This window comes from Tasmannia lanceolata, unplaced genomic scaffold (genome assembly GCF_043159265.1).
Source record: "Tasmannia lanceolata isolate RefF3 unplaced genomic scaffold, GAP_Taslan_0.1 ptg000006l, whole genome shotgun sequence".
Classification (NCBI taxonomy): Eukaryota; Viridiplantae; Streptophyta; class Magnoliopsida; order Canellales; family Winteraceae; genus Tasmannia; species Tasmannia lanceolata.
In genome coordinates this window covers 27,634,174-27,706,262 of record NW_027518683.1, presented here as the reverse complement: position 1 = coordinate 27,706,262, position 72,089 = coordinate 27,634,174, and the positions used below count along the sequence as shown (strand labels likewise).

The following is a 72,089-nucleotide window of genomic DNA, read 5'->3' as shown; positions in this document are numbered from 1 at the left end:
ATTCCATCCACCTGTGAAATGTAGACATGCATCTAAGACCAACAAGTCACATGAAAAATGAGTTACTCTTGTGGTACCTGTGCATCAAAACGATGGCTGGGATTGAGGACAATCCTACCACATAATTACTCAAAATAAAATAAAATAAATCAAGTTTTATCAAAAGAATTGGGAAATTCTAAACATAAAAAAACAAAATGTTCAAATAACCAAAACATTCATTAACTAAAGTTTCTCAAAAAAAAAAAAAAAAAAAAAAAAAAAAAAATTGCCAGATCAATATATTGATATGATGGATCCATTTTCCACAAAGGTTCACATGTAAAAGGGACTTCACATTGCTACAAAAACAATAGTAACATTGCCGTATTCTTTCTATTGTTCAATCTTTATTTGTTCCTATATTTGTCTTTGACACTGCTTCATTAAGTAGAAGGTATAATGGGTAAAATATCTTTAAATTATTTTTAGATAGTCGATTGGTATTTTTATAACTGTTCATAAATTAGTGCCTTTTAAGATTTATGATAATTTTCCCTAAGAATATATGGCTTTTGGATTGTGAGCCATCAATATAAGAAATATGAGAGGTGTTATCCACTTTCACATTGTTTACTTCCATGACGATTGACTACACATCTCTCTCTCTCTCTCTCTCCACCATTGAACCACTCTTTCAATGCAGACCAGGATCATATGTGTTAAAAAATGTGCACTAGAAGAAATTCTTGACAATAATAAGTTAAATGTTTGAAATTTCAATAGGAAAACATTTATAAGTGGAATTCCATTCGGAAAATAAAACTGGAGTGAAAATGACCGACGATTTGTTCATTTTCACAGTATTTTTTAGCATTCATGGGGATTCGAGCGCTCCACTACAAGAAACTTATTTTTTTTCTTGCATGTACACGTTTCATGATATAGGATCTCTTGCTTTTTTTTTCAAAATGGATTTCCGTTTGGCTAGTAGTCATATCTTTCTATTATAATGCTATGATTAAAATGTTTTTCTTGAATTGATTTTAACATGTATGATATTGTACTCTTCATGTCGGCCATCTACTCATTGATTGGAAATAAATATTACCTTTTCTTACATTGAGATAAGTCATTATTCCCGTTTAGGCTATAGTTTGTGATGCCTTATGGCATGTATTTCTTTTAACACTAAAGTCCTTCTTTAATAGTAAGGGTTCTAATGTGAAGATTTCATTCTATTGTCTCTCACTTCTTTGAGAAAAAATTTTCCATTTTGTTTCTCATAATCAGATCTCTTTTTTTTTTTTTTAGTTTTTAATTAGCATATTGCTTCCTTTGTCATAAAAAAGCATAACATATGTGTAAAATTGCAGAATATGGAACCGGTAGCCATGTCTCCATGGCCGGAGATGTGTATAGTTATGGGATTCTTCTATTAGAGATATTCACTGGAAAGAGCCCCACGAGTGACATGTTTAAGGATGGCCTAACCCTTCTAAAATTTGTCGAGATGGCTTTTCCTGAACAAGTGATGGATATTATAGATCCATTACTTCTTTTAGAAGATGAAGAAGTTAGAGCTACCAATAATATTGGGAATGACAGAGATAAGAAACGTCGATTGCAAGAGTGCTTGGCGTCACTAGTGAGGATTGGAATTGTATGTTCTGCAGAATCGCCAAGAGAACGAATGGAGGTGGGAGATGTTGCGAAGGAAATGAATGTGATCAGAGAGCGATATCTTGGTGTTGGAATCCACGGACAGAGACAAAATAGGGCCTTACTACTGGGTGAAGGTTCATCTTACCCCAGCAACGACTAAGAAACTTGATGAAAATGTTTTTTTCTAATAACATGCCAATCTCATTCTTGGCAAATTATGTTTGTGACACCAGCATAAATTTGGTCCTTTGGGCTTGAGACAGCCTACCGAACAATTCCAGAGGAGCTGATAGATGCGACCATCTATGTAGTCCTTATATACATAATAATTGTTTCGTTTTATATTACTTTTCTTGTATTATGATCGGTTAGAGGCAAGGATTTCTTTCCTCCTCTTGTATCTTTTATTCTTATTAATAAAATATAAGGTGTTGCCCAGGTTCCTAGATATATTTCAAGCTAAAAAAAGGCTCATTCTTGGTGTCGATTCCTCTAGCTGCGAGGCTCCTTTGTTCATGAACCCATTGTTATATCTCTAGTTTCCTCTGTGTGTTAGGCCTCCTGCATGTCATCCATCCTTGACCTTCAAGATAGCCAACACTCATCCACCTCAGCAAATGACGTAGAAGGTGCTTTCCATCTTGACTTAGCTAATACAGGGTAGTAAGTAAAATTAAGGATACAAGTGTGCTAATTGCAAAGATTACTCCTCTGCGACCAACGACTTTTATCTTTCACTAAGCTCATGGAAAGGACATGATTGTAATTATAGTTCGGAGATCCCCACATACACAGCATATTGTTCCCAAGGATTGAAGTTACAATTGCAATTTTTTTTGTTGGAGTAATTGCATTTCAAAAGAACCTCTCTTTTTGTAATTCAGCCTCTAGGAATTGAAAGGCAAATTCAAATATAACAAAAAACAAAAATTCTCACAGTATTCTAAGGTTAAACTAGAAAAATTATTGCACATAAGATCTATTTCTTTCATATCTTCTAAATTTCTTCTCACGCAAGAAGAAAGAAATGTAATACTCAAAGGATGAGGAATGAAGTTCCCCTCCATATCAATGTATTCCTCTTCACAGTATGTTTATCTAGGAAGGCTAAGAGATCGGTCCAAAGCACTCCAGTCTCAAACATAATTGGAAAATCCAATGGAACGGTGACATATTGTACCAATTTCAAGGTTGAAAATAGTCAATATATCTTCAACCAATTAAAAATTAATCAGATCTTCTCAATTTTTTGGTAGTCAACAGATCTTCTCTACCACATTATAGGGACCATTGATTTGTAGAGATAGCTTCAAAGCTCTTAACGGCAACGTAGGTCTGTAAGTATGGTGGAAATTAGAAATACACCATGTGTTCAATCTCAAAATGGTGCTTTGATCAATGCTTTTCAACTACATTCTTAATTTGAGTTTCATCTACATCAGATTACAGGCAATAAAAAATCAGCCTCTTTATGTAGTGTCGGTAAATCCTTTGGCGGTGGATATATTGTATGGCAATTATGACCGCCGCTATCAAACTTTTTAAATTGTAGGAGTCATATGAGTAAGCTTATCTTTTCTTTTTCTCATTTGTATGAAGTTGGTACTAACTTGCAGGCCAAAACATGAATTTTTTTTCTCCCAGGAATATTAGTTTCTCAAGTGTTGAGAAATGAGGGGAAGGTGAGAAATGTAAAAAAAACATGGAAAAAATAAATTGCATTTTTCAGTTTTTATTTTCTTGTTTTTCATCCTTTTCTCACCCTCTCCTCACTCGGTCCCTCTCAAGACTTTGTCTCACATCCTCTCTCACCCCTGGGTAAGCTAATATTCTATGGTTTATGGTTGGTGAACATGGCCTAAGGCTATGATTGGGATGATTACTCCAGGAAGGAGTCGCCATGGTATATAAGGATCTCGTTACGAAGATTAAGATCAAGCTGAGGTTTACCTACCAATATAGTGAAGACAATCAAGTAGTGGATTCTCTTGCTAATTTCGGCTGTGATATGAAATATAATCAAGTCTTTTATGAATGGAAAGGTCTTCCTGGTCCTACAAAGGGGGCTTTAAGGTTTGTTGTATTGGGAATTTCTAATATTCTGTCCAACTGATTTCTTTCTTGCATTTTTGGGTTTTGAGGGAAGGTGACATGTTCTCGTCTTATCTTTCCTTAGTATCAATAAAATTTAAGGTGTCAAAATAGGTTCCTTTTTACATTCCAGATTAAAAAACAATCACATATTTGCAGTGAAGTTAAATCCGCACAACCATGATTTGATATTGTGATTATTCACTTTGGTTTACAGTTCTCTGATTGGCTGCTGAGAGCATTTTGGGAATGGTAATAGCCTTTGATGGCCGGTTAAAATGTGTTTTACAAGGTGACTTGTCCCATTGTCGGAACATGGTCGTGCAGATATCAGTCTCCTAAATCTTTCCTGGGTATCATGTGGGTTGGAAGTTGATTTAGTTATACAACAAGGTTATTTCTTTTAGATGCTTCTTGAATCCTGTTCACTTTGTTTAATTTCTCCTGCTTATGTTTATTTGAGAATGAAACATTGCCAAACAAGTGATAGCCATGATACTTCATCAGATTATCTAACAGAGTAATTTATAAAGGCTTGCTAGGTTGTGTTCTTGATATGGCATATTTATTGTGTCTGTTTCAATATAAAAACCGATGAGTGGGTAGGTTCTTAAAGCAATTATTTTACTGATTTTCGTAGCTGTGCTTGGTTCTCTTTATCTTGCTCCCAACATTTATATGAGTATAACCCATGTGATTATTCAGATAAACTGGAAGAAATATCCAGAGTTCCACCTCATTGTTCAGCCTCAACCAGGTAAAATACATATATCAGCACAAGAACTATTGAACCTAAGATGTCGTTTGAGTTTCTTTCCGATATGTTTCTAACAATATTCATGAGTCCTTCCAATGTACTTTTTCAGGGCAACCTATACCAGAAATGAGATATAGAAACCCATATCATAAGGGTATCCATACGCAACACTAAGGAGTTCTTAAAAATGGAGGAATAGGCCCATTCTACGATTGAGTTTTCAGAGCTCAGAAGACTTGGGTTCAATGCACGGTCCCTTTCTACCAACAACAATCTATTCAGGTCAAGGCCTGAGCTCAATTCAAAGTAGGATTTGGTCACTGGTTTATCCACTAAGATGTGGGCTAAGGAGATAGGCCAGTAATTATTCTCAGAAGCCACGAGACGGAACTCCTGGTTACCAAATGTAAAGTGACTCAAACCATGTGGTTACTGTCTCCTAATTCACGATATATGTATATATAGCCAAATGGAAAACTCTAGTGACTCAACCATGTGGTAACTCTTTCTTAATTCACAATATATTTGTATGTATACGTGTGCGTTCATGCATGCGTATTTCTCAGCTTGATGAACCACACCTCTGGTGTGAAATTTTTTTGTCTTTTCTAGTCAATAGTCTTCATCTGATATGGAAATTTTCCTAGTTTTGAATTTGTGGAGATCATTTGTACCCGAACTGTAAATTTTGTTTCTTAACCCGAAGGAAGATCCTTATGAAGAAACATAATTATATAGTCGTTCACAAAATCCAATCTTTCCCGGCAAAAAGTTCCCCTTTCGGCTCCAAATGCCTTTGTTCATATCCTCACAATCTTGCCTTGATTCGCTAATCTCTTTAGCATAGTATCAAAAGCATAAATTATACATTTCCTAGTTTCCATTGGTATTTGCTTGTAAGATTTCTCATTGGCAGAATTCATATTCTGTTTTCCTACATAAAGCGTCTGACAATTCAAAATAAAGACTTGCTTTCGTAACATTTCAGAAGCCGTTTATTCTTAAATCTTTTCAATTTAGAACATTCCTATATTCAAAACTCATCACTCCATATTTTTTTTATCATTTGTGGTGATTAAATCTTTTCAATTTAAAACATTTCCATATGCAAAACTCATCACTCCATATTTTTTTTATTGTTCACGGTGTTTAACACTTATTTGATTGATGGCACCCTGCATCTTCAATAAGACCGTTCTTTGTCATTAAAAAAGACACTTTAAAAATTCCTTATTTCACGGTGTTTAACACCTACCTCTTGCAACTCAAAATTCCTTGATTTTTAACCTCCATTTCCCATATCCTTTTTTCATATCTTGATCTTCAATTTCATTTAGTATTTAAGCTCAAAAGCTCCACCATCTTTCCTCCAAAATTTTATCTTGGACTCAAAAGCTTCACTATCTTACCCTACAAAAATTTATCACCTCCATAAAACAACCTGCATTGGAACTCCATAACACCATCTTCTCCCCAAATTCCATGTCTCAACCTCTGTAGCCATGCTTAATTATTAGATGCCTCCTTATCTCTCAATCTCCGTAGTCATGCTCGATTTTTAGATTCCTTCTTGTTTCTTCTATATTTTTTGGACATTGAACATGGGACCTGGACAGTAGGTGGCTTGACGATTTCAACTGTTGGCTGGGATTTGTGTCTCAAAGGTTGTTGAGAATGGTAATGAACTTAAAACCAGTTCATGGTGATGTAGCTGAAAGTCTGTCTTACAAGATCATGGATGTGATATTATCCATGATCTTGTACCGGTGACTAAAGGCGATGATCCACATTTTAGCGGATTCATCAGTAGTCAATTAGTTTTAGACCAACAAGTAGATGATCAAGGTAAGGAAGAAATACAATATGACAGATTCAAAGCAAGATGATAGGTGACCAACAAGCAGATGATCAAGGTAAGGACAAAATACAAGATGACAGATTGAAAGCCAGAGGATAGGCCCTCATCAGACTTGAGAGTTTTAAGTATATGGACGTTTCACGACATCAACTGCTCACACTAATGTTTCAGCAAATGGTCACTGTCCGAGTGACGGGAACTCAATGCTTAGGTTCGGCTGGACTGGGATCACTTTCAATTATATAAAGAGAGAAGAGTACAATGCCCACGATGCCCTTAGGCATCAACACACATACTTCTAACACTCAACCCGTTGAGATCTTTTACCCATTGGATCGTATACTATTGTAGGTATGTAATAAAAGTCGTTTGATACTTATAATTTGTTTATTTCATTCCTCGTGCAAAGGGGAATTTTGTTTATTTTGCTCTAATTTTGTCATGTTCTCAGCAAATTTATCGGACTTGGCCTTTTCTTGGAAGAACTCTATACCAGGTTTGATGCTTCATAGTATCATCAGTTCACGGTGGAGTAAACGGCAGTAAGCTAGACTTGTGGCCGCCGGTTGAATCAATGAATTTGATCATTTCCTCATCGCATGTGTGGGGTCTGAAAAATGGTGATTTGGAAAGAATTTAACAGCCACTGCCTTTTTAGCATTTCTCTTGAGGAAATTCGCTACAAACCTACGTGTAACTTATTCATCATCTTGAGCAACATCTGTCTAACCTTTTATGTTTTCTTTGAAGTTTCTTGTTCAACCTTCTACTATTTATTACTATTCTCTGTTAAAGGGCAAACAAATGTCCCCAGCTTAAGGCTTTGGACTTTGCAGTTTGATGAAAATTTTGGTTGAAAGATGAGGAGAGAAATATTAGCACCACAAGGGCACCACCTAAAAAAAAAAAGTAATGATGTTCCAAATGTGTCTGGGAGTCAGTGGAGTTTGAATACAATTTTGGCAACCAAATATGGAATCGGCATTCATTGGCATTTGAAATTCCAATGAGTGCATAGCGTTTCTGCACCCAAACAGGGCAAACATGACTTCAAGCATATACCAAGCTTCTATATATTGATAACTAGTGGGACCCGTGCGATGCACGGGGCAATACTATGAAAAATAAGGCATAATTTACCCACGAGTAACATCAAATGTAGACAACTCAGTCAAGATCATAAGCCAATCACCTGAAAGGATTAGCAAACATCAAAGGAGAGGATTAATTAATGGTTAACAAAATCAAAGAAAATTACACCCATTCAGTGGAAACCATTGTTGATCCACACAATGGACAGTCCACATACTGGAGTTCTCATGCAATAATACAAAGACACTCAACATACCAACAGATAGGATGATAGGATGACCGAATTCAAAAAACAAAGCTTCCAAAGCAACAAAAAACCCTTCATCTTTCACAAAAAATTCTGAAAAGAACCCCATGTCCATATTTATAACAATGTTAGAGGAAAAAAGAAGCAAACATTAATAAACAGGGTAGAGGGAATAAAAAACACGATGAAAATTTATAACGGCTAACCATTTGTCCGCCACATGAAGGGTGTTGGGAAATACCATATGTATATTTGTAAAAACAAGAATATTTTCATAAAAAACTAAATAGAAATATGTAAATTTGCAAATATACCTGAAAAGAACCAAATGTACTAATTTTTATTCAACATAAATCACATCATAATATGTAAACCCGTGCTAATAAAAACCTCTAGAACACCCTTTGTATAGGCAAACAGTGCAAAACTAGTCGTTTGGAACAGGCCAATGGCTCTCTAATGGCTAGTTTTACTAGTCGTTAGGGTTTTTTGTTTATTTTGGAACAGATTTCCTGACAGACGTTGATCAACTCCCACGGACGTCCGTGGACAGTTCTGCCCGGTTTAACTGGTTTGTACTGTGAACTCTATAAATATATATCTCATTTCATTTCCGATTTTGATGATCTTGTGCTCTCCGGAAAGCTAAGGGAGTCTACTATCTATTAAAAACAATTTTAAAATTATTTAAAAATCTATTAGAGCCATTGTCTATAAGATAAAGGCCAATTTGGTTCTTTTTCATTTTAAGCCCTTTGGCACTTGGGCTTTTGTCCACTTGATTTACTTTATTATATCAACTTGTTTGGACCCTATGGGGTGACCTTGAATGCCTCATAATGGGATTTTTTAAGGGTATATATTTATACAATCTAACCGTAAATGACTTGACTTTGAATCTTCCATTTGATCTTCAATCTTCAAGTCATCCTCTTCTTCATTGATCTATTCTTCCCTTGGCTTCCTTGATCCTCATGACTGCTTCAAGCCTTGATCCATGTTCCTTGACTTTAGATTAATTTTGATCTTCAACTTGAACACAAAATTCATTAGTATAATGAATCAAGTTGTGTTTGGAATCATCAAAACAAGATTAGAAGATTTGCCAATAAGCTCCCCCTAAATTTATGTTTTAAAGCAATCAAAGCATGTTATTTAAAAACCGTATTTTAAAAACATGACTACCAACTTCTCACCCCCTTCGTCATCAACAAAAAGAAGGGGATAAAGAGAATTTCAAAATTTATGGGGTTTAAGATATGCAAATTGAAACTCCCCCTTAGTCAAGAAATTATTTAAATATAAAACTGCCCCTTTTTAATTTAAAAAGGCAATTTAGAGGGGTTAAAATGCAAGTGTGACAACGCAAGAGGGGGGGGTGAATTGGCTCTTTAAAAAAATCTTGGCTTAATAAGGTGGATTATTAAAATTAATTTACTAATTAAGCAGCTATTAGTCTAACCCTTGTTCGAATAAGCATGATGATAAAAGCTAGGGTTTAGATATTACTTTAATCTTTATATGCCCTAACCCTTGTTCAATAAAACATAAACATAAGTGAGGTTAGAGATTACCAATCATCACAAGTGCAAGAGAAGAAGGAGAGAAAGCACACCACAAGAACACACAATTTTTATAGTGGTTCGGTCTATCACAAGACCTACTCCACTCTTCCAAGTTTTTCTCCTTGGGGACTCCACTAAAAGATGAGATTCTTCGATGGCAAATCTCCAAGCCGTAAACCACTTTCTCCAACTCCAAAGGGGACACACCCTTTCTGCACGAAGCCTTGCGAGGGGACACTCTCTCTTACAATGGATTCTCCTTTCTTAACGGGCCGAATCGAAGACCCTCAAATACAAATGAAGAAAATAAAAAATAAAACTCTCTCTTTGCCTCTTGATAGGCGGATTACAAACAATGTAGCTCACAAACTCTCCAAAGATAGAAAACGTAAAAGCCTAATGGAGATCCTCTTGATAGAATGTAAAAATACAGGTTCAAAGAGGTTAAACTTTTGATATGAAAGTTTTTGCTCAAAATGATGGGATTTAATCTTTCAAAAGGTTCAAAAGCTTGGTTAGAAAGGTTTGGATAGTGCATATATAGCCCATAAGGAAATATGACCGTTTGGGGGTAAAACTGTAAAAAAACTGGGTTAAAAAAGTCAAGCTCTGCAAGCCCCAACGGCTAGTTTTCCAGGCCACAGCGGTCGACCGAGGTACGATGGTCACCCGCCCTTATCAGGCTCTCTTTTTTATTTTTAAAAATCAAACTATCGCAGTCGACCAGCCCATAGCGGTCGTCCGGCGAGGGCAATATGTTTGAATTAAATTTTCGCTCAAAACACTATCCGCGGTCAACCGACCCATGATGGTCGCCCGCCCAAACCATATCAGAATGATTCTATTTCAACAGAACCATTTCCGCGGTCGGCAGGCTCATCCCGGTCTACCGGTCCACTATTGAAAGACAAGTGCTGGAATTCCAGCCTTGCTTCCGCGGTCACCCGGTACACCTCGGTCGACCGACCCTGTTTGAAAATCTTTTTTAACATTAAAAATTCAAGGGCTTTGGGCTATGGTCTTTGGGCTTTAGTCCTAAGTTTTCAAACACATTTTTGGGTATGTTAATGGTTTCCAAAGATATAAAAAGTTAAGTATGAAAACCATTTGAACCTATTGAAAGTGCATTTAACAAAAAATAAAAAGGACTCCAAATACATTCTAAAAGTGTATACCATTGAGTCTTCTTGGAATGTGTTTGCTCCTTAGCACTTTCTTGGACTTCTTCACTTGTGAACGAACTTCTTGAACTTAATTAGGCTCTTGTGACTTCCTCCAATCTTCAATGCATGTTGAAATGTACATGAGGTGTAACCAATGGCTAGTTCATCTCCAAGCTTCTACTTGACACTTGATAGGGGACTTGTGGGGTCTTTATCTCGAGCTTGTTGAGTTGAACATCCTCCAAATGATGATGTCTTCACTGTGAGTGCAAGCTCTTTGATCGTTGTGTGTGTGGATTCGCAAGCCATGTGTTGTGTTGAGTTGTGTAATGGTGATATAACATATCAAATTTCTGTATAGAGCACAACATCTCAAAGCAACACATTAGTCCATTAATGCTAATCAATATGGGTTTGCTAGCATCAAAACAAGAAGGTAAGGTGAATGATTGAACCCATGGGAACCCTTGGGCTTACAGGGGTTTTTAAAATATATTTGCGAAGGTCATAGGATATCACGTTGAGGTTGAATCTTAGGCTAAAATCAAAACTATTGAAATGATTTTAAAAATTCATTCCAATCTTATTTCCAAAAGATATATATCCACTCAAGCACAAGGCCCTAAAACTATTTTGAAGAACAAAAAACAAGATCAAGTTGGGGAATATGGATCCCACAAGGTCCTGGGTCCAAGAGATTTTGTTTTACATAATAATTCCTTTTCTATACAAATTGGGCTTGTTATTATGTAAAAATATAAATTTACAACTAAATTTATAATGTCGTAACCTACGACAATAATTACATTTAACTAAGCATGTAGGAGGGCCATTGTGACAATCACTACAAGAAAAATTAAGTTTGCAAAGATTATTATTTTCTTGTAACTTTTGGTTTTTCAAAACTAATTTTTCATATCCTGTCTTCATCTCGACAATTTTTTCTTTCAAACATTTTATTTTATGAGATGAATCAATTTCCCATTTTTTAATTTTCTTTTACCAAAACTTTACATTTTTTAATCATGTTTATGCTTTCCTTTGTCAAGTTTTCATTAACTTGAATCAAATCATTGTTTTCGGACCAGATAAACTCAATCTCTTTTTTCAAAATTTTTACTTCATTTGTCAGATTAGAAATTGAATTTTTGAGGTTCTTATTTTTCATTAAAAGGTTTTTTGAAACATCATACAATCCATCATAAGAAATCTAACTCTGTGCAATTGAGTTATCATTAAAAGGTTTTTAGGATAAATACAAATCACTTTGGCATTTTTGCAAGTTGAAATTTTCTCAAAAATATTTGGAGGCAAGTGTAGACACCCAATTTTGTCAAGGTGGAACAAATGATAGGTTGTTGCGAGGAAGAGTCTCATGACGAGTCCCAGAGCACCTGTAGTCTTTCTCTCAATCTCTCTCTAGGTTATGAAACTAGGAAGATTTTTTTTAAGAAAAGAACTTTACCCCGGAGGTGAAACAAAAGCCCGTCTTTACACGGTATTCCGCCTTTCACGGCACGTCCAAAAAGTCTGTTTTCACATGGCCTTTCAACCAAGAAGTTAGCTTTGAGTAAAAAATATTCATTTTTACCCAAAAATACTTTGTGTTCTGAAAACCATCGATATTAGGTTCATTGGAATCTCCTCGGAACGAGGAATCCAATGGATCTGACGGTGTACGATTCGGAGTCCAAACGGAGGAGTTACGGTCCGCTGAAACTCCCCAAAAACCCATCAAAAGAGACGAATAATCATGTTTTTCGAAGCCAAAAAGTAAAAAAAAATCACATTTTTCAAAATGTTGCCGGCCTGACACTATCATGTCAGGTCCATTTTCGCACTTGGATTTCCTCCAATTTCGCAGAGTCCGAAAATTTCGCACTCTGCGAATTCATGGCTTGAGCCCCTATAAATAGGGGGTAAGGGTAAAAATCAGATTTTAGTTTTTAACTATTCTCTGGTTTTAGTTTTTAAAACTTCTGGTTACTCCCCCTCTGGTTTTTCAGTTCAAAAACCCTTCTAAATATAAGAAAACCCTAGTTTCTTAGCTTTAGAAGAGAGAAAGTAGAGAAATTCTTAAGTTGCTTACACTGGGCGTCGGCACTCTGCCGAATTTTCGAAGACTCGGAGCGACATCCTTCAAATAGCGTTGTTATTTTGTCGAATTTCGCAGAACTACTAGCTATTTTTCCATAATAGCATCGTTGTTCTGCCGAAATCGAGGCAAACCCAAAGTCCCTTCATCCAGATAGCGTCATGTGCTGCTGAATTTTGGAGAACGCGAGGCCCTGTTGTCTAAATAGCCCCGTTATTCTGCCGAAATCTTGGCAAACCCAAAGCCCCTTCGCCCAAATAGCGTCGTTGTGCTGCTGAATTTCGGAGAACATGAGGCATTATTGTCTAAATAGCGCCATTGTTCTGCCGAAATCTTGGCAAACCTGAAGCCCCTTCATACAAATAGCACCGTTGTGCTGCTGAATTTCGGAGAACGCGAGGCCCTACTGTCTAAATAGCACCTTTGTTCTGCCGAAATCTCGGCAAACCCGAAGCCTCTTCGTCCAAATAGCGCCGTTGTGCTGCTGAATTTCAGAGAATGAGAGGCCCGATTATCTAAATAGCGTCGTTGTTCTGCCAAAATCTCGGCAAACCCGAAACTCCCTCATCCAAGAAGCACCGTTGTTCTGCCGAAATCCCTACGAATATGAAGTTCTCTCGTCTAACCAGTGCCGTTACGTCGCCAATTTTTAGATAAGATCTCTTGCTCCTCTGGTAAATTTACATTTATTTCTCTGCTTTCTGCATTTATATTACAAAACTCGGTGCAGGGTAGTTATGGGGTTTAGAGCTCCTTTTGCCCTAAATCCTGTAACGTAAGCCCCTCTTCTCTCTGTAAATAGGGCTACGTCCCTCTCCTTATCGCACCACTCTGTCTCCGGCCCTACCATAGACAAACGAGACAGAGACGAGAGCCATGATGCTCCACGGTGTTGGACAAGTGGAGGGAATCATAAACCCAGAGTTTCTTTTCCCTTCTATACTGTCTTTTCCGTTTGATTTAGTTAACCTGATTGTGGTCAGCTGCGAGATCTGTCGAGACTCATATACAGTATACGATTTCAATTCAAGATAACTTACCTCTTATTTTCTATCTTTTGTAAATTCATTAGTCAACTTAGCAAGTGTCAATTTGGTTTTTTTTTCATTTTTAAGCTCTCTTTAGCACTTGGGCTTGCAGTATTCAGTGCCTCTACCCAAATTATATAGGGACATCGGTTTCATTTAGAATAGTTCTATCCATTTCTTGAATTGTTCTGTTTTTCCTTTCAACTACTCTATTTTGCTGTGGTATTCTTGGTACCAAGAAGTTCCGATTTATGCCATTTTCAGTGCACTATGTTTTAAAGTGAATGTTCTTAAATTCAGTCCCATGGTCACTTCCTATTTGTGATATAGTAATTACTTTCTCAGTTTGCATTCCATCACACAGTTTAAGGAACATTTAAAATGTTTCATTGTTATGTGCTAAAAACATGACCCATGTCCATCTAGTATAATCATCTACTATCACATACACATACCTCTTTCCACCTAAGCTACTAGTCTTCATTGGTCTAAAAAGGTCCCTATGAAGTAGCTAAGAGGGTAGGAGGCGGAGATCATGTTTATGGGTCTAAATGAACTTTTGATTTGTTTACCTAATTGACATGCTCTACATGTGTGATCTTTATTGAACCTTAATCTTGGGTAAAACTTTTACTACTTCTTTAGATGATAGGTTAGAAATGAGTTCCATACTAGCACGCCCTTGCCTCGTATGCCATAACCAAGAATCTTTATTTATTGCCGTTAGGAAAGTTACATTTTTTTCAATTTAAGTTCATCTAACCCTATTGTCTAAACATTCCCCTTTCTATGTACAAAGAATTTTATTTTACCGTCATTAGCATATTTAATTATGCATTGGTCAGGTTTAAATACTACTTCAAAACCTTTCACATAACTGACTAATGCTAATTAAATTATGGGATAAGCCACCAACATAAAGGATATCATGTATGGAGGAAGTGAAGTTACTTATGGTGCCTTCAGCAATGGCCTTTCCTTTCTGGTTGTCTCCAAAGGTAGCATTCACACCATCTTTGATAGAGAGTGATGCAAATTGGGGGAGACCTCCCGTCATGTGCCTCGAGCATCCACTATCAATGTACCATTTGTCTATCTTTTCATGTCTCTTCAGTCATTCCTACATGAAAGTAATTTGGTTAGGTCTTCTAGGTACCCATATCTTTTCAATCTTGCTTGAATTGGTTTCATTAATTGAATCTTTGGTTTCCACACGAACTTATCATTCTTAGCATAGAAGCAAGCAAATTTATAATGACCTTCTAGTCCACAATTAGTTACATGGTTTTGTTCCACTAGAGGAGGCTTTTAAAAACTTATTTTCAAGGTTGTTCCATCTAGATTGCCATTTATATCCAATTCCAACTTTTCATGTGACCAATTATGCACATCAATTAGCTTGTTCAAATTTAGTGTACCACTTTAAAATTTGTCAAATGAGGATTTTAAACTATTACTTAATTGTTAGTTTCTTATTCTTTTTCGTTAACTTCTCTTTTTCACGCATAAATCTTTCTTTTCATTACTAAGCTTTTCAATAATCTCATTTAAATCACCAAGTTAAAACCTAAATTTTCTTTTTCAACAAGTAAGTATTCATGATCCTTAGTTAATCATACAAATGTTTTAGTAATACTAGCTAATGAATTTCTAAGTGTTATATTCTTAGCTAGTTGTTCTTCAAGTTGTTCATGTAATTTTTGAAAACCATCAAACTATTCATCAAATGTAAAACCAACATTATCTACTAAGCTTGCCTCATTGCAATCTTCTTCTCTTTTAGAGAATTCACTCTCTTCAGCCTCGTCCCATGTGGCCGCCATTCCTTTCTTCTCTTTCCTCTTGAAACTTTCATTTGAGATGGTCATCTTGTTGAGTGGACACTTAGGTCTAGTGTGTCCCACCTTCTTACATTTGAAGAACCTTGGTTGATCTTCAACTTCTTCCTTCTTCTTGTTGGAGTTTATCATCCTCCTATTACCCATGTTTCCGATGTTTCTTCTTAGGAACCTTGTGAAGTTCCTTGACATTAGGGCAGTGTCCTCTTCTAAGATTACTCCTTCTTTACATGCATCACTAACCAATGCAGTTCCTTTTTTTTCCATTTTGTTTTCAATTACAGTTATTTTATTTTTAAAGATTATTTCATGGGTTGTCAAGGATCCTATTAGTTCTTCTCAGTTCATTTTAGATAGATCTTTAGACTCAATTATAGCGGCTACCTTAGACTCCCAATCATTGGGAAGGGATCTTAGGACTTTAGAAACTAGTTCTTTGTTTGAAATTTGTTTTGCTAGGCCTTTTAAAGCTTTTATCAAATTTATAAATCTTGTATGCATTTCAGCAATTGTTTCATTTGGTTGCATCTCAAAGAGTTCATATTGCCTAAACAAGTGATTAATTTTTTATTGTTTTATTTGACTTGTTCCTTCATGAGTTACTCCAAGTAAATCCCAGATTTCTTTTGTTGTTTTTAAGTTGATTACCCTATTAAATTCTTTCGGTAAAAGTGCACAAATTAGGGCATTCATAGATTTTACATTAATAGTTGAGGCAAGTTGTTCATTTTCATCCCATTCTTCTATGTTTATGCTAAGTTTGATATACCATGTTTCAATTTTCTTTAATGTGTTAAAGTCTAGGGGCTTTTAGATATATTTTCATCCTAGCTTTCCAATACCCATAGTTTGTTCCATTGAAATAGTGTAGTCTATAGATTGGCCATCCATCTACATTTTGAGGGAAGGTTGCCATTTTAGTGGATCTTAAACTCTAAATCGGTTAACGTTATCTAGAGCCAAAGCTCTAATACCAATTGAAAAGGAGATAAGGGAAAGAGATGAACACAAGGATTTATAGTGGTTCGGCCTTTAAACCAAAAGAACTACTCCACTCTTCTCAAGTTTAGCTCCTTGATGTGTTCCACTAACTTGATCCTACTTGAGTGCCGGATCCAAGCTATGTACAAACAAGCTTCAAAATCCAAGGGATTTATAGTTGGTGCCCTTCCACCTTTAAAATGATAGTACAATTGGAGAAGAGATTAGTGCTTGCTTTGCCTCCTTGATAGGGCTTATTGCATGTTGAATCTTGAAGAAAAAAACTCTCAAATTATATTAGAAGTAATGCCTAAAGCCAAACTTAAAGATTTATTCCAAATCAAGGAACTAGAATTTTGGATGAGAGTTGAAAGCCAAAATAGGTTTGCAAATGAGAGAAATTATATGGCGGCCGCCCTTTATATGTAAAGGGCGGAGAGAGAAAATATCAACCACCTTAATTTTTGATCCAACAAAAAGTAAAAAAAGGGGTTGGTAGAGAGTTAGAAACCCAAATAAATGAAGTTCCTATGCATTTACAGTGAAAAAAACAAAAACTAGCCGTTAATGGGCCTCCAACGGCTCGGGCGGGCTTGGACGGACGACCCCTCGATAGACTGCCCAGCTAGTTGTTGGGCTATTTTATAGTTTTTATCAGGTGCGGTTGACCGGGGATCTCAGTTGACTGAGCTAGGTCGTCTGCTCGATAGACTTTGTTCCTTTTGTTTTTTGTGACCAGAAGGCTCGCGGTCGACTTTATTTGGTAGTCGATCGAGGAACATAGTTTTCCCAAATTTTAAGTTAAACCCGTTTTTAAAATTTGTAAAACCCATTTTGAAAACATTTTGGGAAACATTTGAGAGTGCCTTGAGTTTGAAAAAATCAAAAGAGAAGGATGTACATTTTAAGTTAAAATCTCACTTCTCTTGATCTTGTCTTCAATATGATTCTCCTTCTGATAATTGGCTTGCTTGACATCGACTTGAATTGAAATTCTCCTTTATTCATCTTCAAGGATTGGTATCTCCAGTTTTGTCTAGCTCCTTTGCACTTGTTTATGGTTGATCTTCAAGATTTAGGAAATGTGAAAAATCCCAAGTATGGCAACCAATGGGGGGGGGGGGGGGGGGGGCCTGAATTGGATGTCTTTGAAAATTTTTTGCCTTTTTTGAAACTTTTCAAGTTCACCCTAGTTTTATCTTTGCTTAATCAAGTTGGGTTAATGGGACAACAATAATGTTGATGATTTATGATCAATTGGTTTACAACTTGATTAAGAGAGTTATTGACCTAATTAGCTACGTATGAATGAACAAGTGAAATTCAATCAATGTAATGATGATATAGCATGTAAGCACAAATAAATGTGAGTGAGATTGGTACCAAGAGAAAAGATACATTACAAGGATTTTTATAGTGGTTCGATCTATAAACCAAGACCTACTCCACTCTTCTCAAGATGTCCTTGAGGACTAAGGCTAATTGAGAATTGGTACAGTGAATATGGCTCCGTGACTTCCACACTTACCGACGAAGAAGGCTGTCTCCGAGTACTCGTCAACAATCTCTTCTTAGCGGCCGAAATTAGAGCCCTTATAAACTTCCAAGGGAATAGGTGCCATAGGTGCCCTTTCCACCTTACAACTATAGTTTAATGAAGAAGAAGACTTTTAGCCTCTTCATAGGCTTGATTACAAGTTTTAGCTCACAATGATTCTCTCAAAGTAAATTACAAGTAAAGCCTAATTTAATCTCTCAAAGATCTAATCAAGATCAAGGCACAAGAAATGGAGAGATATGTAAGGAAAAATGGGTGGCAAGTGTTTGTGTAGGAATTAGATGGGATGGAAAACCTTTTCATCAATAATAAATCCAAGTTCAAACACACACACACACACACACACACACACACACACACACACACACACATATATATATATATATATATAGAGAGAGAGAGAGAACGGTTCCTACACATGTGTGTAGGAAGTTCTCTACACATTAGTAACATGTTTTCAAGCTTTTAACGACAGCTCTTAGATTAATGTCATCTCAGCCCTACGTTCGATAAAACCTCTCCATCGAGCAAAGCCCTGTTTCCTCTCCATCGAGCAAAACAGACGGAAAAAGAAAACCCAAAAATGGCGTGCGTCTCCTCCTCTCTTTCTCTCAAACCTTAGCTAGCCTCAACCCAAAATCTCAGCGACGGTTTGAGCAAAGCCTTGTTTCCTCTCCATCGAGCAAAGCCCTCAAACAGACGGAAAAAAAAAAAAAAAAAAACCCAAAAATGGCGTGCGTCTCCTCCTCTCTTTCTCTCAAACCCTAGCTAGCCTCAACCCAAAATCTCGTCTCCTCGCCGTCATCTCCTCGCCTCTCCATCTCGAGTTTCCTCTCTCTCTCTCTCTCTCTCTCTCTCTTGCTTTTCTTATTTTTACCAACAGATTTCATGGTTTTTTAGGTTTTTTTCTCTTCCCTTTCTATGAGCTGATGTGGGTTTTTTTCAGGGCTCGTTCTCTTCGTAAATCCCAGCTGAAACCGTCGCCCTCATCTCGTCGAGTGAGGCTCTCCTTCACCAGGTAAGTCCTTCTCCACCCCTTTCTTTATTTTTCCATTTTTTTTTTTGCTAAAAGAGGAAGAATCGGGCATCCCAAATCTCACCCTCTACCCTCTACCCAAATCTCACCCTCCCACTTCTCACCCTCTACCCATTCGTGCCCTCCCAAATCTCTCCTCCCATCTGCCCTAACCCTTTCTCTCCACCCCTCACTTTCTTTTTCCATTTTTTTTAAAAAAAAGAGGAAGAATGGGGTGTAGATTTTGTGGTTGTGTGGGATAAAAAAATCCGATTTTGAGGACATGTTTTAAGCCTAAAAAAACCTAGTTTTTAAGCATGCAAAAAACCAGGTTTCCTTGTTTTCCCTTGTCTCATATTTGAATTTTCATGCTTTTCATTTGCAGACTTAAAACTTGGTTTTTTGGGTACCTAAGCAAAGCCCCAAATTGAGAAGTATATAGAGTGTCTCATACATGTCTATGGGGTTTTTTATGCGAAGAATCGCTTTACTTTCTCTAAACCGAAATTGTTCACAAATGATATGAGTTGATGGATTTTATTTTCAGTTGAGAACAATATGAGTTTATGAATTTTGTTCTAACCTGATATTGATATTGTCATCAACTGATATTGTTCTGAAACTGATATTGTTCTCAACTGATTTTTTTCAATCAATATTGTTCTCCACTGATATTGTTTCTAAATGATTTTTGGGTTGTGATGTTGGTTTTTTAATGTGTTTTTCTCTATTTTAGGGGGATTTGGTTAGGGTTTTTCTCTATTTTAGGGGGATTTGGTTAGGGTTTCACAACTGTATTATACTGATGATTGGTTTATTTTGAGGTGTATTATGGACCCTATATCTCTGTCTAAAACTTTTAACCCAATCTAAGATACTCTGTGGTAATAGGAGTTGTAGATGAACCAATGCTTTCTATAAGTAGCTACTATATAGATTTCTTGGTTTTTGGTTTCTTACAATGGTGGTTTTTGGTGTGAGATTCATCCTTACGGTTTCTATTTACTTACTTATCTCATCAATTTGCAATTTTCTAAATTTTGAAGTTACCATGTATTTTCTAAGAGAAAATCCTTTCGACAATGACCATGTAAATAGAAACCGGAGAGATTTGGGTGGAGGGTGAGATTTGGGTAGAGGGTAGAGGGTGAGATTTGGGATGCCCGATTCTTCCTCTTTTAGCAAAAAAAAAATGGAAAATAAAGAAAGGGGTGGAGAAGGACTTACCTGGTGAAGGAGATCCTCACCCGACGAGATGAGGGCGACGGTTTCAGCTGGGATTTACGAAGAGAACGAGCCCTGAAAAAAACCCACATCAGCTCACAGAAAGGGAAGAGAAAAAAACCCAAAAAACCATGAAATCTGTTGGTAAAAATAAGAAAAGCAATAGAGAGAGAGAGAGAGGAAACCCGAGATGGAGAGGCAAGGAGATGAGGGCGAGGAGACGAGATTTTGGGTTGAGGCTAGCTAGGGTTTGAGAGAAAGAGAGGAGGAGACGCACGCCATTTTTGGGTTTTTTTTCCGTCTGTTTTAGGGCTTTGCTCGATGGAGAGGAAACAAAGCTTTGCTCAAACCGTCGCTGAGATTTTGGGTTGAGGCTAGCTAGGGTTTGAGAGAAAGAGAGAAGGAGACGAATGCCATTTTTGGGTTTTCTTTTTCCGTCTGTTTTGCTCGATGGAGAGGAAACAGGGCTTTGCTCGATGGAGAGGTTTTATTGAACGTAGGGCTGAGATGACATTAATCTAAGGGCTGTCGTTAAAAGCTTGAAAACACGTTACTAATGTGTAGAGAACTTCCTACACACGTGTAGGAACCGTTTTCTCATATATATATATATATATATATATATATATATATATATATATATATAGGTTTTACCCAAAGCTAGCCGTTGATGGGCATTTTGGTAAAAACTAGGTCATTTTAAAAACTAGCCATTATGCCTCAACGACTATATTTTTTCCACTAGGGCCAGTTGACCGGTGAGGTCCAGTTGTCTACCCGAAGGCTTATGTTCATATTTTAAAAACAATCTTTTCTCAGGTCCGGTCGACCGGAGGGTTCGGTCGTCCGAGATTCATATGCTGTTGGAAACACGATTTTGTGTTTCTCAGGGGCCGGTCGACCCTGGTAGGCCAGTCGACCGGTCTGCATTAAAATCTGTTTAAAAAGTTGAAAACCATTTTTATATTTCACAATCTTTTGCTTTGGTTATCAAATACTTTTTAGGGTTTTTGGAGTGTGCCTTGATCAAGAGAAAACATAAGAGAGAGAGAGAGAGAGAGAGAGAGAGAGAGAGAGAAAGGAAATACAATCTACCATAATGTGCACTCTCTTGAGTGTCTCTTGAACTAGCCTTCGTTAGATCTTCCTTTAAAGTCCATGGCTTTCTTGGGATGCTTGAATTTGAGCTCCTCCTTGATTGTACCTTCAAGGCATGATGATCCAAGTTTGTTTGTGGTGGTGTGCTAGCATGGATTGACCTGTGAAAAGCCTTTCTATAGCACAACAGTCAAAGGCAATTCATCGGGACTTAAAACTTAATAAATTTGGGTTTGTTGATCACCAAAACAAAGGAACAGCTGAACCCATGGAAACCCTTGGGCTAACATGTGAATGTTAGATGAGATATGACAATTGAAAACCTGTCTAATGCACATACACTTCGAGGCAACTCATAGTCCATAAAACCTAATCAATTTGGGTTTGTTAGTCATCAAAACATAGGTGATTAGTTGAACCCTTAGGAACGGTTGGGCTAACATACCTATCAAGAAAACACAGATTGTGTGAGAAGGGAATGATGGAGTAAAGAAGCGGAGGAGGTTTGGCTAGGATCTTACCTAGTTTTCCTTTGGAAAATGGGTTCATAGCCTCAAAGTCTGGTTCGTACTTGTCTGAAAAAGTTTCTACATCAGGATCGTTAGTAAGATGTTTCGGGAAAACGGTTAGAAATGGTCCACTATACCTCTTCCACCAGAGTAAGTGTCAGTCGACTAGGGACGAACAATGAACTCATGGAGATTAAAAGCCTATCTCAACTCTTCATAAATAGATGAGCTTGTTGTTGTTTCAGCCAAAGAAAAGAAAATCAACCTGTCGAAGAGGTTGGTATTGGCTGAATAAGTAACTGGATAAGGGATAGACTGTGGGAGGCCAAATCGGCGAGCAAGCAACTGAGGATAGTACACTTCTGCCCTGCACTTGTCCATGCTTGTAGCATCTAAGAAAAATACCAAAGTGAAGATCACGAGGGATCAGGTAGGTGGCCCAAATGTTGGTTGAGAGTCTTCGGTCCAAGGTCGTAGAAAGGGTCATTGAATCTCTAAAAAATGATGGGCCCAAAAAGGTGGAGAACATGGGGATGAAAATCACTCAAGTTTTCAGATCAAAAAGAAAAGCAAGCAGTCCCAAATGGTGAGAGACTCCTTCTCATCCGAAGTATACTCGAAGCCGATGGTGAGAGGATCCTGAATACTGGCAAGAGACGGCCGAGTTTTTAGGAATATGAATAGAGCCACAATTGAAGAACCCGGTGCGGGCCATTAGAGGATGCCCCCGCCCCCACCCCCTACCCCCCGCGCAAATGAAGTCGCGGCATCTGCGATAAAGGGTTGCAAGAAATATGGAACCTAGGGCAAATTTTCGGCCTTGGAATAAAGCCATTGCTAGTTTTAGACTACCTTTAATGATTTTGCAAGAATTTGGATAGACTAAAAAATTGGCATACCCAAACTAGAAGAAAGGCTAGGTATTCTTGGTCTGTCACTGCTCCATCCTATTTTTGGTACAAGGTTTCATAAGTATGATAGACCGATTTCTTGTCAACCACTAAGCTGTGAAAATCTTCGGTAATGTTCAGACAGACAGAGTATTCATCCCCAAAGGAGGAAACCCAGTTAAGACCGCAATGTCAAGGAGCGTTGTGCTTATGGGGCCTATTCCGAAATGAGGGGGGTCGGTAACGGAGCACCAAAAATCGAGGGCGGCAGCTAATTCGGAAGGATCGGCGCAGATACGAAATTTTGACAGATGAATAGCATGATAAATGCCGATTTCTTTCCAGGAATCACCTTTTTCGTAGGAAACTCGATCCACCCAATGTTTCCAAGAAGGGTCGTCCAACGGCCAATACCTCATATGTGATTACAGGTGGGTGGATTTGGAGGCCTATATGGGGAGCTCCTCTTTGTGATGTTGGGGGAAAGGTTCTTTAGCTTGTCTATCTTTCGCACTGACGTCTAGTTTGTGTGATTTTGTCGTGTATCCACCCCGAGTGTCTGATGCGAAGGGATCCTCCTATCTCTCCTCTCATGCATGGTGGGCTAGCCGATGGCCTATCCGAGTGTTAAAAGAAACGTCACACGAGACAACTTGTTTAGTCCTTTATTAGCAATAATAATAAGTGCTTTTGTGTCTCATTTGCATTTGATTTTCATTTGTGGGTTATAAATAGCATTTCCCTCCATCATTTTGATCAGATTTCAATTTGAAACTTCGGGGAAATAAAGTCTTTGGGATAAAACTAATTGTGATGGGAATCTTGTTCAAATCAAGGAAGGTTTAGAGCTTGAATTTCAGCTCTTCTTTCTTGTCTTATTCTTCCCTTGTATATTGCAAGGTTTTTAATCGTGACCGAGCATCTTAATTGTTGTCTCCCATCTCTTGTCCTGAAATTTCATCAAATAGTTTCCTGCAATTTGCATGTGTGGTAAGTAGCCCTAACTCCTGAGCTAAATTCATCTAAATTTTGGGTAAAACAATCAGAATTGAAGACGAATATCTGCTAGAAGCTTGTCAAGGAGCTGATCTTAGCTGAAATTTAAATTGATGAAGTTCAGATATAGATCAGACCATGAATCAACTTTCAAAGCCTCTGTTGATTGAACTCTCTTGTGTTTAAAGAGCTGATCTACTTTGTTTCATCAGATCTACAAGATAGATGATTTCTGCAAGTTGAATTTTCAAGGAAAATTGATTACAATTGTTATTTTCTACAAGTAAATCTCATATCTGTAAAGTCCTTCCCATTTTCCTTCGAGATTAGAGAATTTGTTGTTAATCTTCTTTCTTGAGTGCGATGGATGACTTTTCTCATGTGGTTATTGGTGTAACAAGGGTTTGGAATTTGTAAAAGTTTCAAGAGGACATAATAGTTCCTTAAAAGCTGAAGGACTGAATCTTAACAAGGCTCCATTTGGAAAATTTTCTACGTGGAAATTAAGACTAGGTGCTCAATGAATTAAGGACCATGTTCTTAATGCCCTGCATGCTGTTTGTGGAAATTCTCCAAAGAAACAACTCTATAGCTTCGTGAAATTTAAGCATCCACATTGATGATGGGTTAACTAGCTGATTGTTTTCACCTGTAAGTCCGAAATTCTGAGTTCCAAAGTCTTATTTTTAGCCTCTTTTACACTCCCTTATTTAGTAGCCTTTGTGTCATCCACACCCTTGACACTTACCCTGCATCAGTGTCCCCCACGTTCTGCGAAGGTAGGCACCTCCCTTTTTTACCTTTAGCATCGCGCACTGCACCTAGTGTTGACTTTTTATTCAAAAGTCTTTTTGTAATTCAATCTTACAAAGGGGTGCTTTTAGTCTTTTACATTGGTTTGCTTTTTGCTTTAGGGCTTCTCACTCAAAGTTAGAGCTTCCCTCCAAAAGGACTAAAGCCATGAGAAAACTTTAGTCCTAGATGGGAAGTGTGAGAGGGTGAGAGTGGCCATATATATACTTTCACTCTCTTAGTCTTGTGAATGAGAAAGAGGTCATGAGAATCCTACGCGCACGGATCACCCACTTGGGTCCGGTGGGCTTTTGGTATTACCACACACGCGCGCCGCCCTGCCCGGCTCGGCTCGGCCGCGCGCGTGGGCCCAAAGCCTTTTTATTTTCTTTTATCTCTTTTCTTTTCCTTTAATCATTATTTAATACTTTTTACCGTTTGAGATTCCTTAAATCTTGGTTTTGTGACCGTTTGGGAAACGTCTCTCACGCACTAAAAGAGTGCGACGTTTCATCCCAACGTGTCTCTTATTTTTCTATAAAAACGGTTTTACAGAGATAGAAAGACACAGAACGATTTCTTCTTCTGCTATCTTCTCTCTGGTTTTCCTTCTGGTTTTCCCCAATCTTTCTGATCAAGGCTTTTGGCACATATAAGCAAGTTGTTAGGCATCCGGGCTGCGTGAGTGCACACCCCTGGAGCGAGAGTTGTTGTATCCTGGAGGCATACGCCATCACGCCCATCTGCACCGTTGATTCGTCATAGTGGGGGCGAGATTTGCCTTAAGGACAGCGAAGATTCTTCGTGCCTCAACTCGATAAGTGATCTAACGATTTGTTCTTCCTTTACAGTTTATTATTGCAGAAAATTGTTACTGTTGAAATCTGCTTTTGGAGTTACCAGATTAATTTCGTATAAGGTATTATCTCATCATAAATTACAGATTTGCACATCAATTTTTATAACACCTAGAAAGTCCTTTCCATCCATGCAAAGGTAGAGGAGCCCAAGGAAGAAGTGTCGTTCCCCTCTTCTCAATCGCATGAAATCCAATCACAGGGGATGGAAAGGTCTTCGGTCTTCGACCCCCCTCGAATTGAGTTTCCATTTTCTTGCCTCGGGAAAGAAGCTGGCACGCCAGCTTGCAAACATACATACACTCTCCCGACACATGCACCCGCACACACATGCACATGCACCCCGGACCGACCGAACACACCACCAATACTAAGCTAGGAATTGAAGATCCATCTTTCAGCTAAACCGGATTTATTGAATTCATAATTCATTATATACTTGTTATGAATATTAACGAAGTATCTAAGGAGAGGTGGGACGATCAGAAAGGAATTGCCCAAAGTTTTTTTTTTTTTTTTTTGAACATGGTGGAAATTTATCGAAGAAACGTGCTCACAACCGATGGGGGTTGGGAGACAAAGAAGAACATACAGCACAAAGAAATTCTTCCATAGTAAGAAAGAGATCATTCATGTTTTTCATCTTTTAGGTGGATTAGGTAGATAAATAGAATTCTCCCTCAATCTTCTGTTATGTGTTGCACCTAGTAATTGATATTATAACTACAGGACTGGAGCCATAGTTAGGTGGGGAACTTATAATGCGTCTTTGATTGCTTATTGGAATCGCTATTCACATTACTTTGTTTCGATAAATGGTACTGTCTGTAAATCTACTTAGTTATTATCCCCATTGTCAGATTTCCGGCCATCTTCTCATAGTTAAAAAAACCGGACTAAAACTTCTCTAAATGGAAATTGTACTATTTAAGTTATGTCAATAAACAAAATTCCCTAACATATTCACAGTTCCAAACATATAATTATATTTTAATTGATTGCTTCTGTTAAGCTTCCTAAGCTTTCTTGGAAATCTTTCCTTCTTTCAACACTCCCTCCTCCCCTTTCATGTCTCGATTTTGATTGATGCTTTTGTCGAACATGAATTATACATGCAACAGCAATGCTTCTCGGGTTGGGTCGGAGCCTTGCTCGGATTGGCAACACTTACTCTTCGGAGTCTCAGTTCCTCGAAGGAGAAGCATGCTATTGAAGATGACAAGCAAGCACGTGCCAACATCGGAGGGGACTGCCACCCACACAAGAGGGTGGCCGGAAATAGCCAATCCGACGGGGGGCCTTTGTAATGATTGATAATCCGATGTTCTCGATTATCTTTTGGCGCGTCCTACGTGCGAGCCGGATGGCCTGTGGTACCAGTTGAAGTATAAATAATTAAATAACACTAACTCTAGCAGCTTAAGCTTTTGGAGAAATTGGTTGTTTCACATGGTATAAGAGCCCAAGAGAGGGAGTGTTGAATTGAAGATTAAGTAACACCAACTCATTTGGAGAAATTTGTATTTTTCACATTTTATCAGAGCGGTCACCTCATGGCAGGTTCTGGTTTCAAAACCCAACAACTCTTTGATATTTAAAATCCATGTGTATGGCCAACCCAAAAGTAGGGCCACAAATAAGGGGGAGTGTTTGAATTATAAATGATTAAATAGCATCAATTCTAACAGCTTAAGCTTTTGGAGAAATTGGTTGTTTCATAAAAGACGGATGTTTTATAAAGTTTCTAAAATAAGAAACTTTCTATTTTTTCAATCTCCATCATTCATCAACTAAATCTAAGATTCAATACCCTCTAGTTCTAATCGCAAAACTTAGTTAAAAGCTCATTGACATCATCTCTAGGGTTTCAATACCGTAAAAGATGGTCATTCATCCACTAAATATCTGATTAAATACCATCACATCCTCATCTCAAAACTTGGCTAAACGCTCCAGGACACCATCTATAGGGTCTCATATGTCTAAAAGATTGATGTTTTATAAAGTTTCCAAAATAAGAAACTTTCTAGTTTTTAAATCTCTATCATTTATCAACTACCATCTCTTCCTCATCTAAAAACTTGGCAAAAAACTCCTTAACACAACCTCTAGGGTTTCCTATGTCCAAAAAGATGGATTTTTATAAACTTTCTAAAATAAGAAACTTTCTATTTTTTCAATATACATGTTTCATCAACTCAATCTAAGATACAATACCATCTAATCCGCATCTCAAAATTTGGCTAAAAGCTCCTTCACAACAACTTTAGGGTATACTAAGGGTAAAAGATTCATGTTTTCTAAAGTTTCTAAAATAAGAAACTTTCTATTTTTTTAATCTCCATCATTCATCAACTAAATCTAAGATTCAATACCATCTAATCCTCTTCTCAAAACTTGGCTAAAAGCTCCATAACACCATCTCGAGGATTTCCTATCTCTAAAAAATGGATGTTTTATAAAGTTTCTAAAGTAAAAAACTTTCTACTTTTTCAATCTCCATCATTCATCAACTAAATCTAAGATTCAATACCACCTAATCATCTTCTCAAAACTTAGCTAAAAGCACTTCGACACCATATCTCAGGTTTACAAAAAGTAAAAGATTGATATTTTATAAAGTTTCTAAAATAAGAAACTTTTTATTTCTTCAATCTCTATCCTTCAGCAACTAAATCTAAGATTCAATACCCTCTCATTCTACTCTCAAAACTTGGCAAAAAACTCTTTGACACCATTTCTAGGGTTTCTTATGTCCAAAAGATGGATGGTTTATAAAGTTTCTAAAATAAGAAGCTTTCTATTTTTTCAATCTCCATCTTTTGTCAACAAAATCTAAGATTCAATACCCTCTGATTCTCAACGCAAAACGTGGCTAAAAGTTGGTTGACATCATCTCTAGGGTTACATTACAATAAAAGGTGGTCTTTCATCAACTAAATCTAAGTTTCAATACCATCTCATCCTCACCTCAAAACATGGCTAAAAGCTCCTTGACACCATCTCTAGGGTCTCCTATGGCTAAAAATGGATGTTTTGAAAAGTTTCTAAAATAAGAAACTTTCTATTTTTTCAATATTCTTACTTTATCAACTAAATCTAAGATTCAATACCATCTCGTTCTGATCTCAAAACTTGGCAAAACGCTTATTAACACAATCGCGAGGATTTCCTACGTCTAAAAGATGGATGTTTTATAAAGTTTCTAAAATAAGAAACTTTCTATTTCTTCAATCTCCATCCTTCATCAACTAAATTGAAGATTCAATACCATCTAATCCTCATCTCAAAATTTTGCTAAAAGCTCTTTGACACAATCTCTAAGGTTTACTAAGTATAAAAGTTTGATGTTTTATAAAGTTTCTAAAATATGAAACTTTTTATTTTTTCAATCTCCATCATTCAGCAACTAAATCTAAGATTTAGTACCCTCTCATTCTCATCTCAAAACTTTGTTAAAAGCTCTTTCACACCATCTCTAGAGTTTCCAATGTCTAAAAGATGGATGTTTTATAAAGTTTCCAAAATAAGAAACTTTCTATTTTTTCAATCTTCATCCTTCATCAGCTAAATCTAAGATACAGTACCATCTCATCATCAATCCAAAACTTGGCTAAAAGCTCATTAACACCATCTCTAGGGTCAGCTATGTCTAAACGATGGATGTCATAAAGTTTCAAAAATAAGAAACTTTCTATTTTTTCAATCTCCATCCTTTATCAACAAAATCCAAGATCCAATACCATCACATCCTCATCTCAAAGTTTAACTAAAAGCTCCTTAAAATTATCTTTAAGATTTCCTATGTCTAAAAGATTGATATTTTAAAAAGTTCCTAAAACAAGAAACTTTCTATTTTTTTCAATCTCCATCTTTCATCAACTAAATCTAAGATTTAAAACCATCTCATCATCCCAAAACCTGGTTAAAAGCTCTTTGACACCATCTCCAGGGTAAAAGATGGATGTTTTAGAGTTTCTAAAATAAGAAACTTTCTATTTTTTCATTCAATATCCTCTATCAACTAAATCTAAGATTCAATATGATCTCATCATCTTCTCAAAACTTGGCTAAAACCTTCTTTACACCATATCTAGCTTGTGCAAACCCAGCTCGACACGTGTCTGAGATATTGAAAATTCCCACTACCTTCCCTTCCATCACCACGTATCCTACTGTGAGTCCGTCCTTGATCCCCTCTCCCATTGGACCTAAAATGAAGGAATAGTTCTCTTAGGATTCAGAAAGAATAGCAAAAAATAAATGAAAGCAGCTATGAGCTTTGATGATGCTCAAATCTGTCTGAGCAATAGGACGTACAGGCGCGACAGTGTCAATCCCGCCTGATGTCAACTCTATCCATGACCTGCGCTGACGGACAACAGGTTGGGGACCACAAGGAGTTTGAACTCCGTAGGACCCTTCGACCGACGCTCAAGTCAGTATTGAGATCAACTGAATGAGAATTTGGCATAGCAAAGGCAGTGCGTTACCACACACGTGGTGAGTTGGTGTGGTAGGGAGCTGATCCCTTTGAATGGAAAGGAGGGTCCCCTTTTGTAGGAGGTTCCGTTGTTCCAGGTTTGTTGTAACGGCGGTATGGCACAAAGCATATCGCTGGGGAGATCTTTGTGATGTGGTAGAGCTTTTCAAGTCAATGGCGATGCATCATATCACGGTATGGTGACACCATTGTTACTGATGGAGACAATTGGGGGGTTCTATACGGGCGAGATCTTCCGCAAGTGCTGATGGGTGATTGTGGCAGGTACAGATCTGCATGCTACGCTCCTGCTCGTGGCGTGCTAGGAAAGTCGGCTTGGGTGCTTTTCTTTCTCTTGCCACGTGTCATCATCTGAGGGGCTTCAACAATTTTTATCTCTATCATATAAGTCCCCCCACTTCTTGTCTTGTCAGATTATCTTGTGGCGTAAATCGACCATGACGCTTGAGGTGCCGGGGTTTGCCCTTCTCTCGAGATGTAGAGTGGGGTGAACCGAAGCGGCACAGCTAGTGCACGTTTCCTCATGGTAGGAGAAGGGTGAGCAACGTCGTAAGCATGGGAAGTTGTTCCTTGTCTGAGGACGTCCACGTGTCGCAATGTTTAGAGAGATGCGACTCTTGCAGTAAATGCTGATTGGAGATTTCAAGGAGACAGATGGGTCTATAAATGGAGTTCTTCGGCTTCTCCTTCAGGCGTCCTTTCCTTTAGCTCTTTTCTTCTTCCTTACGCGGAGCCGAGGGTGATGATACCAGATGAGGGGGAGACACATGATGGAGAGGGTGTGTTCATGCGGAGGGGAGGCTTAGCTTCCGGAAGAATGGAGTCTTTGGGTAAACAGGCTTCGCTCTTGGACGAAGAAGGAGATCTGTCTTGAGTTTTGACCGTGGTGAGGAGAGCTACATCAAGTTTCAACCATGGCGTCAAGGCGTGGGTTGGCTCGGGGTGTGCATCGAGCTTGGCTTCAACGGGTTCCGGCTACGGAGGGGCTTCTTCCGTCCCTATGGGTTGAGGGGGCGGGGAGGTGGTGAGCTCGCTTCGGTGATTCTGTCTGGACGAGCAATGTGGCGGCCAGACGTCTCTAAAGAGGCCATAGTGTTGATGGCGATTCGAGGGCGCCCAAGCCGCTAGAGGCCCTCGTGCTAAGCAACTCCTCAACCTTGAGGAAATGTCGACGTGGCATTTTCGGATGATGGAGGAACGGTGGTTGGCGTCGCTGCCTTCTTGGAGACATCAACCATGGGGAGCTTGGAGCAGCAAAGAAGGAGATGATCCTCACGAGGATTGGTTCGTCTCAAGGGAGGGGGTCTCTGTTGCTGTTTTGTAATGTCGTCCAGTCCTTGAGTCTCAACCGTGCATGTAATTTTTATTTCTTTATAAGAAAGGCCGAGAGCCTTGTTTGTATAATTTTTTTCATTTTTCTTGAATTGCAGAAGAAATCGAAGGACACATTCGTATAGCCTGCGAGATATTTTGCCCGTCTTGGCCGTGAAGCTAAATCATATGGCGAAGAATGCGAGGCTAGGCTCTCTCATCTAGGCTGTTGAAGAAATCCAAAGACCCATTCGTCTAGTACGCGAGATATTTCGCTCGTCTTGACCGTGGAGCAGACTCATGTGTAATTCCTTGAGGCTAGGCGCCGATAGAAATCCAAAGGATGAATTAGTCTAGCCCGTGAGATATTTCTCTTGTCCATGCCGCGAAGCGGAATCAAATGGAGAAGCTTGCGAGGATGAGAAATCGAAGGACGCATTCGCCTAGCCCGCGAGATGTTTCGCTCGTCTAGGCCACAATGATGAATCATATGGCGAACCCCTTGAGGTTAGATGGTCTTGAGGTTAGATGGTCTCGTTTAGGCTGTAAAAGAATCCAAGGATGCATTTGTCTAGCTCGCGACATATTTCTCTCTTCTAGGCTGCACAGTGGATGGGGCCGGAGGCACTTCCGAAGTATTCTGGCCAGTTCATGTAAGGCATTTCTGAGGTCGTAGGTCCTTGGTTGGATGATCCTTCGTGTCTTTGCATGCTGCTTGGCGTCCCTATTTTTTTTTTTTTGAAATAGCAATTTGCATTAGTAAGAAAAATGACAAGGGAGCACCCGAGAAGGGGCAACTCCTCTCTCTCTCTCTTGCATATACAATTCTTCTGGCGTCCCTATTTTTATGCATTCTTTTTTGACGAGTAGGAGTGTTTTGTTGTGAATTTGACATTTTTTGGGCGTAATGATTGGGCATGTTTTGCCCTGTACGGGATCATGTTTAGGGTGATGCTTCGATAAGCCAATCAATCAAGATGGGGCCACCTAGCGTGTGTGCTAAAGATGGGAAGATGAAGTGGTGCTTTTAAGTCCGCTGAACTTGTCATTCTTGCTTTTGTCCTGCTGCTTCTAAGAGATTGAGCATTCTCGTCTTCCACCGCTCATAGCTCGCTTGGAGGAATTCGTTGCCGCCGAAGCTCCTTCCGACTTAGTTTTCAAGGACGTTGTTCGCATGTAGGACGATTATTATGCCCCAGTAAATATAGGCCTCATTGCACTGCTGCCGAGGCTTCTTTTGACTTAGTTTTCAAGGGCGTTGTTCGCATGTCGGACGATTATTACGTCCCAGTGAATATAGGCCTCATTGCCCCTAAATACCAACAGAGGGCATGCTTCTCTGGTGAAAACCTGACGATCTATGAAGCCATGTTTGAGGCCGGCTTTCATTTTCTGATGTACAAGTTGTTCCTAACCCTTATCAACTTCTATGGTATTGCGCCTGCATAGATTACGTCGAACAGGTGGGGGGTCATCATTGGCTTTATGTACCTGACGTGGGTGGTGGATAGAGAGGCTTCCCTTGATCTCTTCAGGTACCTTTTTGTGGTTCGGAGCCATGCCGAAGAAGGGTGGTTCAATATTTCACAGCAGTAGGGTTGAAGGTTTTTAGCAGTTTTCCCCAAAAGGTGCCAGACTGGAAGGGCAAGTTTCTGTTTGCCGGGCGTGGTAACTGATTGGGTGATCCTGTCGAAGGAGCGATTAAAGGAGGTTAACATAATCCCTGCCCTTATTGTGGAAGACAAGGAGACTCTCGCATATATGGAGGAGGAAATCGAGGGAAATGGGGCACTTGAGCCTAAAGACTGAGCAAAGCTAGTCGTATGAATGCAGGGTTGAGTCCTAAGAAGTTTGGAGATAAGCGGAAGACGCAGATCCTGCCCGACCTATTGGCGGGTTTGGTTGAGCCGCTAGTGGTTTCCCTACCTTGGGCTGCCAGGTTGTCTAGGATAGGTCCGCCCAATCCAGAGGTCGTCGATTTGACAGAATAGGTCGAGGGCATCACAATGTGCGAAGAGGGCGTGGATGACATGGATCCCGGTGGTACGGGCGGTAAAAAGAATGATGGTGTGGCGGATATCGAAGTACATGAAGAGGCTCACGGGCACTCTGGAGCGCCAGGTGACGCCAACGCATCGTTGGAGCTCAACGAAGCCCCCAGAGGATGGTTAGAATCTGGTGATGGAGGAAGCCAAAATAGGAAATGTCGACGCTGTGTCTGAGGGCGATGTAGCTGAGGGATCCAATGAGGAGGGAATTTTTAATTGATACACAACTGTCAAATGTTATTACGGCTCCGAACAAGCTAACTAAAAAAGAAAAGGCAAGCTGAGTTTGTACAGTTATTAAATCATGGTAGTGCAAATATCAGTATCATTTCAATAGCCATCAAATTAAAGCTATTAAAATTCACAAAAAGCTCTCAGCAGCCAATTAAAGGCAAAATTATCAAAACATGCACGGTAGTGCAAGTATCAGTATCCTAAATGATTTGCAAATAATGGTCATAATAGTTTTGAAAAAAATAATAATAATGGCTTCCAGAGAGGCATAATCTTTCATTTCTGAAAAAAGATTCAGGACCAAATTTCCAAAGAGTATAAAAAGTAGAGACACGGGTGAAAGATACAAAGACAAAGGGAGGAAATATCAAATAAACGTTTGGTATAAAATGAAGAGACACAGGTGAAAGTTGGAAAAACAAGGGGAAGAAATATCATACAAAAGTTTAGAGAGAGAATTTATGTACCTGTAACACATCCCGCTCTGGTTGCAAGCCTTTTATTTCCAATACAAATGTTTTTGTCATCAATTTTTCCATAAATTCTTCTCCTGGAAAAATTTGGAATTCCTTCACATTTTCCGGTTTGGGTTCGACCCCATTCAATCGACTGTAACCAACAAGTGCGTCTGCCATCGGATGGCTTGATTTACTCTCAATGCTTGAAATCCTGAAACATTCCGAATTTTGTTTTAAATCTAATAAATGATACATGAAATGACCACATGCTTTGAAGGAACATATACTACTAAATAAACGGTACTTGTCAGTTGAAGAGAGGTTTTGTAATTGATAAGGTAACATACGCGAAAACACTTCCTTGTCTTCTCTAACTATCGAGTGATTATAATTTAATTTAGGAAGCACAAATGTATGATATTGAAATCACATATTTTTTTGTAGTGCCTCACATGAAATCGATCATATACCCGAGAGTGACACTGATCAGACAATCCTAACCATCAGATCAAATGGCTTTTTAGCTGTAGACCGTCCCTAATAGGGCCCCATCAAAATGAATTGTGATGGATTGAAGACTGAAATGAAGTTTGAAATTACTAGATTTGCTCATTGACCACCTGATCAATAAAGGGTATAAGGGTAATCAATGCCTTGCATCCTATTTAGGTAAGTGTGTTTAGTGTAGCACTAAATTAACTATACCCGCCAATGATCAGATCATGTAGAGAGAACTACTAGAGGATTTTGCCCAGATCGATCATCCCTTATGGCGATTGAGATGAGCTTCTATTCTTCTTTGCAATCTAGTACTTTGCTTAGTTAGATTAGTATAATTCCCAAGAGATCTAAAAATATTAATTTGATTTTGATTGAATTCGGTGATCAAGGCATATTCAAGATCTAGGTATTGAATAACATTTGAATGCCCTGATCCTAGGTTTACGTGGTGCACCTATCAATAACATAATTGGATTAGTTTGTACCCGTGTAACATAACTGGATTGCCAGATAGAGAAGAAAAGATGTTTCACATATATAGTTTCCTTTTTTATAGGGCTAATGATCAAGGTTTCAAATTTCAGTTTCAGAAAGCGCCTAAGCGTTTCGGTCCTCACCAAAACCGAAAATTTCAGCCGAAATTTCAAAATTTCGAGTGAAACCTGCGAAATAAAATAAAATAAAATTTATTTCGTAGAAAATTTCAGCAGAAATTTCTGCGAGGAATGCAGAAATTAATGGTTTAAAGCTTGAAAACAGCAGTTTGATGGAAGTGCTGGAGGCCATGAAGTCTGATTTGGTGAGGCGGAGGAAGGTCGGAACAAAGTGGTGGGGAACTGGAGGGCGTTAGGGCACACAACATGGAGGCAATTTTGGCCGCTGGTGCTTCTACCGTCGATAGCTGCAAGCAGTCTGCGGGTTTGAGCCGTCATGGATGGGGAGACGGCTAAGTTCTGGAGCTCCTCCTACAGCTACATAGTACGACAGATAAAGAGGCGGGCTTTGAACAAACCGATTTCGGATCAGCCTCCCCCAGCGTAGAGACTTCGTTAGAAATCTGTCGGACAGCGCGAGCGCTCTCTCTATTGTTTTGCTCCTCTTTTTGTGTACCGGCCGGTGAGGCCACACTTATGAATGATGAACAGAATTTCCAATTTTTTTCCATCCTGCTTTCTTTTAGAGTCATGATTGCAATTTGAATGATAATCACAATGATCTGGTAGGGTAACATTGACATAAGAATTAGTACATGATTTTGAGATGGTCGAATTCGCATAACACAGGTGCCTGAATTTTCTTCCGGGGGTAAGAAAGAGGTTTTTCATGGGTTAGGATAGTTTCCCTATTCCTTACAACATTCTTAGTACGGCGAGTGAATCGCCGAACTAGGATCACGAGCCCCTTTGTACAGTACGTCGCTAAGGCGATACCCTTCTCAGGACATATTGGTGGAGCTAACCCTGTTCGGTCAGATACTTGATCTAACTCCCTAACTGGTGACACTCTTCAGCGCGCGCGCGCGGGGGGGGGGGGGGCGCTGAAGTCACGGTGAAACCGACAGTATTTAGTCTGATCTAGGTTTCCCTTCTTCGATTGCCACTTGGAAGACCAGTGGATGAGGTTCTTGTTTCAGCGACTGACCTCTTTGAGGATGACGGTTTGGGAGGCGTTGAGCTAGAACTCTAGGGTAAGGGAGCCGAGCGAGCTAGCTAGCAGGATCATTTTGTAAACAGGAGCGCTTGTGATGGTGGCAAACGTCTCCCATGGGCCCTTGGTTTGGGCAGTGGGTGTCAGAGGCGGCCTCAGACCATTGACCAGCCCAACCGGAGGTACGGGCAGTGTTTGTATTGGGGGGAGGGCCTCCGAGAATTCGGAGTGTGGCAGTCATCAAGCTGGTCATGATTCTCTAGGCCTCTCCCCTGCTCTACAGCACCGGTAAGTCACTACATGAAGCATGTGAGGGCACTCAATCGGCAGTCCTTGGTCCGCATTTGTTGGATAAGTGCTTCGACCTCCGGGTGTCTAGACCAACACGTTGGATGATAGTTTTCGGGTTTTGACAAGCATTTCCTGGATCGGGTGTGCCTTTTGGTATTGGAAGGCATGGAGCCAAGCTCTCTTTCACTGAAGAGGCTTTGTCGAGTACCACTGTGGGCGACAATGTGAAGATGCTCGAATCTGTCTGAGAGATCGGACGGGAGCGAATGTCAATCCCACCTACTGTCAGCTCTATCTATGACCTGCACCCACAGACCATAGGTTAGGGACCAACCAAAGACGGAACTCCGGTGAACCCTCCGACGCTCAAGTCAGTATTGAGATCAACAGAATGAGAACTTAGCACAGGAATGGTAGTGCGTTACCTCACACACGGTGAGTTGGTATGGTAGGGAGCTGATCCCCTTGAATGGAGAGAAGGTTCTCCTTTTATAGGAGGTTATGTTGTTCAAGGTGTGATGTAACGATGATATGGTGCCGAGTGTATCGCTAGGGAGATCTTTGTGATGTAGTAGAGCATTTCCATTAAATGGCGATGTGTCACGATATGGTGTTACCACTATTACTGATGACTACAATTTTGGGGTTCTATACGAGCGAGATCTTCCGCAAATGGTGATGGGTAATCGTGGTAGAAGAGGTGCAGATCTCCCTGCTACACTACCGCTTGTTGCCCTGCTTGTGGCGTGCTTGTGGAGTCGGTTTGGGTGCTTTTCAATCTCTCACCACGAGTCATCATCCGAGGGGCTTCAACAATTTTTATCCCCATCAAGCTTGTTATTAATCACCATCTTGTTCTTGTAGGAATCTTCCGATGATCCCAAACCCTTGATCCTAATCATTTTGATAAAACTTCAACACCTTCTGAAACTATGTTTTTAAATATGCTACTTATTGATGTAGAACTCATAGCGTTGAAAGCGTCTTTTATTTTTTATTTTCTATATTTTCATCATTTTATTTGTTGCATATTTTTAGGCATCAGATGTTGGTCTTTTGGCATAATTTTGGTATCCGTACAACATTTTTTCGATTACCTATCTGAAGAGCACAAGGTCACTCGATTTGGACTTGATTTGACATAGTTATAGGCATTTTAAGGATGTGGTATAGGCCAATTACGGGATTATTATTTTAGGAATATTTTAGTCATGCTTCTAATTCTTATTTACGTTGCTTTTGGATAGAAGATTGAGAATAGTTGTCTGGCAAGCTTTTAAGGTTTCTATTAGTTGGTTTTGCCTATCTATATAATGTAATGACATGAGGAAGGAAAGATAGATTGAATAAAGTTCATTTTTGGGACATCACTTGTGAGGAGAGCATTGGCTCGTCCACGTGGGTGAAAGAGCTTGGCTCCTTTCACATGTTATATTGGAGTTTTTTTTTTCCAAACCATGGAATGGGTTTTCAAACCCCCATGAGATTATTTTAGCTGCTGCTTGTGTTGATCTTCATCTTGGTGTTGCCGCTCCATGCTCCCTGCATCACTTATGTTGGCACTACTATGTTTTGACAGCTGCATTAACTCATCCTGTCTTTTATTAATTAAACAGCTGTCAAATGTTATTACGGCTCCAAACAAGCTAACTAAAAAAGAAAAGGCAAGCTGAGTTTGTACAATTATTAAATCATGGTAGTGCAAATATCAGTATCATTTCAACAGCCATCAAATTAAAGCTATTACAATTCACAAAAAGCTCTCAGCAGCCAATTAAAGGCAAAATTATCAAAACATGCATGGTAGTGCAAGTATCAGTATCCTAAATGATTTGTAAATAATGGTCATAATAGTTTTGAAAAAAATAATAATAATGGCTTCCAGAGAGGCATAATCTTTCATCTCTGAAAAAAGATTCAGGACCAAATTTCCAAAGAGTATAAAAAGTAGAGACACGGGTGAAAGATACAAAGACAAAGGGAGGAAATATCAAATAAACGTTTGGTATAAACTGAAGAGACACAGGTGAAAGTTGGAAAAACAAGGGGAAGAAATATCATACAAAAGTTTAGAGAGAGAATTTATGTACCTGTAACACATCCCGCTCTGGTTGCAAGCCTTTTATTTCCAATACAAATGTTTTTGTCATCAATTTTTCCATAAATTCCTTCTCCTGGAAAAATTTGGAATTCCTTCACATTTTCCGGTTTGGGTTCAACCCCATTCAATCGACTGTAACCAACAAGTGCGTCTGCCATCGGATGGCTTGATTTACTCTCAATGCTTGAAATCCTGAAACATTCCGAATTTTGTTTTAAATCTAATAAATGATACATGAAATGACCACATGCTTTGAAGGAACATAGACTACTAAATAAACGGTACTTGTCAGCTGAAGAGAGGTTTTGTAATTGATAAGGTGGTAACATACGCGAAAACACTTCCTTGTCTTCTCTAATTATCGAGTGACTTCTCTAATTATCGAGTGATTATAATTTAATTTAGGAAGCACAAATGTATGACATTGAAATCACATATTTTCTTGTAGTGCGTCACATGAAATTGATCATATACCCAAGAGTGAGACTGATCAGACAATCCTAACCAAAAAGCTGTAGACCGTCCCTAATAGGGCCCCATCAAAATGAATTGTGATGGATAGAAGACTGAAATGAAGTTTGAAATTACTAGATTTGCTCATTGCCCACCTGATCAATAAAGGGTATAAGGGTAATCAGTGCTTTGCATCCTATTTAGGTAAGTGTGTTTTAGTGTAGCACTAAATTAACTATACCCGCCAATGATCAGATCATGTAGAGAGAACTACTAGAGGATTTTGCCCAGATCGATCATCCCTTATGGCGATTGAGATGAGCTTCTATTCTTCTTAGTTAGATTAGTATAATTCACAACAGATCTAAAAATATTAATTTGATTTTGATCGAATTCGGTGATCAAGGCATATTCAAGATCTAGGTACTGAGTAACATTTGAATGCCCTGATCCTAGGTTTATGTGGTGCACCTATCAATAACATAACTGGATTAGTTTGTACCCGTGTAACATAACTGGATTAGTGCCAGATAGAGAAGAAAAGATGTTTCACATATATAGTTTCCTTTTTTTATAGGGCTAATGATCAAGGTTTCAAATTTCAGTTTCGGAAAGCGTTTGAGCGTTTCGGTCCTCACCAAAACCAAAATTTTCAGCCGAAATTTTGAAATTTCAGGCGAAATCTACAAAATCAAATAAAATAATATTTTATTTCATAGAAAATTTCGACAGAGATTACCGAAATTTCAGCCAAAATTTCAGTAATTTTGGGATATTATTAAATAACGGGAAAAATCCATTTTTCGATCGAAATTCCGGGGCAAACGAAATTTCGATCGAAATTTCGGTCGACATTTTATACTGTTTCAGGTATACCCTATTTCGGTTTCGGTCGACATTTTATATTGTTTCAGGTATACCCTATTCGCTTTCGGTCTCGACCGAAGCCCGAAATTTCAGATTTTGGTCCAAATTTAAAACCTTGCTAATCATAAATGCACCCCTTATTTTAACCATGGCCACCCCCTTAATGTCTTTAGGACCACTTTCTTTTGTTGCAAAACCACTACACGGTGCCCTAATGTTTACCGTGGCCACCCTTGGTATTTTTGTGACATCTTTTCTTAGATAAGAAACCACTAGGAGGGGGTGGCCCTGGCACATGAAAGGGTGTATTTATCAATATTTCCCTTTTTGTTCAAAGAAAGAGAGTGAAAGAAAATAGAGAAATTTCTTCACCAGTACAGCAATGTGTTGGAGCTAAAGTCGGGATCGATGGATCGGAACTCTGTCACCGTGAATTCTCCTCTGGTAATAGTCCCCGTCTTGTCGAAAGCCACAATCTTAATTTTTGCGAGTGATTCAAGATAATCTCGTCCCTTCACTAAAATCCCACTAGCCGCCACCTTAGTAAGTGCACAAAATGTTGCAACCGGCGTAGAAAGGATGAGCGCGCATGGACATGCTGTTACCAGAATAACCAATGCTATGCTATACCACCATTTCCGATCATGAACTTTAAATGCAGTTGGAATCACTGCAATACCGGCTGAAATTATCACTACAGCTGCAAAAAAATAAAAAGGGAAGTATACAGTATAAGTAAGAACCAGGCAGTAGTTCCCATGCACATACACACATTTAAAATGGTAGAGAGTGGTTGGACTTGGTACAAATTGATATTTTCATCCCCTCTATTTTTAACCTTTGCTTATTGGCTGTTGCATCACCCACCAAGTTGTCAGCAGACAGTGAAAAAAGTTTAGAGCCCCTTTCGTTACTTGTAAAAATTATTGCATGTAATCTTCTATAGATTATTTGCAAAAGGTTTTGATGAGGGAAATGATATCTGCGCCAAGTGTTTCAATAAACATGCGCTCCACTTGTTTGTCCTGTAGTATTTAAAGGGTTTAAAGAGCTTTTTGAGAACCGTAATATCCTCTTAAATCCCTTAAAATACTACACGACAAACAAGTGGAGCGCTTGCTTATCGAAACACCCTGGCACAGATATCATTTCCCTTTGATGAAGTTAGATATGATTATTCCAAATAATGGCTATAATAGTTTGGGAAACTATGAGAATGGTTCGCTGCTTCAGGATAAATTCACCCCTTTTAACGTTTTTCTTTGCCTTTAAAACTTAACGAATAACATTGAGGGGGGGGGGGGAGATATCATTTCCCCAATAGTTTTAGGAATTATATAGTTAATGGCTTCCAAAGAGGCCTCAAATATTCCATTTGGAAATAAGATTAAATCAAAATATTCTTACTTTCAAATACTTTGGTGACATCCAAAGAGGACTTGTAATCGAAAGACAGTTGTGGATATCATCTCTCACTAGCCTTTTTTGCAAAAAGTTAAAGATAGGTTCAGTTGACTCTAATTAATCACTAATATCTTGATTGAGTTTTAAACATTATTTTCAGTAAGTCTAACACGGCGTCTCAAATGGGAATTATAGCCGAAGCGTAAAATCTGAAGATTGACCTAGAATCCTCTAGGGAAGAAGAAGAATTCTAGAATCCACTAGGGAAAAGAGAGAGAAAGGAAGAAGAAGAAAGAGATAAAGAGAAACTTTGATTCCAATATTATTGATTGATATTTTTTTTACATAGATGCTCTAATATTTATAGAAAAACAAGAAACTAGATCCCACCAAATCAACAGTATAACTCTTGCCAACTTAAGAGAGCCACAAATAAGAAACTAATGCTATAAAAAGCAAAACTTCATATTGACTTAATGAGAATATAAGATATTAATCTGAAAAAAGAAAGGAAGATATTACTAATCCTAGCATCCTAATAGAATAGGAAACCTACTACTAATGTCCTACATCAGTCCCTCTCACTTGAAAGAAACTCACCCTTGTGTTTAGACAAAAATAAAAAGAACAACTTGAAATCTAGACCCGCTATGAAATAGATCTGAATGAATGAACTGCTCGCTTCGACTTCGAATTAAAATCCTTTCTATCAAATCAGATACTTCAATCTGCTTGGTAATCTGGCAGATGCAGACATAATGTTCGACTTCATTTGACGACAAATTACTCCTTCAATAAACTCTTCGATCTGAGTTACATGTGGCAGAATGTATCCTTCACTATGCTCAGTATGAATGGCATTTTCATAGAAATGGGGTAAATCTCCATCCATCATCTGACTTGTGGACTACAACTAAGAATTTCATCACGATTCTCCGTTGAGTGATCCAAACTCTCTAGGTTTTCTAAATGCTGTTGACGGCATATTTTCTGCACAAGTAAGCAACTCGAGTGATCGTTTGTAGCCACCAACTCTGAATCTTATCACTGAACTGACATGCCCCTTATATTCTCACCTGGCCTGTTATGGCCTGTTACATGCGCCAATACTTTTGAATAGTAAGACGGTCCGCTTTCTTCTTAGCACGGGTTTTAGTCTTTTGGGCTTTCTCACGTCTCATTCTAGCTTGAATCTTCAAGCTCTCTTGATAGGTAACCGGTGTCAATTCTTTAATAAACAAATCATGTACTTAATGGGTAATAGGGTTGTTGAAATAAGAGGCCGCCATAGAGTAATGTGGTTGTAGGTTCACGATCAAATAAGTGGCTTGTGTCCACTTAAAAAAACAACTGACATGGTTTTATGTAGCTTTTGCAGGTTGGGTGAAACTAGAACTTGCAAAGTGGAATTTGTGTTAAACAGAAAGATGGCTAAAAATCAGGAAAAATCACAGGTTTTCGAAAAACTAGGAAAATGGCTAGATTTTAGGAAATTTTGGCTTTCATGGACGGCTATTAGTAAGGGATGTGCAAGGATGGCTGAAAACTTCTAAAAATCAGGGAGCAAGAATGCTAAATTGTAAGAAGTTAGGTGGCCAGTTTAGGACGGCTAAAAGCAATAGGAAAGGGTTAAGCAAAGCTGTTTTCCAGGGAATTGTGGCAGGAAATGGTGACAAAAGTTGTTTGGGAATGATTTTTAAGGATGTTATTGGAGGCAAGGTTTTAAATTTCGACCGAAATTCGAAATTTCGGGTTTGGTCCATACCGAAATCGAAATTGGGTTAACCCGAAACGTTACTTGCTTTCGACCTAAATTTCAAAATTTCGGTTCGAAATTCTATGAAAATCACATGAAAATCTACGTTTTACTAATTATTTAATATTTCTCTAAAATTTCGGTTAGCCCAAAATTTTAGACGGGATAAAATATTACTTTTTCAATTTAGGCAGAAACAAGAAGGGAAGTTTGGACGTGTGACATTGAGGAGAAATTAAGGGTTGTGTATTAATGAGGTTGAGGGTGCAAATCGGCTACGGTGCAAGAGGAGTTTTGGGGTTGTGGGACCCGATCCTGCGAGAGGGGTGGGGCGCGAGCCGCCACGCTCTCTCTTGGTCTCTCGTACCCACGCGATTGGCGTGTGCATTTTTAATATTGATTTTAATTCATCTTTTATGTGAACTTGGGATCACTGAGGCAATCCGAATTCCACACAAAAGAGACTGACAGAGTCGCCACCTAGATGGGGGATCTAGAACCCATAATTAGCCAGAAATCTAGACTCGCTACCTGGTTACAAGAATGGAAGGTATGGGAATTTATCCACCACATGCACCATTCCTGCCCGATAATCGGTCTTCAATTCCAAAAGTTAACTCTTTTAAATTCATCTTAAATGGCTCATTCAACTCTATGCTAATGTGCTAACTACGTGACATGCATCCTATGATCTAATTTCAATGTGGATCCTAAATGGGTATCTTGATTCCTTAATTTGTTTGAATTCAATCTAGGTGCAAGTTCTCCTAAGATTCTAATTTCATGAAAAATCCTAAATGATTTAATTAAGAATGTACATGAAAATTAATATACAAAAACCCCACAATTTGTTGTGGAGCCGACTCGCGGTTGGTATGCCATCAGACATCCAAGCTGCCTACGTACCCAAGCCTCACTGGGATCAGAGTCGACGTAGTTCGGTGCACCTAAGCTAAGCTACTTATGCCTAACTCAACTAAGACACCGACCTAGACGGGATTGACTGTTTCAACAGTTTTAGGAGAAGTTATTTAATTCAAGTTGAGGATTTTATTATCCTAGGACTTCATCTAAGATGCTATATGATTCTTATCTAAATGCAAGTTGTTTCTTAGACTAATGCAGGTTAGCCTACATCCTAGTTTACTAGACTTGTCCTAGGGAAAGATTGGGTGACTAGTGTAACTAGACCTATGGCACGGTTGCTATCCATAGCAAACGTCCGTGATGAGGCTGGACTCCTAACTCTAGGACTCCCTAAAACCTAAGACTCCCTAAAACCTAGGACACGACCTGACACAAGTGTTCCTAAATTGGGTTCTAATGGTTCTTATATCGGAAACCATAATCCAATGGTTCCAAGAGACACGAGATGAATCGATTCGAGTTCTGGAAGTTAGTGAATTTCAGATTTCAAGGATTTTCAGTTTCTGGACATTTAAGGAATACCAAAGGTTCTAGGGTTTACCAATTTCGGCCTCGAATGGCATCCAAGGGAGGGAATCGTGCGCTCTTTCCTTGTGCAATTTAATACTTAGGTTATAGCACCTTATTTCTTGGCAAATCTCAGGATTTCCGTGGACAGTAAACCTCGGAGCCAATAACGTGCTATAGCTTAAATATTCAAATTGTCAAAGATCGGTTGCAATTGGGATACGATTATGGACGCACTGGCCATTTTTCCAGGGAAATCTAAAGATCCTAAGATTTCTGTTTCAATGGATTAAGGAATTAATATGTGACAGAAATCTAAAGTTCTTTAGGAATTTTACCAATAATTTTTAATTAATTTAAATTTTTAAATGGATTTTATCAATTTTAAACCGCATGAGTGATTTTACACGTGAAATTGTTGCAAACGAATTCGAAATGAGTTGAAACTTCTACAGCAACAAGATATGATGGGATGTAGCTTATTGAAAGAGTTTTGCAGATTTTTACATTAAGCTCATATTTAATTTTGATTTAACAATAATAAGACCAGATTGCAAAAATAACACAGAAACTATTAGAAATAGAAATCTAAATTCATTGAAACTTCTACAGTAGTAAGATATAAGTAAAAATAGCACGCTGTGAGATTTTCATCAATTTAAGAAACTATTTACTATCAATTTCGGATTTTTCAATTTTCAGACCAGATTATAAATTAACACTACAGGCCATATGAAACAAGATCCAAATCACTTGAAAATTTTACAGCAACAAGAAATATGAAATATAAGACTACTGTAAAAATTTGGAGAATTTTATCTGTGATCTGATGTCGGTAAAAATTCTCCCAAAATCTGATAATTTTCAAAGAAAGCATCAAATAATATACCAAAAAAAATCCAAAAATCATTAAAACTTCATGGTAGAATGTATCAGTACCATATTATTTTTTCACAAAATTTCATTAATTTTAGAATTTGTTTAGTATATATTTTATTTTTCTTCGTCAAAAAGATGTTTTTGAATAGTTTTCTATTTTTAAAACACGATTTTCGAGAAAATTACGACTCCGGAAAACGTCCTTTAATCTTGTTCTGATATGATGAACACAAGAAAAATTTAAAATTCTAAAAAATAGATCATCCTAAGATGGCTATTTTTTCGAATTTCGTAATTTCTCGGCCATTATTTTATATAAAATTCCACTCTTCACTCAAATTCTTAAAAACCTTTGATCCAATGTCCGATCCTATCCGTCAGTTATTTTAGTCTATTTAAGTAGATCATTGTATTAAATTTCGAGACGAAACGGAATTGAAACACTCATGCAGATCATGATTTTAAGCACACACATTTAATATTGAATTAAATTCATTTAAATGCTTAAAAATCATGCAAAATACATAAAAAATACCAAACAATCCTGGAAAAATCTGAGAATCGTGTACCTATCTGTAGTCGAGATCCTCGCCCATTCCAAAAGCCGGATCGCCGACGCATAATCCAATGCCCGTTTTCTTTCGTTCTCTCTTTTTTTTTTTTTAGTTTTATTTTTTTTCTGTGGAGTTTTCTTCACTGCTGAGAGAAGGTGAGAGATAGAGAATGAGAGAGACAGAGAGGTAGAGAGAGACAGAGAGGATTGAGACAGAGAGAGTGAATGAGATGGATATAGAGAGAGTGGGTGAGATGGATATAGAGAGATTGAATGAGATAGATATAGAGAAATTGAATGAGATGGATATAGAGAGAGTTAGTAACAGAGACCAAGATGAATATAGAGCGATAGAGAAGGATGGTGAGAATTGAGAGAGAGAGAGAGAGAGAGAGAGAGAGAGAGAGAGAGAGAGAGAGAGAGAGAGAAATAGATGAAGGGAAGAAGGGTATTAAAAAAAAAACAAGAGTGAGACGAGATGGAAAACAGAGGGACGTAGGGAGGGAAACCAAGGGAGAATTTTATCTGTGATAAAAACAGAGGGAGCAATGGGGAGGTGGTGGAGAGAGAGAGATAGAGAGTATAAGAGAGAGAGAGAGAGAGAGTTCAATAGAAAGAGAGAAAAAAAACAGAGTATAAGCTACTCTGTTTTTTTCACGTTGTTTTCTTTTAAAAGATATTGCGGTTGGAGGGATGGAGAGTGAAATCTGCTAGGATATGGCCGAGAGATGGTTGGGGAGAGATCAGGGAGAGCAAAGGGGATCATGTAGATAGGGATATTGTCAGATCATCGAACGAGAGAGGGGTTGCTCCTCAGCAACAAAAAAACAGAGTCACCTTAGTTTTTCTCCCTTCCTCGGTTTTTTTTTCTTTTTTTTTTTTGCGGCAAACCTCCCAAGCTCCTGTTGAACGTGAATCGACCCAGAGAAAGGAGAATGGGAATCACTCTCTATGTTTGCAAAGAAAAAATCCCCTTTGCTGTCGTTCTTCTCCTCTGCTCCCCATGAGAATCACAGACGAAAATTTTTTCTTCTTTTCTGCGGAGAATTCTGTTGTATATCCTCCTCGGCTGGCAAGTTGCCGATACTAACATCATAGATACCTTCTTTAGCAGTTTTCCTTCATCTCCATTTAGCATGTGCATCAATATACTTAGAGGAGAATGGAAACTGCCGATTTCATCGTTCCATACACTTTTTATTGAGATCATCTTAGCCGTCCAACCCATAGATAAACATTGCTTGCCTTTCGAACAATAGGAAACTATCAATTTGGACAGCCGATGCCTCCCTCCTTTTTTAGAAAATTTCCAAGGCACCAGCTCTAGTTAAAATAGCAAGATTCTCATTTTGGAGAGAGAAATGCACGTGGGTCCTTTACTCCACTTATATTCGAACGAATTTCCATTTTGGAATTAAATTCCATGATTTTTCAAAGATGATACACCCCTTTATTCCAAGTTGACCGATCTCAGGATTCAATATTTTAATTTCTTGAAAATGATTGGATTCACGCGGTGGGTCCACACATGTAGGACGCATGGTGAGCCTCCCACCAAATAGTCAAAACACACAGTAGGCCCCTCCTCTCAAACCAATCTTGATATGAGGGCCCCACAAGGCCGAAAATTCGCTTCTCTATTGCAAACAATGTATGAATCCATTTAGTCTTATTTGAACACAACCGTTCTGCATGGCTAGATTTAGAGTATAATCCACATTCTTCAATGATCTTAGATCCTCGATCTACAGGTTGGGTAAAATATAATTTCGAAGCGGGCCCCCACCAGCATTGACCGAATTTGGGAATCTTCCTCAAATAACCGGATCGTAATCTTCGCCTAATAGCCCCCCCTTTATCGTTCAATTTATGAACCAAAGCGTAAATTCGTCGTGCTCATTAAATTTGTCCCGTGGGATGATCCATATTGTCCCATTTGACAAGCCATAAGTTTAAATTTTAATTTTTCACAATAATGGGTCCCCACCAGATTGGCAAAAATACACGACGCCCACCATAGAAATTGATCTTATTCATTGGGTCCACATAAATTCAAAAGCCATATTCTTCATTAAAAACAATGCAGGGCACACCTGTTTGATCTCATTTTAATAGGACATGCTCAATGCGGACCCAGCAAATAGGTCCAAATTCTCTCTTGCTTTGATTCTCGCGAATAACCACTCTCAACACTTAACGGAAAAATGCAAAACATGGCGGAAATGATTGAAAAGATTGAGAAAGCATAAGGGACGGACACGGGAATGGAAAACGATGGAAAACGGCTAGCAAAGACACTAACTTCTTTGCTGATTAGAGCGGAGCAAAATGGGGTGTCTACAGGGGTAAACTAGGATGGGCTAGAAAATAGGACTTGGTATGCTCGGTTGGTGTTGGGATTGGGCTGAATTAAGGAAGGTATGGTGGATTTTATTTTTTTTAAGAAGTTGTTTGCAAGTTGGCCACTTTGGCACCTAAATCTGTGGAGAAGTAGCGCTGAGGTAAGGACCGGCAAGATGTTTCGCAAGGGCTGAAGTTTAGGGGGTGAAGATGCGATGCGTAGTGAAAATGATTTTTTTGTTTGTTTTTTGTTTTTTGGGTTGAAATTAGGGACAGCAAGGGGCTGTTTGATGTGAGTGTAGAGAAGAGATTTGGGAAGGTAAGGTTGGGTGGAATTAGTATGGGTTTCAACAAGGGTGAGAGATGCGATACAGAGGTAGGCTGTTACGTCCAAAATGAATTGCCCATGGAGTAGTTGTTGCGGATAAGCATCATGAGGTGGTTGTTGAGATAAAGGACATGAATTTTGGATAGATTTTAGTCAATAAGAATTCTGAGGTGTTGTTATCACTTTGCAATATTCTACAAACTGTTGCTATTGTGTAGAAGTGTTGGCATGTAGATGTAGGTTGTTGCTGAACGTGAATAGTGTTTCCTAATTTGTAGGTCTGCTTTCCTATTCTCTTGGTAGTTAAGAGTCCATTATAAATGTAGTTATTGTAGTTCTAGAGATTGGCTTAATGAATGAAGAAATTTGTTACAGAAATTGTGTCTTGTGCACAAAGGAGGATTGATCCTTCCCTCGAAGTGGATTAAAGGCCGATCTTCCCTTTAAGACGATCAAAACCGTTGCGAACCGATCTAGGTTCGTAACAAAGTGGTATCAGAGCAAGGCATGGATGATCCATGGATCAGACGGTTGGAAGCTGCGGTACATTCTCTTGCGGTGGGACAAGAGAGGATGATCAAGGATATGGAGGTGATGTTTTCTGCTCTGAACACTCGGCTTGACGAGATGACGGCTACACGTACGTGCGGCTCGAAGGAAAGCTCCAACAACCAAGATCGTAATCGTGGAGGTAGATTTTATGGCATCAATATGACAAGTGTTTCACATTTAATGAATTCTTGTCTTCCCAAGTACAGAAAAGGAAAGGAGAAAAAGCCACAAAAGAAAGGCGTTTGTCAACCTTGTCAATTTCGACAACGTCGTCGTCAGAAAATCCATCGTTCCTTGCAACACATACAACCCCAACGAGCAGAATCTTTTCCACGACCATCTGTGTGTCAAAATTTCAAAAAATTACGGCGATGGACCTTTGGTGATCAATACGGTCAGATTAATTTGAAAATGGAGTTCGCTCAACCCTTGATAATGCCATACAAAATGGAGACTAGTCGTAGGACGAAGAAAAGAAGAAAGGGAGCAAGAAGGAAAAGAGAAAAGAAGACTTTCGAAAAATTCAGCACAAGAAGAATTCATTTTTCTCCTGACCAGTGCATTATCTCCAACCTTGAGGACAAGGTTGATTTGAAGAGGGGTGGATTGTTAAGTGCAAAATGAATTGCTCGTAAAGTGGTAGTTGTGGATAAGCATGATGAGGTGTTTGTTGAGATAAACCACATGAATTTTGGATAGATTTAAGTCAATAAGAATTGTGAGGTGTTGTTATCACTTTGCAGTATTCTACGAATTGTTGCTATTGTGTAGGAGTGTTTGCACGTAGATGTAGGTTGTTGCTGAACGTGAATAGTGTTTCCTAATTTGTAGGTTTGCTTTCCTATTCTCTTGGTAGTTAGGAGTCCATTATAAATGTAGTTATTGTAGTTCTAGAGATGGGCTTAGTGAATGAAGAAATTTGTTACAGAAATTGTGTCTTGTGCACAGAGGAGGATTGATCCTTCCCTCGAAGTGGATTAAAGGCCGATCTTCCCTTTAAGAAGATCAAAACCGTTGCGAACCGATCTAGGTTCGTAACATGGGCTTCTTCTAATTGGGATTAATTGGATCGTCGGAAAAGAGGAAAGAAACTGCGGATAGAGGTGGAAGATGAGGATGCACCTGTTTCTGGCAGCAAGAGGTCTTCTCTTTGATGGGAGCACCTCACCGTGAGTAGAAGCTTGGTCTTGGGGTAAACCCGCATAGCAGGATCTTGTATCCGCTTTGGTACTAGCTAACATGGAAGATCAAACGGGAACCGCAGCCGAAGCATATGATCTGAAGATTGTCTTAGAATCCACTAGGGAAGAAGAAGAATCCTTGAATCCACTAGGGAAAAGAGAGAAAAGGGAAGAAGAAGAGATAAAAAGAAACTTTGACTACAATATTATTGATTGATCTTTTTTTTACATACATGCTCTAATATTTAAAGATAAATAAGAAACTAAATCCTACCAAATCAACAATATAACTCTTGCCAACATAAGAGACTCACAAATAAGAAACTAATGCAATTAAAAGCAAAACTTCCTATTGACTAAATAAGAAAATAAGATACTAATCCTATTAAAAGAGAGAGAAAGATATTACTAATCCTAGCATCATTGTAGAATAGGAAACCTACTACTAATGTCCTACATCGAAGTTCCTAAATCTACTAAAGTTACTACACATATTTTTACAAAGTGCCTTTGCATGAGCAACTCTTAATGCACAATGTTTTTTGTCCAAATGATTTTGTTGTTTTTTTGTAACTTGAACCATTTTAATATATGAAACAATTGGACTGGAAATTTTTTGGCCAAAAAAGTAAGAATTTTAGAGGTGATTGAGAATTATTTGCCAAAAAGAGTTTGGTTTAGTATTTAGAGACATTTTAGAAATATTATTCAAAAAGTTAAAACTTTTAGGTTGTTTCATAATTTTAAAGGACCACTTGAGAAATCGTTTCCCAACTAGAGATTTATAGGTAAAATGTCTTTTATTTAAACGAAAGTATTCAACAGCTAACCTGGTGTGTAGAATTTAGAACAATTGTCTATGATTCTTTGTATCTTGGATTTGTTGTGTTGTGCTTCTTCTACTAGCTTTGCCATTCTAGCTACTGCAGAGTCGTCAGCTAGGTTAGTGGTTTCTACACTAATATAACCTGCAAATTTTCCAAAAAGAAAAAAAATGTAATTACAATAATCTGTTAATATTTAGGCCTTGACTTCAAAATCTTTCAGAAAATAAAATCCGTGGAAAAAGAAAGTGAAGAAAAAGAATAAAGAAGCTACCATTAAAATTTATGGTCCCTGCCCAAACCCGCGATTGAATTTGCTTAACAACGGGTACATACTCGCCCGTTAAACTTCTCTCGTCCACTTCGCACTGCCCTTCTACAACAATTCCATCAATAGGAATCACTTCCCCGGTTTTAACGGCTACGATCATGCTCACCTGCACGTCTTCAACGTTCACGATGAGCCCATTTTCCGCTAAGACCGTTTTTTGTGGGGCCATACTCATCAATGAAGACAACCGTGGCAGCCTGTAACATGTGTGCGATTTCATTCAATATTAAACATAAAATAGTTCATATAAAGATCCAATGTTAAAATGAATTTCCCCCAATAAATCCCTAATACTCCAAATGTTTCCCATTTAGTCATTGGAAAATGGAAATGGTGAAATGGCCTAGAACTTCGACTTTAGAATAAAAATTCTAGAAAGTTCCAAAATTCACATTTCCAAAAAAAAAAAAAAGATTTCAGTTTTATGGCGGTACAGAAAAAAGGTCAAAAAGTCATGAAGCGATTTTGTTTCTAAAAAGAAAAAACTTTAGTACGTGATTTATGTTTTTTTTTTTTGTGGGGGGGGGGGGGGGGGGGGGGTTGGTAAATTGGATCCCTAAACTTTATCATTTGCCTCTAGATTGTGGAAACAAACAAAAAATCATAAGGCCTTGTCTGACGGCCAGGAATTTTTTTTCATGATAAACTGATGTCTTCAAGTGGTGAGAGAGGGCTAGGGCACTGGGAGAAGGAGAGAGATTTGAGAGGGCACAACTCAGATAAGCCTAAGAAGTACCTAAAAATCAGGAAAAAGTGGACGTAGAGTTTTTTGTTTCCTGATTTTTAGCCACTTCTCATCACTTGAAGATACTAGTTTCATGATTTTTGTTTCCTAATTTTTGGCCACTTCACCCTCATCTTTAGGGCTGCAACTCGGGCCGGGCGAGTCGGGTTTTGAAGAACCCAACCCTCCCTGAGAAATATCTCGGGTCGGGTTTTTTTCCGTAAAACCCACGATTCCCAAACCCGGCCCTACCCATGATAAATTTCGGGCTGGGTTGGGCCGGGTCGTGTTTTTTTTACATTGACGCAATTTTTTAAGGAAAACTCTTGTTTGGCAAGGCAACTCAACTCATAGAAGTAGAAAAAATCAAGCATGGCAAACTCTTTAGTGCATTAACTAATAACTAGTCCAAAGAGAATAAATTGATGCGTTACCAAATGAAAATGATTATACTCAAAACAACAAACTATTTAGTTGAAACTTGAAACCCTAGAGCTAAAGGGGGGAAACCAATAGAAGATGGAAAGAGTCCCTGTGATTGCGTGCGTGAGTTTTACTTTTAAGTTTTCACTTTTAAAGTAAACAAAGTTTTAGAAAAAAAAAAATACATACTATAACTTAAGTACCTCGGGTCGGGTCGGGCCCCTTCAAACCCGGCTCAATCCGAGATTTATGCGGGCTTTTGGATCGTAGACCAGGCTCGATCCGAAACCCGAGAAACATGAACCCAACCCAAGCTATTTTCGGATCGGGTCGATGCGGGTCTGGTAAAACCCGACCCATGTTGCAGCCCTCCTCATCTTCACTTAAGAGACCAATTTATCATGAAGAAAAAAAATCGTGGTTACCAATGGAGCCCTAAGAAATTCTTTAACAAGAAATGTTTTTAATGCAATCCAAACACGACCTTAAGGACTTACTGGAAATGTTTTCTTCAAGAGAAACTGCTTGGCTAAGTCTCGATTCTTGATGATTAAAAGGTATATAATTTACAGTCTAGGGCTTTATAGGTAAAATTTCCTAAAAATTAATAAATCTACAGGATTTTAAAATTTTTCTAATTTTTATTTTAATATTCATTCATTGGATATTACCTGAAAGATTTTTCACTATTAAAGATAGAAATGAGCGAGATTTGCAGTTTTGCACATCTCCGAAAACAGTAACCGAAACTGTCAAATAGCAGGAACTTTGAAGATAGAAACATGCTAATGCTGCACATCTATCAAAATGGCATTCTAGACTGAAAATGGGAATTTGTTATAAATACAAGAGACATGCAAATCTCTCAGTATAATAGTTGTGAATCTGATTTTACATTTGTATTATGTATTTTCCCAATATATTATTTGGATTATTTATAAATATAGTCTCCCAAGCCAAGAATAGCCATGAGGAGTTCACATTCTAACGAAGTTCCATTGTTGCATGGTATCAGAGCTTGGGAGAGTGATTTCTTTCTGACGACGACGGTCTGATTGCTTTTCAGTAAAGTAGCTGCATCATCTTTCTATGGTAAGTCTTGGTTGCTTGCTCCTTGTTAGGTTTTCATCTTTGTTGCAACTCTCCTTATATTTTCGCAATGGCTACCGACAACAACAATCCCGTCCAAATTCAATCCCAAAGCAGCTCCTCTTCTGATCTTTATGCCTCCTCTCCTTAATACATTCACCATTTCGACAACCCTGGGGCCGTCTTGGAGTCCAAACCTCTAACAGGTGATAACTATTACAACAGGTAAAGAGCCATAAAAATGGCTCTCAATGCCAAAAACAAGTTTTCCTTCATCGATGGTTCCTTACCCCGTCCTACTACATCTTCTCCTACCTTCAGTTCATGGGATCGTGCCAACGATATGTTCGTCCCATGGATTCTCAATGTCATTTCTGGTGACATTTCAGACAGTAATCTTCATGCATCCTTCAACATGAAATTTGGACAGATTTTTGTGACCGGTTTTCTCAAAGCCAAGCTACTCGAATCTTTGATTTACTCGTTCAATCACTAGTCTCCATCAAGAATCATTGTCCATCATTCAATACTATTGCAAGTTGAAGTCATATTGGGATGAACTCTCCTCAATTTCTTATATGCCTTCTTGCTCCTCTGGTGTCTCAAAGTTCCTTTGAGCTCCAACAACGTTTGATACAATTGTTGGAAGTTTCTATGTTTAAAACTTCCCAATTTGGTTTGTGGCCTTGCATTAAGGAACCTTTGGCTTAAAGTTGTTAATCACACTTATTTAGAATGGTTCTTAGGTTCCAAGATCAGCATTAAGGCTTGCTAATCTTGTGCATAAAGGAGCCATACGAATTTGCTAAATTTAGGAGTTTTATGGGAGCTACTTGCCTATTTAAAGAGAGTCTTGGTTCCTCTTCCTATCAACACAACAATAAAGTTCCATTAAGAGAGAGAACTTACTTTGAAGAGGTTTCCCATAAGCCTAGTGGTGAGGAGAAGGGAGAAAAGAACAAGGGGCATTTCCGGGCCGATTCGGTGCACAGAAAAGAGAAAAACATCGTCAGGGTATGAAGCTTCAAAGGTGCGGCCATGGTACTTCTAACCCTTCTAGTTAGATATGAATTTTTCTTTGATTTGGATGCCAAAGATCATAGGGGATCCCTAAAGTCAATGTTTAGAATAACAATTGGTATCAGAGCCATAGGTTTATGATTCTAATTCGAAGAAAATTTGAGGTTTGGATGACAAATATAGTGATTATGTACCTCACCGGAAAATTGATCCCCGTCGGCAACCGACGAAATTTTTCGTTGAGTGGCCTGTACCCTCATGTTCCTCTCCGACCGACGGACCATGCCTAAAAATTTATTGTCAATCCGACAACTAGAGAGGGAAATTGATGGTTTTGAAGTTGGAAGGCAATTTTGTAATTTATTCTGTAAGCTAATGGTTTTGGAAAGTGGCATCGATGGGGAAGAAGACCAGAAGGGTAGTTTGGATATACCTAACAGGGAATAGTAGTTTTGAAGCTTTAAAGTTTACTTTTACTGGCTGTGATCAAAACTGTTATGTGGTTTTGAAACAACTTATATTGAATGGTAATTTTTAAACTTTAGATGTTTCTTTGGTAAGTGTAGTGGCCTCACCGTGACAGTACCGCGGCTCATGGTGACGCGCGCATCTTGCTTATAAACCAGTTTTGAATTCCGGGGGCTTGTTCAACCCCTTTTCCGTAGATTCTTGGCCCACCGAAAACGGTTCCGGAACCCTCTAGGTCACCTCTATCTTATGTGAAAATTTCAGAGGTCTCACCTCTCAATATTTTTGAAATCTAAACTTTATGGCATATTTGGGTTCCCTTACTACAATATTTTTGAACCAATTTTTGGAGAATATTTTGCAAGATAGGACCTGTTCCAAGGGTTTTCCGGCATTCCGGATTCATTAGCGGAGGTTTCAAAGCCATCCAAGACTTGGATCTTATACTTCATGTGAAAAAAGTGAATGTGGGCCTCCCTTTGTGAATGGTTTTTGGATCACTTTAAAGTTCCAGTTCTTGGTTTATTATGAAGGATACTTGCTTAGTCATTCTTGGATGCATTCATTGCCAAAAATATATTTATTTCATGCATGTTTAATTCATTTTAATTGCACCCAAACATATATTTTGAATGTTTTATATGCTCTTGATTGATGTTTTAACCCTTTTGAGCCCTCATTATTGAGGTTTTGAGGTGTACTATTAGTTGGTTACATCTAAATTCTGCTATCGGACATGAATTTGATATGAAGATGTCCATTTTTAAGCTCTTTTAAATATCCAACCATGTTTTATGTGTACCACGTTTGGATTTTGTTGGATTACATAAGGAATGTTTGTGATTGTTTTGTGAAGTACCTTTGGATTCATACAACAAAGTTTACAAAGGACTCCTACTGATTTTGAGGCACAAATTAAGATCCTAATACATGTGAACATACACTAAGGGATTGAAATCTTGTGAGTTGCCATATTAGTTGGTCATATTTGAACACTGTTGTTACACTTGTAGCTATTTAGCTTCCTATATGTATCCAACTATAATTTCTGCATTTTCATGTTGGAAGTTTCGATGATTCACTTGAGAAGTTTTGTGCATGTGTGTAAAGGACCTTCGGATTCATACACAAAGTTTCCAAAGGATCCCTATTGGTCATGAGGGACAAAATTGAGAAGCTTACATATGTATGTATAGACACTGAGAATTTTCAATATTGAAATTGCATAAGAGCTTTGATCGGCCCAACAAAAGGTCATTGCTCACATGTAATTCCTGTGTATGTGATTGCAAAATTTCAGTTTTGTATTCTCCATAAATGTGATTGAGATATTATATTTTCTAAGATAAATACTCTGTTAAATCTTCGCTTCTATGGCCAAATCCTTTTTTTTTAATGATGTGATATCTTTTAAATTGTAATGATTGCTTTAGTGTAATATTGGTGCATGTTACAACTTGGTGTGCGAGATCACACTCCATTGGCGGCTACCCATTGTGTATCGTGGCTCAGCCCAACGGAAGGGCCACGATGGCAAGCTAGGTGTCTCCGCAAGATCATATAGGGATATTTTGCGTGATCTTGTAGAGATCTAACAAATTGGTGAATGTTAAAGAAATTGATGTGATGAACTCTAATTAAACTCCAATTGCGAAAGAAATTGATGTGATGAACTCTAATTAAACTCCAATTGCGAATAATAGATGTTAAAAGTAGTGAGCTTGTTGAAAAGTTTAAATCCATGTCATTGAACCCTAGAATATCTGACTATGTTAAAAAAGGACAATGAGAGGACAAAACCTTAGTGAGTGATAAAATGGATGGATATTGTTTTAGGCTACATAGATATAGACTATACATCATCGACAGGCAAGCCCACTAAATTCACATATGAAAGAAGCTTGTGAATAGTGGGAGTGCACTAATCCTATCAGTTTGGAACTCCATTTTAACTAAAATACAAGATATTTTTTCTGACTTGGAATCCAGAGGAGGTTATGAATGTAGCTGGTGAACTTTTCAAATAGTTATTCAGGACACTCGTAAGTTCCCTTAAGATAAGTTTGGAAAACCCTAAAATGAGTTGACCAAAGCGGTCTTAATAAGCATATTTTGACCTTACGGTTCAGACCCTTAGTAATGGTCACTTTCAGGTCTTTTCAAAGGCAATATATAGAGTCCGCAGTTATGGTGACCCGGTAGGGTCAATTAGTAGAGATTAAGACTTGATATTAAGCATTGCCCCTGTGTTGGATGGATGACACAGTATTGATACCTCAAGTTTGCAATGGCTGAGAAAATGAGATAGGATCCTGCTTTTTCTTCTATGTAAGTACTTAGACAGATTCAGATCTTAATACCCATGTTTGAGTTTCATGTGAGGTTTCTTATGAGTAGAGTCTAAGTAGAGGAGAACTAGATCATTACAGTTAAGAATAAGAATAAAGTAATGATTTGAGGCCATTATTGTTCTCTATTAATTTCTGAATATTGGTTTCAATGGTTTAAGAAACCCTATTTCGAGAAACTTGGTTCTATCAGCTATGAATCATAGTTTGGAAGCCTAACAGATTTTTTCTAATTTTTTCATTCCCATTAAGTATGTATGTAGTCCTTTTGAAGACAATCCATAAAGATTAGGATTGGTTTCTTCTGATGATCAGACTGGAATTACCTTACATGAGATTTAAACAGTCAGTAATGTGTGAAATAAACAAATCGAATGGATAAGAGCTTATCCAATCAGTGACTCGAACAGTGACTCGAACAATAGGCCACATATCTGATTAATGGATTGAAAGTTCTGAATTCATTTGACTTTACTGATTTTAGTGTTTGTATGGAGTACATGAAAGGAAAAATTATAGAGTCAAAGGGTCTAAGGGTTTCCCCTGTAGTATTGGTCCACTAAAGGTCATTTATGCTAAGATCAGTAGACCTTTTCTAACTCTGAAGGTTGGTGAGAGAGATTGTTGGTCTCTAACCTTTATAGTTGATATTCCCAGTTATTATTAATTATCTCATTAAATGAAGGCCAGAAGCCATGGATATGCTTGTGATCTATAAGGTAAAAGTTGAGAACTTATTTAACTTAAAGATCAAAACCTTGAGGCCTATAATGGTAAAGAGTATTTTAGCAGCACTCATAAATGGGCTGTGATCCGAGGCCTTTCGGCTTATATCTGCAAGAGAATGGTATTGCTGAAAGGCAAGACCATACTCTTAAGGACATGGTGAGAAGTATGATTTGCAACTCATCTTTGCCTGAGTTCCTATGTGGAGATGCCTTAAAGACGGCAGTGCAAATCCTAAGTCGGATTCCTAATAAAATCAGACCTAAGACCCCTTGTGTGTTATGGGTTAGTAGGGAGCCAAGGCTAGAGTATTTGTACATAAAAGGATTGATTGGCCGAGGATAAATTTTATAATCCCTAATTTAGAAAATTGGACCATACAACTATTAATTGCTTTTTAGTGGCTTGACGTCGTGAAGGAAGAGCTGCTCTCGATGGAAAAGCAACCAAATTTGGAGACTCAGCAAGTTGCCCAATGGAGTCAGGCCAGTTAGCCGTAAGTGGGCCTTTGATACTAATGTTTGACTCAAAGGGTAGCATTGAGATGCATAAAGTAAGATTGGTTGTAGAAAACTGCACTCAGAAAGGATGAATAGACTATAGAGAGACTTTCTCTCCAGTTTCAAAGAAAGACTCTATGGAAAGGCATGACTTTGGTAGCTCCTTTTGTTCTGGAGTCGCACCAGGTGTCTAGGTAGTGGTACTTAAATTTTTACATACTAATCATATGATTTGGGTTCAATAAAGATCTCATATATAAATGAATGTATCTTAGGGATAGGTGGAGTGATACCATCATTTTGGTAGAGTGAGTTGATTACTTTTCCCTTGTTGCATTAATACCAAGCAAGGGCAGGCACTTGGCCTAGGTAATTCTTCTACCCAAAGGTGATAAATTACTCTAGTGCCATGTTGACTATGTCTTGGAAGGAAACTTGGTATAGAGGATCTAAGTGGAACATTCTATATAATAAAAATCCATGTTCATCTAGTTAGAACTCAAGGATACCCTGAGACTTCATTAGTTAGAAGGCAATGGAAAACCACGACCAATCATAGCTCAAGCATACCCTGAGACTTCATTACCATCAATTTGAGCAATAAACAATAAAGAAATGATATCAACCTCATTATGTTTTAATACATCTACCAATGCAACTCATCTTTTGGGGGGGTAATGAACTGCCAAGATGGTATCACAGTTCTTATAAGCTCTTATAAACCAGTTAAGAAGGAAAGAGGAGAGGAGCCTTGGTCATGCAAGCACTAAGACATATGTGTTGATACGTTTTTTCACAAAGTACAGGGGAGGGTGGCTCTCTTTAATCATCTATACATGGAATTTTGGAGTTTGGATTGATCCAACCCTCTAAATTTCCAAGGGCTCAAAAATGCGGTCATACAATGAAATGGAATGTAGGATCTTAAAATAGCTAGATAGCCATGACTTTTATTCAAATAAAAGAGAAAGAGACGGGATTACCGAGAAGTAGCTGATGAAGTCCAATTTAGCAAAGACGTTTTGTTGCCGTTGTGTTAGACCACAAGCTGGAGTTGATTACCAGAAAGTTGAAGGAAAGTGGAGATTCGCTCATGGCCTTTTCCATGTGATTGAGTATGGAAAAATGATAAGGGGCTGCAACACGGGCGACGAACAGGAGGCGTTGGAGTTTAGAACCCTAACCGTTGGGGACCAAATTTGTGCCGAGAAATGCAACCACTAGACCAGATCTGAGATGGGGTTCGGGTCTATTGAGGAGATGGAAAAAGGGCTAAGGTTTTAGAGAGAGTATATGGTGAAAATGGCAATGGCTTTTGCTATGGGTCTATGTACCCAATGAAATAACAAGGGAAATGAAACATGGGGTCTGTTGAGACAGGTGGGAATGGCATGATTAAAGGAGGGAGAAGAGATGAAGGCTACTGAATTTGTGGTTGGGATCATGATCAGATTCCGATGGACTTGATGGAGGTTGAAGATGGTGATGGATGGGTTTTGGATAATGGCTAAAATTAATGAGGATTTGGCCAGAAAAACAGGGTCGTTGCTAAGGGTTTAGGGATTAAACAACAGGGGTTTGGTTTGGAAAATGGGTTTGGGTTTGAGGAGGTGGTTTGAGAAGAGGGTGGTGGCTAGTGGTGGAGATGGCGGTAGAAGGTGGAAATTGTGGCTGAAATGGAGGCTGAGATGAGAAATAGTAGGGGTTTGGTCGGATTCCGGCAAAGTTGCCGGAATCAATGGAGATGGTGATGTTGTTGGCTTATAGAGGCTAAAGGTAGAAGGTAAAGATGGTGTAGAGGTGGTATGGAGAAGAACATGAATGTAATGGCGGTTAGGGTTTATGGAAGGACATAAATGGGTTTGGGTTGAAATGGTGGTTTTCTTGGAGGCGGAAGAAGAGGAAAATGATGATGGCGAGGTAGACAAGGTTTTGAGAAGATGGAGAAATGGTGGTCTTCGAGTATGGATTGGAGAAGGAGACCCAAAGGAGTGAATTGGCATTTTCTCCAAGCAGCTGCTGGATTATGGGACCCCGTTCTTCATGTTTTTCGATTTGGTCCTTTTCAACTTTGTCCCATCTTTGAAGACTGGTGTGCATTATTGGAACTCCCAACTGAAGGATTATGGATTAAACCTTCAAGTATAGCCTTTCCTCAAGAACTCTTCTGCAAATTATTGAAAAATAAGGCCGTAAAAGCTCTGCCACATTTAACAGAAACAAACGTGCAAGTTCAAGCCCTCATTGACCTTTTTTTCTGAAAACGTCGATCCTACCGACTCTCGTTTTCCAGAGTGTCGACGTAATGCCTTAATTTACGCTGTCTTTGCACGATACATTATTCGCGGAGACTCTCACGCCGCTCCTTTGACCTTGTTGATGGTAGTAGATCTGATCAACAAAGGGAGGAATCATGTCCCTATAATGTTAGCAGAAATTTTTTATGGTCTAGACCTTATTGCTATTAAAAAGGTTCAAGATAATTTTTCTGGATGTGCTAAGCTGTTATACGTGTGGCTTTGTGAAAAACTTACTATCCTTCAGCCACAGAACCGCATTGAGTACACCCTTAAGAGTTTTCATTCCTAGAAAACAAAGACTAAGCAACCTCAGCCTACTGAATGGCACCATTGGTTGCAGAATGTAGAGAAAAACCAATTTCGTTGGGTAAGTCATTCATGCCTACAAGTTATCACCAGCACCTCCCCGCACTCATTTGTCTATCTTATGGGTTTAGAAAAATCTTCTTTCTATGCACCTCTGTGTTTCTCTCGTTAGATTACTGGAATCTCCCTTCTTCCCAAGGTTATTACACCACCTCGTTGTGAAAACCTTACTCATGATCTCATTAGTTCCATAGTAGCTGCTTGGAGAGACAAAGTAACGGAGAAGAGATTCGCTTTCGCGTCTAGGCTCCGAAATGGGGAAATACCGGAGGAGCCTGCAAACCAGAGGGCTCGGATTGCAGAATCTTGGGGACCTTCATCATGAGATTATCATTTCTTTTATCCTCAGTTTTTTTACCTGAATGTAATAAGAGTCAAAGATTGTAATCCCGGTCTCATTATCAATGAAAATGTAAAGAAAGAAATTTTTACTTGATACATGTTATAGACAGTTGGCGATCCAGAGTTTCATCATTTTTCATGTCACCAATCGCCATCGTTGTAACCTGTTTTGATATAATCAATGCAAAGTGTATTTGTTTTCTTTTATCTCTATTTGTGGTAAATACCTTATTTCATTTCTCAATCATTTAATCTAGTTTGTTAACTTCCAATCAGGATTCTGAAAGAAAGTAACCATCGCTCCGAAAAATGACACCCAACTTAAACCTACTTGGTCTAGACCTACTTTAGTATCTAGACTTGTTCGTCACTTTGATTTTCGTGTGTCATCAACAATACCTTTACCATCTTCACCAGAGTCGTCAGGTTCTTTTGAAGTGAACGAAATGGCTGACCCAACTGACCTTCTGTTGAATATGCAAGAAATGATGAAAAACCTCACTCGAGACATGGCGTGAATGAAAGAGGAAATGGCCCACATGAAAACCCAGATAAGTGATAAGGCTTCCGCATCTAGGGGTCCCATACTTCCGCCTCCTCGTGTTACATCTTCGGAGCTGCATAGACCTGTTGTTTCGCCTTTAGAAGTCGATTTAGATGATGAACAATACGCTGCAGAGTATTGTGCTCCGAGGGCCGATAAAGAGAAAGAAATATATGAGAAATTCGAAAAGGAAATGTCTGAGAAATTTGGCAAGTTGGCTCAAGAGATGGAACAAATGAAAGTGCAGGGGCCTAAATTCGACGTCTCTGAGCTAATGATGTCCTCGACAGTCGCTTTGCCGCCAAACTTCAAAGTTCCTGATTATGATAAGTATGATGGAACCGGATGTCCGCGCAATCACATGAGATGGTTTATCATTCTATCACAGCAGTATGGTCTGAGCCGCGAACAGATGGCCCAATTGTTTCGGATCTCTCTGGTAGGAATTGCAAAAAAGTGGTTCTTAAGGCTGATACCAGAAGAGGTGAGAACCATGGAGGACATTTCTGATAAATTGATAGAGCAGTTCTCGAAGGAGGAAGGTATTGAGGTCACATAGAGAGACCTAAAACAGCTGAAGCAAGGTCCTCATGAGACCTTTACCTACTTTATCAGGCGTTGGAGACGTAAGTCTGCTCAACTGAGCCAGAGAATGTCTGAAGCAGATCAAATAAAGCTAGTCCTCAAGAGCTTGTCTCCTCAGTACTTTCATTTCTTAGCACCGCAGCATTACCCGAGCTTTGACCACCTAATCAAGACTGGTACTCAGACAGAGGATGCCACAGCAAAGGGTCTGAGAGCAAAAATTTCTTCTGATATTCGAGAAGGGAAAAGGCCTGTGATCCAACCAAAGGAGGTTCACGATGTCAGTTACACCAAGCCTGTGGCCAGGGTTGTTACAGAAGTTGGAAGGACTCCAAGGAAGATGACCTTTGATAGAAAGTTTGACCCCCTTCCATATCCTTTACCGATGATACTTAAGAGGCTTATAAGAGATAGGAAGATCTGGCTCCCAGATGTTAAACCTCCTCCTAATCCCTTGCCAGCATTCTGGAGGAGGGATCAATATTGTGAATATCACAGAGGTCCAGGACATTTGACTGAAAATTGTTTGGCCTTAAAGCATGCAATCCAGAATATGATTGACAAGGACGAATTTGCAGTGGAGAAACCAAACGTTACTCAGAACCCACTTCCTAACCATCATGCTATTCCTCCTCCTGCTACCAATGTCATTTTTACTGACGAACCTTTGCTTGATCCGTTAACTCTCATTTGTGCCATAACAATAGAAAAAACCTATGAAATGAAGTTTGACGAGAAGGGACTTGAAGCAGTAGAAAAGAAGGAGCGCTATGTAATTTCATTTGACGACGTTAAACTTGCTGAGTCGTCTTCATCTCAGTTTTATGTATTTTAGAATGATAATGCAGGAAAGACAAAGAAAACCCCATATGTTCTAAGAGCTGAGGACTTCGAAGAAGAAAAAGTCAGTAAAGCGTCGTATGTTTTCCGAATGGAAGAGGATGAACTGCTGTTGTTAGATGACCAGTGTGACGAAATGCGTCACATGACCCGAGGTGGACATGTATTCAAACCCCCGGAATTAAGTGTAGAAAATCCCGCAGTGGTTGCGAGAAACACGAAAAATCAGAGGCAGAATAAAGTAAACACAGATGATGAAGATGAGAACTTGTTGAAATAACTGAAAATGACTCAGGCTAATATCTCAATATAGGGTTTACTCATGGCCTCATCAAAGCACAGAAAGCTAGTCCTTCGAGAGCTTAACGCAGCACAAGTCTCTGTTAATACCACACCTGACGAGCTTGTAAGTCTCGTCGCCATGGCTAAAGCAGCAAAGACGTTGTCGTTTACTGATGATGACTTGCCTCCTGAGGGCCGAGACCACACCAAACCTCTAAAAATCACAGTCATTTTCAATAAGAAGAAGGTGCCAGAGGTGTCGGTTAACAATGGCTCTGCTTTAAATGTCTGCCCGCTGAGTACTGCGACAACCCTTGGATTCGGTCCCGAAGACTTTATCCCATCTGAGCAGGGTATTCTGGCATATGATGGTACTCGCAGAGATGTAATCGGAACTCTGGTCACTGAGATACAGATCGAAGGAGAGGAATTTGAGATAGAATTTCAGATTTTAGATATCAAAGCTTCATTCCTGTTGTTACTTGGCCGTCCATGGTTGCACAAGGTCGGGGTTGTCCCGTCTACTCTTCACTAAAAGCTGAAGTTTGTTCATAAGAACAGAGTGATAACTGTAAAGGGAGATCCAGACCTTGAGATAGGGCAGATTACTCAAGACTTGCTTGTGGGAAAGGCCGGAGATGTAAGTCTGACTGGGTTTTTACTAAAGGTGACTGCAATCACTATTGAAGAAGCTATGAATGAGGAAATTTGTTTCCTAAACAGCACGAATTCAAATGTCATCAGGATGATTCGCCGACAAGGGTATATACCAGATGCTGGGTTAGGTAAATATCATCAGGGTCTGACTGAGTTTCCAGTGTTCAAAACATTTAATGGTCTATTCGGGCTGGGGTACAAACCCACAAAGAAAGAAATTAGAGAGATGAAACAATTAATGTTGAAATGGGCAGAAAACTGCTGCCGTGGCTTAGAGTTACCAATGGCACCGATTGATTTGACAATGGATGGCCGCTTCCGAAAAGAAAGTGCAGAATTTCCTTTCTGTGGCTTTGCTGAGACTTGGCTGGATGAGAATACAGGACAGAGGTTGCCAGGCTTTGAAATCTTCTTCGATATTGAGTTAGAAGATGAGCCTGCAGATGTGCAGATCACAGAGATTGAGTCAAAAACAGATTGGGTAGAACACATGGAGCCGTGCCTTCTGAATTCACTATTTCATGAATTGTCTCAGACTATTGCTGTGATTGATGAGAGTGCTTTGATTCTGAATCCCATTCACCTAATCACCCTGGCAGATGAACCTTTGACTAACTGGACCTCTCAGGTCCTACCCCAGGTTACTTTCCAGTACAGTCATACCTCTTCAGAAGAGTCCATTGTCCGTAGGTATGTGTCAGTCTCTGAGTCTGATTCAGAGCATGTTTATTCTAACGATTCTTTTGATGCAGGTACTGTAGAGGTCGAGTCTCCTGAGGTCGGTGGCGATTCTTCTTTTTCAGGCGAGATCGAGTCAGATGTTGTTTCTATCGTTGAGTCAGATGTTCTTTCAGTACATAGTTTAGAGTCAGTTGACGTTGGTGTCAACATATCTGTTGAGTCCGTAAATGTGTTTCAAGAATCTATTGTAAAGCCCGATGTGGGTAATTCATCATTTGATATACTTGATTCAACATTCAATGAAATAAAAGGCTCTTCTTTTGTGTGTCCTGTCTCTACTTTTGTTTCTAATGTTTCTCCTTCAAAAACTGATAATAATAATAACAATCAAGACTCCCCCTCTGACGAGGATGCTGACGAAACTCCCCCTGAAATCAGACACATGATCCAACAAAAGGAGAGTCACCGAGCAAAACCGCTTGAAGAGGAAATTGAGACCGTGAATATTGGTGACGAAACCTTGATTCGGGAGATTGGAATTGGCAAAACCTTATCTCCTGAAGAACGCTAGGAATTGATCACCCTACTTAAGAGTTCAAGGAAGTTTTTGCTTGGTCATATGATGACATGCCGGGATTAAGTGAGGAAATTGTCAGCCTCGATTACCCTTAATCCCTGGTGCTAAGCCAAAGAAGCAAAAACTCCGAAAACTCAAAACTGAATGGGAGTTGAAAGTTTATGAAGAAGTTAAAAAGTTGTAAGTAAAATTCATTCAAGTGGTCTAATATCCCGAGTGGCTGGCAAATATTGTACCGGTGCCCAAAAATGACGAAAAAGTTCGAATGTGTGCTAGACCTGAACAAGGCAAGTCCTAAGGATGACTTTCCTTTGCCAAACATTGATCTCTTGGTGGATAACACTGCTGGACATGCACTTTTATCCGTTATGGATGAGTTTTCAGGATACAATCAGATTAAGATGGCACCTGAAGACATGATGAAGATAGCTTTCATTACTCAGAGGGGTACTTATTGTTACAGGGTAATGCCGTTTGGTTTGAAAAATGCTAGTGCTACTTATCAAAGGGCTGCTACTACTCTTCTACATGATATGATTCATAAAGAGGTCAAAGTTTATGTAGATGATATGATTGTAAAGGGAATGACTCGACCTGAGCACACTGTTGCCTTAAGAAAGTTGTTTGAACGGATTAGGAAGTATCAGCTTCGCCTAAACCCGAATAAATGTGTATTTAGTGTCACATCAGGAAAACTTTTGAGATTTATGGTCAGCGAAAGAGGAATTGAGGTGGACCCACAAAAGATCAAGGCGATTCAAGAGATGGAGCCGCCTAAGACGGAGAAGCAGATTCGAGGTTTCCATGGAAAAGTTCAGTATTTGAGGCGGTTCATAGCACATCTGACGATGACGTGTGGACCCATTTTCATGCTTCTGAAGAAGAATTCTTCAAAGAAATGGAATGAAGAGTGTCATGAGGCCTTTGAGAAAGTTAAGCAGTGCTTATCCTTACCTCTTGTTCTATCATCTGTCATTCTAGGCCAGCTGTTGTTGTTGTACTTGTCTATCACGGATACAGCGTTGGGTTGCGTGCTTGCTCAGCAAGATCTAAAAACTAAAAGGGAGAAGCCTATCTATTACATTAGTAAGAAGATGCTAGAGTATGAATTAAAGTACACTGTTTTGGAGAAGACTTGCCTAGCATTAGTTTGGGCAACCCAGAGGCTTAGACATTACTTGCTGTCAAACAAGGTTCTTTTGCTATCACGGATGGATCAGTTTAAATACTTGTTTGAGAAACCCGCCCTTACAGGAAGAACTACAACGTGGTTATTGTTATTGTCTGAGTTCGACATCACTTACGTCACTCAGAAATTTATCAAAGGGCGGGTCATTGCTGAGCAGTTGGCTGATGCTCCTGTAGAGGAAAATAATTTCTTGAAGGCAGATTTTCCTGACGAAGAGATCATGGACATTGAAGAAGAGACTCCGAGTGCTAAGTGGCTTATGTACTTTGATGGAGCTGTCAGTAATCAAGGACAGGGAGTAGGAATTGTGCTTGTATCCCCCCGGAAGGAGTACATTCCTATTTCAATTAAGCTGTAGTTTGAATGCACGAACAATATGGCCAAATATGAAGCTTGTATTGCCGGACTTGAGGCAACCTTAGCTCTCCGAGTTCAAGACATTGATGTGTTTGGGGATTCCATCCTGATCATTTGCCAGATTAATGGGCAATGGAAAACTCGAGAAGATAGATTGAACCCTTATAATTCGTATTTGGAATCTCTGGTCAAGAAGTTCATGAACATCACATTCACTCACTTGTCAAGGGCCAGAAATCATTTCGCTGACGCTTTAGCTACTCTGGCCTCGATGTTAGACATTTCTGCAACAATGGAGGTTCAGCGGCCACTAGCTGTCAGATTGAAGTGGGTTTTGTGGACCCCGATCCGAGAGAGGCGGGGGATGAGCCCCCACGAGAGAAGTCTCTCTACAGATCATCCACGTGAATGGAGAGCTCTACCAAGGAACTCTCGAAAGAAGTGCCCCTCACAGTATGAGTGACGATACAAAGGGAGATACCTCTCGATTCGGGGACTAGCCCAGATTCGAGGCGTACCTTAAACAAAGAAGAGTCGCCATCCAAGGAAGTGGGCCCTGGATCCCATACTATGCTCTGTTGCAACGGATAACCAGAGATATAAAAAGAAGGTTCGTGCCTGGTTACGAATTTGGAAGGTCCGAAGAGCACCTCGTCCGCCCAAGTGCAAGCACCTGGTCTCTTACGCCATTTATTATTAATTTTGAAGAGTTTTGAACGAAAGTCATGTGAAATGGTAACATATATCTCCGAGAAGACGTCTACCTAATCATGCATGTCTCAGAGATGAATAATAAACACACACAAAATAAATGAAAGAAGTGTCGCCTAAGAATATCTAAGTTATGAGTGTCATACCTAATTGGTGTCTGAGTTCTGGTGTGCAAACACATGCATGCTATAGCTAAAGGTATAGGATCTGTACATGAATGTAAGAAAGCACAGCAAAACACACAACACAAATCAATTTTATACACGACTGGACAAGACAAATCCTAAAACTCTAATGCAGGACTTGACTCGGACCAGAATGGCCGTCCATCCCAGCTGCTCTACATATCCCGGCCTCGGGAAGAATCAAAATCAACGTAGTTCGATGACCTATTCTAAACTACGATGCCTAACCATCTAGAACCGCTATCCTAGACTCGACAATCCATTAGACTCGACTGATTTTTAAAGCTTTTTGTATGATTGCTTAAATTCAAGTGAATTGTAATTTTTAGGACTCTCTATATGCCCTAACTAATGCAAGTTGATTAGCCTTGAGCTAATGCAAGTGGGCCCTACATTCTATGTGTAACTAGGCGGTGCATCCTAAAGAAAATCACGGGCTGACTATATGCTTCCTAGTCTAGCCATCGGTTCTACTAAATGTCTAACCGATCAACTCGGGGCCTCCTAACTCTAGGGACACTCACGACAGGACACACCATATCAATACAAATCAGGACAGACTCCTAACTCTAAAACACCCCGAATATCTAGGACAGACTCCTAACTCTAGGGGAAGATCTCTTTGAAAAGGTTTTGAAGAAGTTTTGTATTTTTGGAAGATTTGAAATGTTTATTTTTAAAGGTTTGGCTGGACTTGGGATGTGGATCCCAAGCTGCACTACGTACCCTATGGAAAGGGATCAAGCCAACGTAGTTCGGAATAGATTCTCCTAACTACTCTGAATGACTCAAGATTTTTAAGATTTTTGGTTTTTGAAATATTTTTGTTGTTTTGACACAAGAGGACAGAATCCTATCATCATAAGGGGAGGACAGACTCCTGATATCCCGCAAAGGTTGGACAGCATCCTATGCTTTGCGGGGGAAACAGACAGAATCACGACTCTGCAAGGGTTGAACAGCATCCTATACCTTGCATGAGTGGATAAAAACACATGATTTGATTAGAGGTTGGACAGAACCCTAACCCCTATGATGATAGGACAGACTCTTGAAAGAATGACTGACTCTCTAGCTAAAGACAGACTCCTATTGCACAACCCTAAGAGGGGAGTGCTAATGAGACTAGGCTAGTCTCCTAAAAGAAGAGGAGATAAAGAAGGGTGCTAGTGAGACTGGGCAAGTCTCCTAAACGCCGAGGACACTACGACCAAAGAGACAAAGCCTGTCTCCAGAAGGCTTGATTTTTCTGCTGAGACATAGCTTGCTCTCTAAATATGTGGCTTTTTATGAGACAAAGCATGTCTCTCTAAAGGGTGTGACATTCTTACACAAAACATAGCTTGTCTCCTAAGAGGGTTTGATTTTTCTGTTGAGACACAGCTTGTCTCTCTAAAAGATCGGCTCCAGCTAGCGCCATCATTGCCTTTGCAATGAGAGGGACCTAAGGTTTAAGGAATGCACATCTAAAAAGACTAGGCAAGTCTTTTAAACAAAAGAGGGGAGTGCTACTTAGACTGAGCAAGTCCCCTAATGATGGGTTTGGGCTAGCGCCTTCATCGCCCCTGCAATGAATAAGGCTTGCTAATGTTCAAGATTCAAGTCTAAAAGACTAAGAAAGTCTTCTAAAAGAAGGGGAAAATGCTAGGTAAGTACCAAATTTATGAGAAACGAAAAACTATACTGATAAGACATTTGTATTCTTCAACAAATCAAGCTTATCCAAAACTTAATCAAACAAGGTTAGTAGATGTAACATAAACCCAACATAAACCTATTGTCACAACGCATGTCCACTGATTCACTTGAAAATAACAGGCAAAGATTGTATTTGAAAAGAATCCTAGACTTTATTCATTGGCTTTTACCTATACATTCAATTAATTAAGGAATTTGAAATTCGGATAACACAAACCTCATTTGAATAGCCTATGTCCATACAAGCTCAAAAGCAAGCTTACCCTCAACAATTTAATAACCTCATGGATTCAACTAGGATGTAAATAAGATTGAAAGCATATCATTGAATGATACTCTACAGCATATGCATACAAGTTCAAAAAATGAGTCTACTCCTAACTGATTTATACCTCATAAATTCAATTAAAATGTACACTGAATTGAAAACATGTCATCAAATAATTTTCCATTAATTTGTAAAGCTAAAAAAAAAAAAAAACCATTACCAACAGATTAATCACGTTTCATAGCAATGTTACACAGGCACTTTAAAATTGGGTTATGTCTTAATTGGCATGAGCACATGATTAACATACAGACATCAATATTTATCAAGATTTCATGTACACCTTTACTTAATAGTCATAGAAAGGTCAGATCACAAGTTCAAAAGGCCAATTGCATCATACGACAACCAAGATTTGTTGAGCTTATGCCCTTTCTTTCATAAAAATGTGATGCATGGCATATAGCAAAATATGATTATATCAATGCAATTTCCCAAGAGAATTGGAGATAGAGGAAAAAACTCCCAACTCCAGCACTTTGAATCCAATTTCTGTCATTCATTTTCTCTTGAAAATCATGATAAGATTAGATGAAGGACAAGATTGTCTACCGCAATTCTTAATCATGATGGCATTGAGGATAAAAGGATGAAATATAACCTGTAACTCATTGTGGGAACTATAATCTAATGCCAAATGATGCAAAACTCTGTCCATGTCGTGCAGAGTAGGTTAGTCCAAGGAAGAAACAAAAACATGAGGTGGATACATCTCTTCCCACAAATTGATTTGCCTAATCACTTCTTCAACATTTGATGAACTTAGACATGGAGATGAACTGCTTGATTTATCCTTATTGCCCATTCACCACAAACCTTTGCGATATTATGTGCAGAATACCTAAACAAGATAATCATGGGTAATCCTCGGAGTTGAGCAACATTACTATACCAAGGAGAAAACGTAGAGTAGGGAATCAATTCAGGCAATAAGAAGCTCAACTTTCATCCAAATGTGTTCATACTAAAAAAAATGTCAACAATATCCTACTCTTACATTTATATTTAACCAAAGAATAAATGAACTAATGTCATAGTATGTGAATAAAAAAAAAAAAAACAGTGCACATAGTGAATTGTTATTGTGCTAATCTCATCTCACCAATGACATAGAGAAATAATTTTAATCCAAGAACAATTTTCTTTGAACCAAAACACAATAAGCCTTATATGTCTAACATTTACCTGCCCGACCAAATGCTTAGATCGGTTTAACAGATGATTGTCACTAACAAATTCATGCAAAAATGAAATCGTAATGGAATTATATCACACCATATAATAAATTTAAGCAAGCTATTATTACAAAATGAAAAGAAAACAACTACACACAAGAAATAGAGATGAGTAGACAATAATACTTACCTCCAATTGAAATAATCAGATTCTTCGTCACTTTTTTTTTTAACTGAATCACTTGAATCTTATTTTGTGCCAGCCGGAGCTTGATCAAAGTTTGGCCGGAAAATGACCGGAGAAGAAAAGGAATAAGAGCTAGGGTTTCGGTAGAAGAACCCCTCAGATCTGAACGTTTGAGCTCCAAAAGAAAACTTGAAACCTTCAGCTGATGACAAAGATCTATCGGATCTGTTGAAAATAGTAGATTCTCTTGCTTCAGAGATGAGTTGCCGTGTGACCTTGATCCGATCCTTTACCTTTTTTTTCAAACTGGCGAAGGATAGATTCATCGATTGAAGGATCGTCTAGGTCTAAGAGAGAATGGTAGGAGGTTTTTGACATCAGATCTGAGTAATTCCGAGCAAGATCTGCGAAGTTCCGGACCTGCTTTGAGTTCTCGAGCTTGAGTTTGAGAGCGTAGGCGGCATAGGCGCCCACGAGAGATTTGTGATCGTT

The 72,089-nt window shown here is 38.8% G+C and overlaps 2 protein-coding genes across 3 annotated transcripts in view; one reads left to right on the top strand and one right to left on the bottom strand.

Moving 5' to 3' along the window:
• LOC143880194 (LRR receptor-like serine/threonine-protein kinase EFR) overlaps positions 1 to 5,068 on the top strand; it is an 8,312-nt gene extending 3,244 nt beyond the window's left edge. The window contains exons 2-3 of one of the 2 annotated variants that reach the window (XM_077383003.1): positions 4,441 to 4,492; positions 4,602 to 5,068. In XM_077383003.1, coding sequence (XP_077239118.1) covers positions 4,441 to 4,492; positions 4,602 to 4,629 — 80 coding nt within the window. In that variant the 3' untranslated portion in view covers positions 4,630 to 5,068. Of the gene's footprint in view, positions 1 to 1,355; positions 2,095 to 4,440; positions 4,493 to 4,601 lie in introns of those variants that run through there. The other variant, XM_077383001.1, reaches the window with a different exon arrangement.
• Positions 5,069 to 36,901: 31,833 nt separating this feature from the next.
• Positions 36,902 to 61,756, bottom strand: LOC143878890 (putative inactive cadmium/zinc-transporting ATPase HMA3). Its single transcript, XM_077381104.1, has 8 exons — positions 61,699 to 61,756; positions 61,526 to 61,617; positions 53,692 to 53,744; positions 51,239 to 51,492; positions 50,971 to 51,108; positions 40,086 to 40,413; positions 38,383 to 38,585; positions 36,902 to 36,955 (listed from the first exon to the last, which is right to left on the bottom strand). Exons 1-8 carry the CDS (start codon positions 61,754 to 61,756, stop codon positions 36,915 to 36,917), a joined length of 1,167 nt encoding a protein of 388 aa, XP_077237219.1. The 3' UTR covers positions 36,902 to 36,914.
• Positions 61,757 to 72,089: the final 10,333 nt, after the last annotated feature.

Coding starts and splice junctions, on each gene's coding strand:
- LOC143878890 (XM_077381104.1), bottom strand. CDS start 61,756: ATGGCGATTGGTGACATGAAAAATGATGAAACTCTGGATCGCCAACTG. Junction 51,493..53,691: donor GCCCCAGGGTTGTCGAAATG/GTGAATGTATTA, acceptor CACATGTTACAG/GCTGCCACGGTTGTCTTCAT. Junction 36,956..38,382: donor CAGAGCGGGATGTGTTACAG/GTACATAAATTC, acceptor CATTTGCGGAAG/ATCTCGCTCGTATAGAACCC.